This window comes from Natrix helvetica, assembly GCF_964273705.1.
Source record: "Natrix helvetica genome assembly, chromosome: 5".
Classification (NCBI taxonomy): Eukaryota; Metazoa; Chordata; class Lepidosauria; order Squamata; family Natricidae; genus Natrix; species Natrix helvetica.
In genome coordinates, this window is record NC_138551.1 from 135,567,943 (window position 1) to 135,639,860 (window position 71,918).

The 71,918-nt window shown below is 47.7% G+C and overlaps 1 pseudogene across 1 annotated transcript; it reads right to left on the bottom strand.

The window, feature by feature from the left end:
- Positions 1-28,844: 28,844 nt before the first annotated feature.
- LOC309392507 (vomeronasal type-2 receptor 26-like) lies at positions 28,845-49,642 on the bottom strand (annotated as a pseudogene). The gene is made up of 6 exons: positions 49,422-49,642; positions 48,114-48,402; positions 37,339-38,133; positions 31,466-31,678; positions 30,751-30,877; positions 28,845-29,755 (listed from the first exon to the last, which is right to left on the bottom strand). The product of its transcript is annotated as a vomeronasal type-2 receptor 26-like (transcript).
- Positions 49,643-71,918: the final 22,276 nt, after the last annotated feature.

Here is a 71,918-nt window from a genome sequence, read left to right on the forward strand (position 1 = left end):
TTGGATTTGTTTGCTTGTCATCTCTACCAGCTGTGATTTCCCACAGACGCCATTTCTTTGTAAAGACTTATAACTGTCTCTGAGCTTCATGATGGGTCCCAAAAAATTACTGCCTGGCAAGAGTGTAGAATTTGAAAACCACATGATAAAAATAGAATTTGAAAGGATGTTTTTTTCCTTAGGTTTCAAAATTTGATAGAAGCTGAGGACGAAGATCTTAAGGAGATTATGACTACAATATTAGCTGAATACATTAATAGAGATAAACAACAACTTGGGTGAGATATTGACCTGATTTATAGGATTAACTCAGCATATGCAAGAACACATAATGTCCCAAGGGAAGTTCATGTAAAATTTCTTAGAAAAACCACAAGAGATGAGGTTCTACGAGCTCAAAGCGGTGGACCACTAAAATATAAAGATAAAGAAATAGCCATTCTTAAACAGATCCCAAAGAAAGTAAGAGATAAGAGGAAGAAATATTCCTCTTTAGCAAAAAAAACTATATGATAAGGGGGTCTGGTTTAAGTGGTTATTACCAGAAGGCATGCTGATTTTCTGGGAGGGCAGTAGAACTAGAATTACCACAGTTATAGAGGCGGAGGCTTTCATTAAGAGGCATAGTGCTCTCCTAGATGGAACAGAGGATACTACACAAGAGATGAGGGAGGGAGTGGCTGAGGCTCTGCCAGCAGACCGGGGGGGGGGGGGAGGATGCAACAACTAGAAGACTCAGATCACAAAAGTGATTCGAAACATTATTGCAATTGTTGTTACAATGTACCTTTATGGAAGTGATACTAAAAAAAATGATTGAAACATATTGACTTACTGTTAGACTTAGAACTGCTAATAATCAATGTTGATGCTTTTTTATATTCTTTTGTATTGTAAAAGTTGCGAGATTTGGGGGGACTTTTTTCTCTCCGCATAATGTAGCTGTCAAAATTTTCTATATCCTTATTAACCCCTTTTCCTTGGAAAAATTTGTAAAAATCAATAAAACTTGACAATAAAAAAATAATAATAATTGGGGCTGAGGAAGCTGGAGAGCTATGAGGTTTTCTTTTAAGCACCACTTTCACTCATGTCTTTGATCTAACTGAGCTCCTTTGATGATGAGGGAGACAAGATTCAGTCTCAGAGAAAACAACCCCAGGTAAGGAAAAGTGTCACTTGCTCTATTGGCTGACCATCTATGGCTATGATGTCATTTCCCAAAGACCATAACTTTTGAACTTGATTTATTAATTATCAGATAATTATTATGAGAAAAGAACCCAAGTCTTCCTCACAGGGTATATAATCCAATGTGTAAGTATGATAATATCACAGTGTAAATCAGCATGTTCCAATAGATATTTAGCATGCTAAACATATGTACCTATAACAGAACTTATAACAAAATAAAAGGGTCGGAAAGGACCTTTGAGGTCTTCTAGTCCAACCCTCTGCCCAAGAAGGAGACCCTATACCAGGGGTCCTCAAACTACGGCCCACAGTCCAGATATAGCCCACTGAAGCCATTAATCCGGCCCATGTGGGACCACGAGGCTGCCCCACCTGAATCAACCCGCCCACCCTCTAGCCCCCACCCACCAGCTGAGCACAGGCCTTACCTTTGCAAGCCCCACGGACTGAAGCTGCAAAGTAAGACCAAAGTTTTTGGCTGGCACAGTACTTCTGGGGACTGGGGAAGCCCAAAACGGGATGCACAGAGGCCCCAGGAGGGGAAAATGGCACCCTATGCCACAGCTTCTTAGCTCGGGTTGAGTGGAACGCAGAGCCATGTCACCTGGCACGCGCGACCTTGCCCTTTGCTCTTCTGGGTTTCTGATGTGTGTGCAACAATCAGCTGGCCTCTGTGTGTACAGTAGTGCCAGGAAGTGGAAGAGCTGGTATTCCGGTTTCTGGGAGTGCATGCACACCAGCCAGCTGATTGTCATGTGGGTGCGTGCCAGAAACCGGAAGAGGAGCTGCCTGGTGCACATGTACGCACTGGCATGTACACTGGGCAATTCCTCTTCCAGATTGCGTCCCTGACAAGAGCACTTGGTGCTGAAAAGGTTCTCCATCCATGCACTATTCCAAGGGTGGTTTTTCCATGACATTATAAAGCAGTACCAATACTTCACATGATTTGGATTCTATCCTTCTGTTGATGCAGCCTAGGATTGCAAAGGCTTTTTTTGGCTGCTGCCACACATTGTTGGCTCACATTTGAGAGATTGTCCACTAAGATTCCAAGATCCCTCTCGGAGTTCCTGCTATTGAGCCAGGTTTCACCTAATCTGTACCTGTACATTTGGGTTTTCTAGCCTCAGTGTAATTTACTTTTTTCTACATTGAGTTTCATTTTGTTAGATAGGCCCAGGGTTCAAGTCTATCTAGATCCATCTGGATCTTCAGCCTATCTTCTGGGGTGTTGGCTATTCCTGCCAGTTTAGTGTCATCTGTAAATGTGATGAGTTCCCCATCTATCCCTCATCCAAATCATTGATGAAAATGTTGAAGAGGGCTGGGCCTAAAATGGAACCTTGGGGTCCCCCACTGCTTGTTTCCCTCATGTAGATGTAGTTCCACTGAGGACCACAGGCTGAGTCCATCTGGGGGAAATGCTGTCTATCCCACATATTTTTAGCTTACCAAGAAGTAGATGGTGTTTTACTTTGTCAAAGCCTTTCTAAAATCCAAGTACTGGAAACTATGTGCACTGCATTTCACTGGTCCACTAATTTAGTAATTTTTGGCAAAGAAAGAAATAACATTTATTTATGATATGTTTTTGGATCCTTCATTAGTTGAAGTAAATTGTCAATATCAAGAGAGAATAACAAGGGTTCAAATATGCATCCTTCCCTTCCTCCTTGGTAACTGTCAATCCTTCTTCTCATTGCTCCGTTGAGCCCCAACCTTCCTCTCAAACAAGGACCTGGAGAAAGAGCCTGGATCAGGGCCAACAGGTAGAGCTCCATTTTGAGGGCAAACAATTTCCTATATAATATTTCTCTGTTAATTATGACAAATGCACTAACATCTAGAAAGCCAGCAAAACCGTGTTTTACTTCAGTGATATAGATGAGATATTTCAAGACAAATTTGTTACCAATATTAGATTATTGATATGCAATATTTCTCATAAAATCTATATAGCTGTTCACTAGCTAAAACCTTCTGTTTCTTCTGCCAGGAATGCATTTTTCTCAAGTTTAACTAAGAGGATCCAGGCATACATTTCAGCCACAATATCTGCTAGTCTATTTGGCCTATAATTTCTAGAGTCCTTTTTATTACACTTTTTAGATAGATAAAATGCTACTACTGCCAACTTCAATCCGACTGGATAGGGCAGGCATTATTTATGTGTGAAGCTAAAAACGCCAATAGAGGCCTCAAACCACCTGGGATATCTTTTTATCAGTTAGTTGGTATAATGTCTTCTCCAGGGAATGTATTGCTTGCATTTCAGGCCTTTTATGATTAATCTCAACATGAACATAATGGGGTGAAATGTAGACATTTTTGCTAATATGGAGAAAAGCAGATTTTGAATTCCATGGAGAAGACATGATTTCATCTATTGCTCACCCACCACCACCCACTCCTCACTTTACTAGATGGAGAAAAACACACACAAACCTGTGGGACTTTGTAGGTGCCTCCTAATGTTGATGTCTGGATGGAGATGTCCCTGTTAGCTCTATCAAGAAGAGCCAGAAGGTTCTCCTTCCTTCCACAGCCGTAGTTGGGGACATTGGCTTCTCCAGTAGAGAGAATGTCCAGCAAGGCATCTGAAGTGCGGAAAGTGCTCCAATGGTTTTCATGGAGGTTGTAGCCCAGTGTGAGATTGTACAGGAGCTGGGAATTCCTGTTGACCACTTGAATGTTGAAAATGAAATTTAAGCCATTTAAAAAACCAGAAGAATCCCTATTGTAAAAAAAAGTGTTATTTTAAATAACAGCATCCACAAATACTTTTTTAAATATATACTCCTCCAGAAGCCTACTGAGCCTTAAGCCAACATTGAACCAAAAGCAATGATCAGTTACACAAATATGGGAATTGGCTGAGGTATGGTTCAACCACTACTTTAAAATAATCAAAAATTGATTATTCAAATGACAAATTAAGGATTGAACTGAGAGAGGAAAATAACCTGCAGCCCTTTCAGCATTTTTTCAGACCCATTTTTGGATTTGAGTCTCTTTCACAAAATCAGACAAAAGAGAGAAGCCATGGAAATCAAAATCATTCAGGAAATTAGACATATCTCCCCAATATAGGAATAAATGAAAAATAAAAACAGAAAAGAAGAGAGTGTTAGAATGAATGGAGTGCAATTCCATCACCCTGAATGACTTACGAATCATGGAAAATGAACTGAAGAGAAGGAGCCACATCAAAAAGCAATTTTGTTTGGGATGTTTCACGTATATTGGAGATAACTAGACCAATGAGATGATCTCCTGGGCTGTAAAAGCTCTGTGGTCCTTTTCCATCCTGGTGCTCCAAACTCTGCGGGCATTTCATTCTCAGCTTCCCAGAGACTGGATGTGACAAAAGCAGCATCAGAAGCAGAAGCAGGAGGTCCATCATTCATGGGGCGAATCAATGAATCCCTTTCCTGTTTCTAAAGAAGAATTAGAGGAATTCAAAGGACTCTCACAAGGTGGAATATGATCCAGTGTCTTTCCTGATTCAAACACAGAGAAACACTCAGCTTCGTCTGGGAAAGAGAGACGGACATTCAAGAGCACAGACCCTGCCTGTCCCTAAACTCCATATTTCTCTGCCCAAAGTCTCCCCTGGAGTATTCGGCCAAAGAGCAGAGCTGAAACTTTTATCATAATTCTCCCTCTCAGGAGGGATCCCTGGATAATTCAAGTAGTTCTTGGACTCAAAGGTTGTTGGGAAATTCTCTGGAGGGAAATGAAAGGGAAATAATCCCCATGTGGCTCATAATAACAGGGGCAGAGATGGAATTAAATCAGCCATTTAAAATTGAGATATTTGGGGTCTCCATGCTTAAAACTGGCCCCAGAGGAAATACATGGCACCTGTGACTGAAGAAACAAATAAATTTGATATTTGTTTGCATAGTGATTAAACACAAAACTCCGGGGGCCAGTTAATGCCAGAGCATGTCACAGATCTGACATAGCTCTCTGCTGAGTTGAAGCCAAAAATTACTTTGTTTTGAAAGTTAATGCTTAAGGGCACCAAACAAAAGGGCTGATGAAATAGTGCAGTCAGTTTCTAAGAACAAAATCAACTTTAGTGAAAAAGTAGTTTCCAGAACTTTTCATAGTTAAGAGAGAGAGAACTTATAAAACCTAGTGAAAAAAGATGGAGAAACTTCTCATCCCATGTGAGGAAGGAAGGAAGGAAGGATGGATGGAAAGAAGGAGGGAAGGAAGGGGAGCTCAAGACCCTTGTGTTGCAGATGGAAAGCTGATCTGCAAAATCAAACTTCCACCTTCAGAGACCTGGGTAGGCAGAAGCCCATATCCCATGTTCCCCAGCCACCCTTTCCCATGCAGAGGCCCTGCTGAGTGGGGAGCCCCTCTTGGTAGGAGGAAGCTGGGGAGCCTTGTGTTGGGGAAGGGAAGCAGATCAGGTTCCATCTTCTGAGTCCTGGGAAGGAGGGGAGCCCAAGTACCATGTTGCTCAGCCACCTCTTTCCATGTATAGGGCACTCAGGGGAAAGCAAAGCCCTGACCCATGGAGAAAGCTCAGGATGGCCAGGAAGGGGGAGGCAATCTGGGGCATTCCTGGGAAGAGACTAACCTGGTTTATGGGTCCCAGGGTTGAATGTGGGGGGGATGCAGCCCCCGGGGTTTCTCCAGCCTTGCTTGGGCTCCGTTTCTTTCCAGGAGAGGCTCCTGTGAGGGAGAAGCCATGCAGGGCTGGGTTTTCCAAGGGGGAACAGGGGTTCCCTGGGAGGAAAAGGCGGCCAGCCTCACCCTGGAAGGGACCCTCCGTGACTCTGAGGAAGATGGGGGTCTCCTGTGGCCTCTTCAGACATCCCTCCCCAAGCCCTCAGCCGAGGAGACCCTCTTCATTAAAGCCTTTTCTGGGGAAGAGGCTTAATCCCCATTCCCTCTGCAATTCTGGGAGATTTTGCCTCTTTCTCATCCCATCCAAAGTTTTGAATGTTGCTCTTTATTTGACCCACCAACCCTTTGGCTTGGCTTGTTCAGCCTCTTCTCCATCAGACTGAGGGTAGGGAAGCCCACAGGCAACCCCCACCCCCTCGTGTGATCAGCTATAGGGTTGCCATGACGAAGGGGGCGGGCCAGGAATAGAGGCAGCTACTAGGGAGAAAGAGGGGCAGGATTTTTATCTCCCCTGAGAACTGAAGGGTTTGAATGGGAAATCTGCTTTCTTTTAGGAAATCCTTTATATTATTATTGAAAAGTAATAAATTGAGGTTCGATTTTAATGCTTTATTTTACTGCAACAGAGTGATGGGCTGGCTGCTAAAATAAAGCAAGGTCGTGGCACACTCTTTAAAGTAAATCAGGAAGACTGTAATTGTGGGGTCTGTCTGCCAAGAACAAAGAATGCTTATCAACAGGAAATATGCATGTGTAAAGCTTGTAGCAATTACGGGTACCTAGAAAGCTGATAAAAGAATTAGACAACTTGCAGACCTCAGCTAAAAGTTAGAACTAGAGAAGGCCTGCAGCGAATGAAATGTGTATTAGATAACTCCTGGAGCATTCATTAGCCAAGGCTTAGGAACGGGACAGCTATAGACCAATAGAACAAATTGTAGAATTATTGCTAAAATGTTTATTAGATGATATTTCTTATTATTTCGCCTTGTCCCACCTTCTCCTTTATTGAAAATGCATAAAGCTTTCTTAATGCTTTGTTCTTGGTTTCTTGGCCTTTTGACCGGGAACCCTTTTCCTTGGAGTATTCCAATAAAAAGCCATCAGAAAACCTGCACCTCATGTCTGGCGTCCATCATTGGCTTCGGCACCAGGATCAGACCAGAATTGGGGACAACAAGAGGAAGTCAGAAGTCATCACTTTTTTATTTTTCTTCCTCCCCCCCTCTCATTTCTCTTTCCCCTTCTCTCCCCCCCTTACACTGTTTCTTCCTATTTGATTTTGTATTTTATTCTATAATTAATAAAAAATTTAAAGAAAGAAAAATAATAATGGAGGATTTGAATGAGAAATCTGCTTTCCTTTAAGAAATCCTGTTCAGATGCAGCTCAGAATCAGAGGGAGGGAAGGGTCAGAGGAAACGAAGGAATATTTTAAAATATATTTTAAAAAACGAAGTAAAATGTTGAGAGAAGAAAAATAAAAAGTAAACACCAAAAAAAAGAAAGAATGATCAAACTCTGTAGAAAAAGTTGTTTAGCTCCCAAGAGTGTGATCCATGAGATATACAGCGATTAAAAGCAGAGAATGATAAAATTCAGCCTTAAGCAAATCTATTGGAGACGCAGGGCAGAAAGATTGGAAGGTGAAGGGAAATTGGACGTTAAAGAAAATACTGCCGTCAAACAGCTTATGGAAAATAGCTAAAAGATTTATAGTGTTAACATTATATTCTGCGCTGGCTGATTTAGAATTTAGAATTTCTCGTTATTTTAATTTAAAAACATGTATAAGCTTTCCTATTTGTGAAATAAAAATCTCACCCCAGCCATTGAAGGGAGAGATAAATATCCAAATCAAATGCACATTTCTAGTGCTTTGTGAGTATGGAGTCTGGTATGTCATTAATGTGGGATGGGTGGCTCTATAAATCATTTAAAATAAAGAGATTTCTGGGACTGGAGCCCAAAGTCCACAATCTCCAACTGCCTCTTCAGCCCAGACTGACCTCACATTGCTCTGAACTAATTCAGTTGTGTTATATGAATGGGCCTCCTTCTCCTTTTCTTATCCTGGCTTATGATGGATGGTTAGAAGGAATCATTTGTCCGTTCCAGAGCAAAATCGAGAGCAAGGCCATTTTTGCGTGTGCCGGGGCACGGCTGAAATGCTTGTATCGACACACTCACATAATGTGTGTCCCAGGGGTGAGCTGCCCATTCTCAGAGTGGCTGGCATGGCAAGTTGGGTCAACTGTAAAACCCTCATTTATCCACAAAGAAAGAGTGGAAGTTCTTCCCAGTCGCTTCTTCTTACCAGGCCCTTTGTGGGTTTTATCCATTTCACACCCCCATTTTCAGTTGAGGCAAACCCCCTGAACAGCCTCCCAGAGAAAGGCCTGGGCTGCAGCCATCTTCCCTCTTTTGGGAACAATGACTACGAGGCCCATTGTTTAAACCATGACATGAATTCCAGAGGCTCTGCTTTCAAATACTAACTGCCCATTTCTTTAAAAAGACATAAAACTAAGGGCATCTGGGGCAGGGGGTTAAATGGGTACAAAACATGATAAGCCCACAGCTTCCTCCTCCTGCTGGATCTTTAGTGACCAAGAGAGAGTCCCCCAAAATCCCAGGCAGAAGTTTCTTTCTCAACCTGTAGAAAAGAAAGATCCCTTCACAAGTGTGGAAGATGTTGGGGCTTCCTCTGCAAGGTCCCCTTTCTTCCCTCCGGGGGGCCTCCTGCCTCCTCATCCAGGCCCCCTCAAGAGAAACCCCACCTTCCCCAGGACTCCTGAGGCTCCCCAAGGGCCCCTCATCACACAGGCCTTCAGAAAAGGCTCCCCCGTTTTGGAACTCAGCCCCAACTGAGGCCTCTGCAGGGCCCATAGATGAAGCCAGGTCTCTGGGCAACTCTGGGAAGGCCAGTCGGACAAACTTCTCAGGCTGTTTCCCTCCCACATGGACCTTGGATCTGATTCCCCCTTTGCAACCGGGAAGCCATTGTGATGATGAGATCATAATGGAAGCTGGAGATGGAGGCCCTCCTGATACACACAGGGCCCCTTTGGCAGAAACGTTGCACGGAAACCATGTTTGTCTCCTTTAGTTGGTCACATTGGACAGGCTCTCTGGGGGAGGGGAAGGGGGGAGGCCCCCTTTCCTTGTGCTGTGGGGGAGGAGGGGGCCCTCTGCCCTCCGTGGGTGACTTCCCCACCTGGCACAGGGGTGGGCGATGGGTTCTCCAGAGGAGCCACCTGAGAAGCTGGGATTGTTCTGGAGGAGCAAACCAAGGGGCTGGACCTCATTGAGGGAGGAGGGTGCCTTGTCTGCTGCTCTTCTGCTGCAGGCAGGGCTGTCTTCAGCCCTGGGACTGATGGGCACTTGGCCCCCACGATCATAGCCCCCCCTGCTAATCTGTGTATGTTAACCCTTCAATGCACCTTCTGTCACATAAATACACCAACATATTTATTATGCTTTACTGCATTTTTTAAATTAACAGTAACATGCTAATAAAATAAATATGTGTTTAATTTTATCAGCCATTTACATTATTATTCCTGTGAGTACCGTATTTTCTGGCGTATAAGATGACTTTTTAACCCCCAAAATTATTCAAAAATAGGGGGTTGTAGAGGAGCTGAAGTCGCGACGGAACGACGTGCAATCTCAATGCTCTGAGATTGCAGTCTATACTTTTGCCATTGGGGGGTCCGAATTTGGACCTAAACCAATTGCTGATCTTGGGGATATCACAAAATCTTCGAAGGAAGCAAGAGAAGATCTTCAAGCCGGTGACAAAAAATCCAGCCAAGGCTGACAAAGTCAGGGCAGCTCCAAACGGAACGATGTGGAAAGAGAAAGTGTTTCCAGCTGGTGAGGAATTTTTATTGTTTTTTTAAAAAAGATTGCCTATAAAAACTTAAAAACCAATTCAAATTAAAGAATAGAAGAACTTAGCGGCGAATTTGATCTCTGGAATGGTCTCGGACAGTGGTTATCATATTTTTAAAATGTTATTTACATGGATTGAATCTGTGCAAACTTTTTGAAACGGATGGATCAAGCTTTTCTTCGTCTAACTTCTCTTTGTGACTCTCTATAAGCTACAGATTAACTTTTTCCTCTTTTATTGCTGTGGGAACTTTTTTCTAACTCATTTAAATTGGATTTCTTTGTTTAATTAGATATATAAAAGAGATACAAAAAAAAAAAAATCCCCACCCCGGAGGCTGATCGGAGTCTTTGTGAATTCAAAGACTGAACGTTCTTTTCTCTCTTTCATGGATCGTTTTGACTTCGGCATTTCAAGGTTTTACTGCCTGGCTGTTTGGCTATCTTAAGAGTCCACAGCTGTCCCTTTCAAGTTTGTTTTTGTTCACAGAGAGGTGAGAGCAGCATTATTTGCGAGAAACAGTGGTCTTTGTGAACACATGCTTTAATCTTATCTGACCTTGTAAGGGAAAGCAACTGAGTATGAATATGGCATCTCAAAACAACGTGGAGGATTTGAATTTGCAAGGAATATTTTCAGAACTGCAAAAATTATTAAACACGGAGGAAAAAATTGAAAGAAAATTGGAATTCTTGATGTATTCAACAATAAAACATGGAAAAATGAAGGATATTCTTCAAATGCAAAATGAGGGGATTGAAACTCCAAAAACCGAAATGGAAGATGAACATAAAGAAGTTAAACTTGTTGATATCTATGGCAATTGGTATATTTCAGAAAAAAGAAAGAATGGAATATTGAAAGAGGAATTAAATGGAGAGGAAATTTATTTCAAAGGGCAAGATATAGAAGAAGAAGAAGAAATTAAAGAATCTATGGACTATGAAATCCTATCTGCAAAATATTTGATAACACTGCTGATAAACAAAGATAAGCTGAACAAGGAAGCAGAAAGAGGGCTTCAAGAATTCATGAGAGATTTTACAAGCAAGAAGTTGCTAAGAGGAGTCCATACAGACTTGATTAAGAAGATGTTTGGAGGACTGGTTCCACAGATGGCAGAATATATGAGATTGTTTTGTTATTGGAAAGATACAGGTTAATAGATGGAAGAGTATAATTTAAAACTAGCTAAACCTAGTTAAAGTTAGTGATAAATAGGTACAGCTAAATGAAAAATTGATAATGATAGTAATGTATAGCATACATATGGCTGGTATGGCTGGTGACATCATCAGCGTGAGCCGCGGTCCCCTTCATTTTGACTCAGGAAGGAGGGGAATGGGACCACGTGTGCAGGAGGCTAGCACTGAGGAGCTTCCTGCACAGGTGGTCCCACTCCTTCCTGAGTGATTGATGATTTTTTTTTAAAAGGCCATCCTAAATCCTGTAAAGGATTAGTCATATAACCTGAATGCCAAGCTGACTTAAGCACTCTATAATAAACACCGCAATGACCTCATACTGGAGATAGACAAGGCAACCCCGGGTTCCAACATTAATTTAACCATCTGAATATATGGAGAAGGCCGGCTCCTGACCTCTCTGAAACTGGATTACCACGGAATTAAAAAAAACGCTTTCCTCCCAAAAAACCCTTCTGCGCCAGCTGACATTAAAAACAGCAGAAGGTTTCTCTTTCCCGGATTTGATTGCACAATGAAAGCCCCATGGAGGACTTGGGTGTCTCTTTGTCCCTCCTGCGGACACGCCCAGAGCAGGCGTGCAAGCCCGGGGTCCGTTTGCCGAGTCAGAGCTCTCTTTCCGAGCCGTACAAGGCGATTGGGGAAGGAAATGGGGCCAAGAACTTCGCCACCCCAAAGTCCCACAAAATGGAGACCTTCCTCCGCTCCCAAAACCGTGGCACTTCCCTCCCGCAAAGCCAGGGGCCTCCACCCGCCTCTTCAGCTTCGCTTTCTCCCTCCTCCGCAAGGCATCACCTGCTTGCATTGGCCGCCATCTCCCCCAGCGCCGCTCACTGCCTTCAGGGGCCCCTCCCTCCCCCTGACTCAGGAAGGCGGGGAATGGGACCACGTCAGCCTCCCTCCTGTGCACGTCCCATTCCCCGCCTTCCTAAGTCAACATGAAGGGGACCGCGGCTCGTGCTCCGCGGTCCCCTTCATGTTGACTCAGGAGTCAGGAAGGAGGGGAATCCCTCCTTCCTGACTCCTGAGTCAACATGAAGGGGACCACGAGCGTGCTCCGCGGGACTGCGGCTCACACTCCGCGGTCCCCTTCATGTTGACTTAGGATGGCGGGGAATGGGACGTGCACAGGAGGGAGGCTGAGGCTAGAGGAGCCTCCTGCACACGTGGTCCCATTCCCCTCCTTCCTGACTCCTAAGTCAACATGAAAGGGACCACGGAGCGCTCCCGTTCCCGACCACGTGTGCAGAAGGCTCCTCAGCGCCTTTTCCCTTTCCCCCTTTTTTTTAATTTTCATGATGAGAGCTGTGAGGCTCTGCCTCCCCTGCCTCCCCTGACCGCACGTCCCTGATATACAATGTGTAGTGTTATGATAAGCAATAATTGGATATGAATATTGAATAATACCCGTGAAGAGAAGGTTAGAAATCCTTTTGGATTATATATAAAGGTTAATAATAATAGTAACAATAAAAAAGAACTAAATCAGACATATTTAAGTCTTGATTATTAGGGGGGAAATGTTACGATATAGGATATAGTCAAATAAAGAAAGGATAATGATAATGATTTGTGTGTGTGTGTGTGTGTGTGTGTGTGTATGTATGTATGTGTATAACATAAGGAAACTGGATGTAAATTGTAAAGAGTGATTTGGAAAGGAGGATTAGAAAATTTTGCCATTAAATATTATGGATGTTTGGCTAGAATAGGATATAAGGATTTAGTGTCAATGGAGGATTTTATGAGTAAGTAAATGAAATGCCAGTATGTGGTTATGTATTAAATTCTGGTGTATTTTATAATGAAGGACGTTTAAACAATCATAGTCAAATAAATGGAGGTATGATGATAGTAACAGGTATAAACATCTGAGTTAAGATATTAGAGTTAATGTGAATTACACTTGATGACGGTGGAAGAGATGCACAAAAGCCTTTTGTAACCAACTGATACACTTTCTATAGTATGTAAAGAAGGAGAATTTTTATGCTTGTTTTGAAAATAAAAAATAAAAAAATTGCAAAAAAAAAAGTCTCCTTCTGACCCGGGACTCACACTCATCTCCCATCTGTTGCAGCCAAAGATTTGAATCTTTTTCAGGGACACCTTCTCATGATCTCACTCAGTCTCACTACACTTCCAGAAACTATGCAGAAACCTTTTGTCTTAATAAAGGAGAATATTTGTAGCTCAAGGTTGACATGAGGGATCCTTGGTGCTCTCTGAGCTTCCTTGTTTGCTTGCAGATGTTTTATTACCCAAACTAGGAAACATCATCAGCTATAATTTGTGAGGAATGTTTCCTTTATCTCTTAACTGGGAGACTTTTTGGAACTAGTGTCAAAGGGGAGCAGCTTTGCTTTCTGTAGTCCAGTAGAAACCTTTCCAGATTCCTCTGGTCAGAAATTTCCATTTTAACCTTTTACTCTACTTAAAGAAATCTAATAAAGTAACAATTTAATAAATCTTTGATGATGAATTTATTCAAAAATCTAATATGGGATCATCCTAACCATGGATAGATGAAGAGTGGAAGAATGCACTTTAATACAGCCATCAGGAGGAACTGTTTGTCACTTAATGCTAAAATCTTTACTCAATTCCATCCCTCCAGACTTCATTAAATAGAAAAGTCTTTATTATTGCAATGTTAAATGCCAGAAGCAAAAGGGAAGAACTAAAGAAAGAACCTGCCAGGGTCACATCTCCTACATCTATTTGGAAGGAGTCAGAGATTTCGCTATTTACCTCCATGAAGCCCAGAATCTACTTGTCCAATGTCCATTTCTCCCTCCATTTTCCATGGACGGAGAGTCCTAACACATTTTCTTTGGCATTCCTTGTTTTTCTGCTCAGTCCCTGCCTCAGTCCAAATGTGTGGAAAGTTGTCATCCTGGATTTGTCAAGAGGGCTCGAGAAGGAGAGCCAGTTTGCTGCTACGACTGTGTTCCTTGTCCAGAGGGGACCATCTCCACTCAAGAAGGTGGGTGACACTAGACGAAAGGAAGGCTTTGTGGAACTGGTTTCATCCACAGCATTTTCATGAAAGTGTAAATTAAAGTTTGCATTGAAACTCAACCCTTTTTTTGTTTATTCAAAATGCACTAGAAATCCTCCAATTTCATATACTTTAGCTATGTAGGCATTAGTAAATTATGCTATCCTTTTCTTCCCTGTGGAATGGTTGAGCAACACATCTTGGAAAGTGTTCCTGGAATCAGGTGTTGTTCAAAAATGGTATTTCTTGAAAGGCAAAAAAAAATCAAAATATTAAAGAAATATTGCTTTTTGACTTTCTCAGATACAGAAAAATGTACCAAGTGTCCAGATGATAAATATCCAAATAAGAAAAGAGTCCAATGTATCCCCAAAGTTATAACCTACCTGTCTTATGAAGAACATCTGGGAACCATCCTGGTCTCTTTTGCCCTACTCTTCTTCCTAATCACAGGCCTTGTTTTAATCATCTTCATGAAATACAAAGAAACTCCCATTGTCAAAGCCAACAACCGGGACCTCTCCTACATCCCCCTGGTCTCCCTCCTGCTTTGCTTCTTGTCTCCTTCTCTCTTCATTGGTCAACCAAGGAAAGCCACCTGCCTTCTCCGACAAACGGTTTTCAGCATCATCTTCTCAGTTGCTGTTTCTTCTCTCTTGGCCAAAACCATCACGGTGGTGCTGGCCTTCCTCGCCACAAAACCAGGAAACCAAATGAAGAGATGGTTGGGGAAGAGCTTGGCCAACTCCATCATCCTTTCTTCTTCTGCTGTCCAAATTATCATCTGCTCCATCTGGCTGGGAGTTTCTCCCCACTTCCCTGACTCTGACCTCCACTCCCAGCCTGGAGAGATCATCCTGCAATGCAACGAAGGGGCTGTTGTCATGTTCTATGTCACCCTCAGCTACATGGGCTTCCTGGCTGCCATCTGCTTCACGGTGGCTTTCCTGGCCAGGAATCTGCCTGGGGCCTTCAACGAAGCCAAGCTGATCACCTTCAGCATGCTGGTCTTCTGCAGTGTCTGGGTGACTTTTGTGCCCACCTATCTGAGCACCAAAGGGAAATACATGGTGGCTGTGCAGGTCTTCTCCATCCTGGCCTCCAATGCTGGTCTGCTGGTCTGCATCTTCGTCCCCAAGTGCTACATTATCCTTCTGAGGCCAGAGCTGAACACAAAGGAGCATCTCACAGCCAGAACAAATGTAAAAACATGAGATATAACAGCATTGTGATATTGGAAGAATTGTTAAATATTATTTTATTTGAAAGGGGAAATTCTTTCCACTTAGATAGTTGGCAGGAGCCAAAGAAAATCAAATCTACTTTTTTCAGAATGGGAAATGATTGAATGACTGTACTTCTTGTAACTCTTTCCCCTTTCATCCCAATAAATCTAGGTAAATAGAACTCTGTGAAAGTCATTCACAGGAATTTAATATTCAGCAACTGCCAATGAACATGACACCTTTTAAGAAATCCTTTGAGCAATTATTTCTGCTGACAGCATCTAAAAGTGTCTCTGCGTGAGCAAGTGAGCAGGAAAAGAAGTAAGACGGAGGCTGTGGGAAGGAAGCCCCAACCACGGTGTATGATTATCTCCATGGGGACCATTGTCCCTCCCACCAAAGCAGCCGGGTGGGGGCCTCCAGGTCCTCAGCTGGGGAGACAAATATTCATTACTATTATATGGTTCCTTCTTGATGTGCCCATTGAAATCCATTGTACAGAAAGTGTTGATCACAACGGCTGTCTAGGATTTCAGTTTGGGGTTGGTGTTTAGGTGTATACCTCTAAGAAATCCCCACTTTATTTTCTTCTTTTCTCACCCAGAGAATTAAAATAGCAACATCTAATGACATCCAGGCCTTTTAATTTTCCACTCTACAATTTGTACCTAAAGCATTTTCTCTGCTCCTCCTCCAAGCTTGTCTTGTCTGTGAAGGGCTGGAGAAGATGCCCAGAGAAAGGGGACCTTGAGACTCTCCCCAGGAGGAGGCTGAAGGGATCCTGTCTAAAGGCAGCCCCATCATTGACCCAATGGTCTGGACTTTGGCAGGAGGGTTCAATGCTGCGTATTGATCCAGGGGTTAGAAGAAGGTGAGGTTAAGGGTGGGAACATCTAGGTTTTTAGGAATCCATGCAAAGAATCCCGCTTTCCAAACACAGAGATTGCTGATCAATTAGCACTGAATTTGAGGTCCCAGAATGGCTTCTGATTGCAAACGAATCCCTTTCTGAATCCCATTTTAAGCAGGTAAATAAAAGCTTTGATGGATCAGACCAAGATTCCTAGCGAGCATTTTCACACCCGCAATCAATAAGTACTAAGGCAAGACTGGAACTCAGATCTCCTGGTGTGTGTGAGTGGGGCGGGGGGGGGGTGTCCAAAGAAACTCAGCCAGATTTCTTTCTTAAAATGGGACTAGAACTCAATGTCCATTGGTCATTGGTCCAAAGTCACCAACCTGCAATCACTTTTAAGTAAGAATTAGAACTCAGAGCCTACTGGATATTGGCCCCAAACTTCCCCATCTGGCTTTCATGCCTAAGCTAGGACTAGAACTCCCAGTCCCCTGATGATTGGCCTCGGGTCACTCATGTGACTTTTATGTTGAAGGTGGCATTAAAAGTCCAGCAATTGGCCCAAAGTCCCTCCGCTGGCTTTGATCCCTGCACTCTCCTTGCCCCTCCCCCTGATGTAGGAAGAGGGAAGGACCATACCAAGCACTTCTGTGAAGGAAACAGTTTATTATGCATAGGCCCAAACAAATAAAGAACAAAACGTTTGGACCCCGAAAGGTTAGCATAAACAGGGTTTTATACCCCAAATTACGTATACATTTGCTGGGTGTTACATTTGACATGTATGGTTTGATAAGGAACTGAAAACGCTTAGTACAAGTCTTTAGATGCCTGATTACCGAAAGGGACAGAAAGGAAAAAGGGAGGGGGTCATATGCATCTAATGAATTATGAAGATGCTATACTGTTTGAAGGGAGAAAAGGAGAAGTTAACAAACTAGCAACAGGATACACCCGTCTGGGTCAGTCTGCCCTGTTAACAGATAAAAATAATCATTTGTCATTTCAACAATTCCTACAAGCAGGAAACGGAGCCCTAGCCTTGACCAGGATTTTTCAGGCCTTTAATATTGCAGCTTGGCTTTTATGCTTGAACCAAAGTTATAGCCCATCTCACACCAACCCATAAGGCTTCTTCAGCCGCTGCGCCTCCCAGCTCCCCTCCCACCTCACCCAAACAGACAGCTGTCACTCAAGCCCCTCGCCTGCCCCGCTCCCTCGAGCCCAGGTCAGGCAGGGGCCACCCCCGGCAGGCGGTCTGCCTAAGCCCCCTGCCTCCCGCTACCTTGGTCTGCGGATGCCCTCCTGGGGCTGGTGGGAGCGCAGCGGGCGAGAAAAGAGCCAGAGTGCCTGGAGGGGCTTCCTGCCAGCCGGGCTGCGGGGATCGAGGCCATGGCCGGCTCTGCGCCCTCCCGAGAAAAGCCGCAGGGGAGCCCGGGAGGCGGGCAGGGCGAGCAGCCCGTACCGGGAGCTGCCCTGGAGAAACGTCTGGGAGGAGAGGCAGGCTGCCCCGGGGCTTAAGCTCAGTGCCACCTCGCCGGACGCAGCCGGACAAGGCGGAGTGGGAGGCGGGGGGGTAAGCCCTTCTTGGGGGGGAGCGGATCGGCCCCACAGGGCTCCAGCTGGGGCCTCCCGCATTTCTCTCCCTTCCAGGTTGCGACACGTCGGGGTGGGGAGAAACAGCGCCAGCTGCGCGCTTGGCTGCCGGCACTTGGGGAGGGGAGAAGCAGCGGCTGCACCAGTCGCACCTCTCGGAAGGAGGGAGGGAGGGGGGAGCCAATCTTCTCTGGGGGGTGTCAAATCCCCCCTATTTTGCCTGCGTCTGCGGTGCTTTTAATGCAACTGCAGATTTGACCTCCCCCCCTTCCCCTCCCATGATCTCCGAGGACTTCCCTTACCCCCTCCCCCATAAGTCGCTCCCCACATCTTTGTCTGACCCGGCACTCCGAGGACGGCGGTCCTTTTGCCTGGAAGCTGCCCGCTAAGAGGTCAGTGGAAGGGCAGCCAAAGGGCCACTGACCCACTTCGGCCACTTTGCCAATTGTTTGTTGGGTTGATGCCGAGGGGCTCCTGGATCCCCCCTCCAGCCCGATCCTTTGCCTATGCGGAAGTTGTAGTGGGGGAGGCTGTAGGGGGAGGCTCGGCCCTTCTTCTCCCCCCCCCCAAACTGAACCTCCGGGGAAGGGGAGGCTCCGTCTGCCTTGGAGCCATTATAAAAGACGAGCCCTGTCCAGACCCAGGTGGGCCGAAATCTTCCTTCGAGTTCAGGTGGACCCGGTTCTTCCCCTTCCAGACCTTTCCCACCTCCAGTCCCTTTGGGAGCTCATGAAGAGCCTCGCCTGCCTCACCAGGGTCCCTCGCGGCTCCTCCTCAGTACCAGCAGAGGATGGAACCGCCGGGTGAGTGAATTTAGGAGGAGATGCTGTAGCACAGGATCACGTGACCTTGGTTTTATGGTATCAGGGAGATGTCAAAAAAGCAGCAGAAAGACCCCAAACCTTCATTCACCCCATGGAGTCCTCCATTCCCATGTCTGGTGGGTCAGGCAAGGCCATCCAGGCGACCCCTCCCCCCAGTGCCCAGAGGCTGGAGGGTCCGGAGGGAGAGGAAGCAGCCCCCCCCATCGCTTGGAAGGGAATAAGATGGGGCCAGGAGCCTTGTGGGCCCCACCCTTTCTCTGAGGGTCCCTGCCCGTCTCCCCAAGCAAGAGGCGGTGGCTGCCTCCTGGTCATCTCCTTCCAATGTCGTCATCCGGGGAGATCCAGCTGCCCCTCCCCCTCTTCCACAGCAGTTCCGTCTCTCCCTCCATTATTTAGGGATCTTTCTTGAGGCCCTTTGCAGCGTTGCTTGAAGTTTGATGAGATTATTACAAGAAAGCATATTTTTCTACTCGCGAATTGGGGGGAATGGAGAAAATGTAGGGGGGGAGGCGGCAGTTGACTGGGGGGCGGAGCATGGCGTGTCCTCTGTGGGTGAGAGGTTGAAGGGGCGCCTGCAGGTGAAGGTGGCGTCCAATGACTCCTCTTCAAAGGGGGGCGAGATGTTTTGGCAGTGCGGGGGCCATGATTGCAAGGCCGGCGGGGGTCGCGTGTTGTTGGTCGTGGCTGGTTCCGGCTACCTTCGGGTGCAAGGGAGCCAGGCAGGCGAGGGGCTGGAGTGACAGCTGAATGTTTGGGCAAGGCGGGAGGGGAGCAGGGAGGCGCAGCTGCCTGGAGCGTCCCGACTCCCGGGGCTAAGCAGGGATGCGGAGGGTCTCCTCTGGATGAGTGACCAGGGCGAGCGCAGAGGAAAAGCCAAATGGCAGGGAAGCCTGTTTCCCCCAAAGAAAAGCCTCCCCTTCGCTTCCCCACCAACCCTTCTCAAAATCCCGGCTCCTCCTTTCCCTTCGCTCTGCCCCGCAGTTCCCAAACTCCCCCCTATTAGGAGAGCTCCTCCACCCACTGCTAGTCTAGTCTCGCTGCCTCGCCCTTCCCACAGGGGGTGCTCTTCCTTCCCATTGGCCCCACTGAGTCTCCCTGTTGGATCTGGGCAACGAGAGACAGACTACGGACACGAAGTAACTTATCAGCTCATTTATTAGTAGTAGTAGTGATCCAGCTTACTCTGTAGTCGGAGGGTTCCCCTTTTATAGGGATTGGGCACGCCCCTCGACCAATCAGAGGGATACCTGTTTCCCGCTGTAGGAGCGGACCAGAGGGAAGACTTATCCCGATATATGTTAATATCTAACACCCCTCCCCTCCTAGATGGAACGTTGCGGTAGGTCACATAGTCCTTTAGGTAGGTGGGTATTTGTCTTGCTCGGGAGGAACGTCGTAGTTCGGGTTGGGTTGAAGTGGTAGCAGGACTGGGTGCGGGTTGGTTCGAAGTAGTTGCAGGATCGGGTGCTTTTCCTATTTCCCGTTCTGGAGGTCTTGTGCCTTCGTTGCTCGGGCGTTCAGGAGTTTGTTCGGCTTCGTTGACTGGGGGTTGCTCAGCTGCGTGCGTGTTGTCCTGTTCCACACTTGGCTCGCCGGTGTCGTTGTTTCCTATGATGGAGTTTTCCTGCGGTTGGCTCTCTGTAGACAGGAAACTTTCGTCTTCATTCCGAAGGTTGGAGTGTGCTAGGCGACCTCGAATTTGATCGATGTGCCTTTTCCAATTCCGCCCATCTTCTAGCTCCAACAAATATGATCGTGGACCCGTGATGCCAATGACCTTTGCCGGCATCCACAATGTCCCCCCTGTATAGTTGTGAGCATATACTGAGTCCCCTACTCTGAAAGACCGGATCTTACTTGTAGAGTCTGGGGGAGCCGTGGCAGAGTAATTCGGGTGGAGCCGGTCCAGGTGAGACCGTAGGCGGCGACCCATGAGTAGTTCAGCGGGGCTCCTACCCGTCGTTGCGCTCGGGGTAATGTGTTGAATGAGGAGGTAATGGTCAATGCGTGTTTGCCAATCACCTGGACCCATCCTAGCGAGGGCCTCTTTTGCGAATCGCACCATTCTCTCTGCCTGACCGTTGGATGCTGGATGGAATGGCGCGACGAGGGCATGCCTGATTCCCAACCCCGCTAAAAATGTTTCAAACTGCATGGCCGTGAATTGGGGCCCGTTATCGGATACTAGGAGATCTGGTAAGCCATGGGTGGCGAAGAGCCGCCGAAGAACCTTTATGACTGCCTCTGCCGTGGTTGACGTCATTAGGACTACATCTAGCCATTTAGAATAAGCATCTACAACTATGAGGAAGGTCTGACCCTGGAATGGCCCTGCAAAATCAATGTGTATTTGCGACCAGGGTGCCTTGGGTTTCTCCCATTCTGTGGCGGGCGCGTCCAGGGGTGCTGGTCTCGACTCCTGGCATGGGTCGCAAGTGGCCACCCACTCCTCTATTTCTTTGTCCATGTTTGGCCACCACACGTAACTTCTCGCTAACGCTTTCATTCTCACAATCCCCGGATGACCCATATGTAAAGCATCTAATACATTTTTTCGTAGAGCATAAGGAATAACAACTCGATCCCCCCACAACAAACATCCCTGTAGCACTGAGAGTTCGTCCCGTTTTGACCAAAACATTTTGAATTCCGGGCCCACATTTCCCTTCGGCCACCCCCTCCATACCCAAGTTTGCACTTGCTTTATTAAATTGTCTTTAGAGGAGAACCTTGCAACATCGTAGGAAGAAACCGGTCCCGAATCCAAACAGTCAATGAGCAATACCGGTACTTCTGGAGTGGGGTCTGGCAGAATGTCGGGTAATGGGCAACGGCTGAGTGCGTCTGCGTGTCCTAAAGTGGAGCCCGGTCGATGAATTAACTTGTAGGAGTACGCAGCCAGGAAAACAGTCCACCTGGTCATGCGTGGAGAAAGGGAGACCGGAGTGGGGCGGTTTCCCGCCAAAAGTCCCAACAGCGGTTTGTGATCTGTGATCAGTTCAAAATCGCGGCCGTAGAGGTATTCATGGAAGCGTTTTACACCAGCTACGGCAGCCAGCGCTTCTCTGTCCATTTGGCTGTAGTTCCTTTCGGCCGATGAAAGAGTTCTGGAGTAGAAAGCAATGGGTGCTTCCTTTCCGTCGGGCATCCTGTGGCTGAGGACTGCTCCAACTCCGAAAGGCGATGCGTCGCAGGTCAATACCAGCGGTAGGGTCTGACTGTATTGAACAAGTAGTGAGTCAGTGGTGAGCAGGCGCTTTACCCCGGCGAAAGCTGCAGCTTCGGCTCGTCCCCATTTCCATGGTGCGTTCCTCTGGAGTAGACGGTGTAGTGGCTCAGCAACGGTCGCCTTCTGTCTCAGAAAAACGCTGTAGAAGTTAAGTAGTCCGAGGAAGGCCTGCAACTCGGTCTGATTTCGTGGTGTGGGGGCGTCCTGGATCGCCTTAATTTTCTTTGAAGTGGGGTGAATTCCCTGACCATCAATTCTATAACCCAGGAATTCTACGCTAGGCACGTTAATTTGGCATTTTTCCTTTTTAAGGCGGAGACCCTTTTCTCTGATTCTGGCCAAAACAGATCTGACTCTTTTGTTTAGTTGCTCCTCGTTTGCAGCGGACACCAAGATGTCGTCAAAATATGGGACGACTCCCGGTATCCCTTGCAACAGTCGTTCCATGACACTCTGGAACAATCCTGGAGCAATACTCACGCCGAATTGTAGCCGGTTGCATTTAAAAGCTCCTCTATGCGTCACTATAGTCTGGGCCTCCGCTGTGGCGCTATCAACTGGCAGTTGCTGGTAAGCTTGTGCCATGTCTAACTTAGCGAAAACTTTTCCCGGCCCCAACGAGTGCAATAGGTGCTGTACTATGGGCACAGGATATGCGCTCTGTTGTAGCGCGACATTAATTGTGCATTTATAGTCTGCGCAGATGCGGACTGATCCGTCTGGTTTGACTGGGGTCACGATAGGTGTTTCCCAGCGCGCGTGATCTACCGGCTCAAGGATCCCTTGTTCCACTAACTTATCTATCTCCTTATCTATTTTTGGGCGGAGTGCAAAAGGCACTCGTCTCGGTTTAAGTCGGATTGGCGCCACATTGGGGTCTAAATTAAATGATATTGGTTTGCCCACATACTTACCAAGACCGGGGCTGAACACATCCTCGAACTCCTTAAAAATCTGTTCAGCGCTGCTGTTTCTCACGGCGTTGATTCCGGTGACTTCTAATCCCAGGGCTTCAAACCAATCAAGCCCCAGAAGGTTCTGCAATGGCGCGCTGGCGATGGTCACGGGCAGCTGGGCTTCGATGTCCTTGAAACGGATGTGGAATGTGCCTTGGCCCACGATGGGGACTTGGTTCCCCTGGTAGTCTCGTAGCAGGACGTCTGGAGCACGCAGTTGGCTCTTTCGGAGGCTAGGGATAGCCTGTTTCATGGATGCCCATGAAATGATCGTCAGGGTTGATCCTGTGTCAACTTCTAGCTCGCAGGGTGAGCCCTCCAAGAGGACTGTGACTTTCAGCCTTTTGGGCCGCTTAGGGCGGACCTGATGTATTGTGGTGAGATACGTTCGCAACTCCTCTCTCTGGGTCAACTCTATCTCATCGTCAACATCCTGAAAATACTCTTGTTGAGCGTCTTGGTAGAACGCTCTTTCAGCTCTCTGTGTGTATTCTCTCTGGGGATACGCTCGCTCACTTCCTTGTGAGTAATCTCTCTGGGAATACGCTCGTTCAGCTCTTTGGAAATTTTCTCTCTGGGTAAACACTTGTGGATTTCTCTCTGGGCGCCCTTTTTGATTTCGCCAAGCCCCTGGGTTGGGCTTCTGTTGGCGGTACATGGGTGGCTGCCGTGAGGCAGGGACTCTGCTCCGGCACACTCGTGCGATGTGCCCAAGTTTGTTGCAGTGCGAACAAACAACGTTCCTGAACCTGCAAGTAGACCTGGGGTGATTCCCTCCGCAGCTTGCGCAGGGCGGCAAACGGGATCCGGGTCTCCCCCCAGGCCTCAAGTGACTGCTCTGCATCAGGTGACTGTCCTCGAACTCGGGATTCTCGTAGTCGGGGCTTGTGTCCTCGTAGTGAACTCTGGTTTGTCTCGGTGCTGGCTGGGTTACGCTGGCCCCTCGTTGTATGGTCACCGATGATTTTTCCGCTGATTCTGACGCCCTTGCTTCGTTTAACGCTGATTGTAGGGTTAAATTCGGGTTTGCCAACAGTTTCTTTTGCAAAGAAATGTCTCTTATCCCACAGATGAGCTGCTCTAAGATGTGCTCTTCCAGATCCCTGTATTCGCAGTGGGCGGCTGCTTTTCGTAGGGCTGCAACATATTGATTAATGGATTCTCCCGCCTTCTGAGTCCTCATGTTGAATTCCTTGCGGCAGACATGGCGGGAAGGTTTTGGCGCGTAATGCGTTTGCAGAGTCTGTTGCAGCGTCGCCCATGATACTGCTTGTATTGGAGTAGGCGCGGTGAGGTCTCTGGCCGTGTTGAAGACTTCCTTTCCGCAGTAGCCGAGGAAGATGTTTTTTTTTTTTTTTTTATTAAAAGAGTTTTGTACAGACAAATTTTCCCCCTTTTCACCCCCCCCCTCCACACAATGTTTTTCTTCCTTGCATCGGTGATCCCCGTGTACTCGTTCGCTTCGAGGAAACACTCGAATCGAATCATGAAGGCTTCCCATTCGTCGTTTGCTGGGTCGAAAGGAGCGGGGGGAGCATGCATCGCCATCTTCTCGGTTTGAATTTGCCGCGCTGCGGTGATCTGAGATGGCTGCCGGAATTACTGCCGAATTCCTGGGCTGGATCAAATCCGGAGATTCTTGAGGTAGCGTTCTTCGTCCTATCTGTCTCTCAATCCCACCTTCATCGCCAATGTTGGATCTGGGCAACGAGAGACAGACTACGGACACGAAGTAACTTATCAGCTCATTTATTAGTAGTAGTAGTGATCCAGCTTACTCTGTAGTCGGAGGGTTCCCCTTTTATAGGGATTGGGCACGCCCCTCGACCAATCAGAGGGATACCTGTTTCCCGCTGTAGGAGCGGACCAGAGGGAAGACTTATCCCGATATATGTTAATATCTAACACTCCTTCTGCCACCCCCGCAGCCAAAGGACTCCGCAGCCCCGGAGAGGCTCCGGTTCCCCCCTCGCTCTTTAGACTTCAATCCCGCCGTTTGCGGACTCAGCCAGCGGACCTGAAGGGCGAGAAGGAAGCTGGGAAGGCGCAGAGCTGCCCTTGGTGGTGGCCTTTCAGCTCCCCCGTCACAGGAGGCTCTTCCTTCCTCCCGTCCCTCTTCTCCGCCTGGCTCTTCCTCGGGATCCCCCTCTCTTCCACTCTGCCGCGGAGCTCCATCTGGCCTGGGATGATGGATCTGGCTGGGGAGGATGGAAGCTCCCGGGGATTTTCCCTTGGTTGTTGAGTTGGATTACTTGGCTGCGTTTAAGCGGCGTAACTGGAGAAGCCTCAGCCTGACCGACTCAAAACTTCAGAGCTCAAATCAATGAGAAGCTTCTGGGCACGTATTGATTTCTCTCTCCCTCCCCCATCTTTCCCTTACATGTTTTCCTCCCCATCAGCTGCCCCCAAGTGCCTGGAGTCTCTTTGGGACGTCCTCCTATTGCACAGCAGAGCAAAACCCAGGCAGCCGGGCTACCTCAACCACCAACCCCAAATCCTGAGGAGCGTCGGTGGAGAGAAAGGGACAGTTGGAGGGAAAGGGACCCAGCGGGACGGCCAGTTGGAGAAGTTTGGCAGGAGGGAGGAAGAGGCTCCTGTGAGGACGTAGCTCTTTGAGTGGCCATCGCGAAGGGCCGGTCGACCAATTCCCAGAGCGGAATGGAGCTCTGCCCGGTTCTGAGAGCAAACGGCCTGGAGCTGGAGCCTCTCCGGGGCTGCGGAATGCTTCGGCGGGGGCAGCAGAGGCAGAGGCTGCATGGGTGGGCAGAGGGAGGCTTGGTGGGGCTCAACCCTTGGGCCAATGGGGAGGAAGAGCACTCCCTGTGGGAAGGGCCAGGCGGCGATGGGGCTAGAATAGCAGATGGAGGCAAACAGCCGTCTTTCATTGCCTGTCCCGCTCCCTTGCCACCCGGGGGGGGGAGTTGGAACAAGGCACACCAGCCACACACACCCCGACCTTGAAGCCATTGTCCCACACTGCCCCAAACCCCTTGCCCCACTTTGAAGAGGAGACGGAGCACGCAGCCTTCCCCTGCGATCGCCCCTTCAACCTCTCACCTAAAGAGGACACGTCGCCCTCCGCCAATCAGTTGCCCCCTTCCTCTGCATTTTCTCATCTTCCAACAATTCCCACTTAAAAAAAAAACAAGCTATGTGATTAAACAACGGTCTACAAATAAGGGGCGAGAGGATGAGTAAGAGAAGTATTCATATCCCCCCTTTTTTACTCCTCTAGATCCTCCTCATATTGCACACAAGGAATAATGGATGGAAACTGAAGGAGGAGAGATTCAACCTGGATAATAAGGAGAAATTTTTTGACAGGGAGAACAATCAACCAAGGGAACAGAAGTTGTGGGAGCTTCATCACTGGAGGCTTTCAAAAAGAGACTGGACTGCGGTTTGTCAGAAAAGTGTACGGTCTCTTGCTTGGGGGGTTGGACTAGATGACCTTACAACCCTCTAATTATTCATCTTCCCAAACTCTGCTTGGAGGTTTCCTTCTGGGCCCTTTGAGCTGTCCCTCCCCCTCCCCCTTTGTCTGCAGGTCCCCCTTTGCAGAGAGCGAGGAAGGGGCCACCGAGGCAGGGCTGCCCTTTGCCAAGATGGAAGTGGCCGAGAGAGTCGCCCGGGCTTCAAACCGACTTTGGACAGCAACGTCTGGGGAAGGTGAGTTTTCGTCTCCCTCGGGGAAAGAGGAAGAAGACGACGCCTCTCCAGACCCAGGTGGGCCGACACGCGTCTTTCGTTGGGATTGGGTTGGTTCCTGTCCATCCAGATCTTTGCAGCCCCCAGGCACCGTGTAAGCCCCGGAGGGAGCAGCCTTGCCGTTTTCCTAGATGCCAAATACTGAGGTTGAGAAAGGGGGGTCGGGGAATTGATTGCTGGCAGAGCGTAACGGGTCCTCCGCGGGTGGGAGGTCAAAGGGACAATGGAACTGGGGGCTGCGGCTCCTCTCCCAAGAGCAGAGGGGTTGGGCAGTGCGGGACAAGGACGAGAAGGTCAGTGGTGTGTGTGTGTGTGTGTGTGTGTGTGTGTGTGTGTGTGTGTTTGCTGGTCCGTGTCTGGTGGGGCTCATCACCTGCATTTTGGCAAAGGAAGCCCCGCCTGGGTGGCACCTTCCGTCCTCCTCCATCCTCTCCCAGAGGCTGATAGTTAACTTCTGGGACCAGCGATTAGCCCAAAGGCCCCCAGCTGACTTCCACGCCAAAGGTGGGATTCGAACCCGGAATCTCTCTGTTTCTTGGCTCGCCCGGTTAGGAAAACCCCCCGGAGTCGCCTCTGATTGTGACCTGAGCGGCCTTCACACCCAGCGCAGAAGCATCGGAGTGAAATGGATTCTGTGCCTCAGTTACTCTGGGGAGCCCCCGGCACAGCCGGCCCGGATTCCCCGCGTGTGGAAATAGGAGCCCCGAAGACCCAAAGTGAAAGGAAGAGACCGAATCTCCGTCCGGAGGGAGCCCCCAAGAGGCAGGCCGGACAAGGCAGCTCAGCCCAGGGAGGGGCCATTCCGCAGCCCCCGCAAAAAGGGCCCGATCCCCTGGGGGGGAGGGAGACCAGGCGCAGCTGCTCGGCTGACAGGCAGGTTGACAGGTGACGTCACCGCTTTTCTGGCCCATTTTGGCTTGTGTTGCGCTCAAGAAGGAAGCCCATACCTGGCAAAAGCCCCAGTTCTCCCCCCTGCCTTGCTCAGTGGACCTTTAGAAGCCCCTCTTCTTTTTTCTCTCCTTTCTCTCCTTCCTTTCCTTTATTGCTTTCACTTTCTGGGCCCTCGTGCTCTCGGCCTGAGCCCCCCGCCCCGTCCCCCTCCCGCTGCCTTGGCCCCCCAGAAGCCCCCCCTCCCTCTGGCTGAGAGCCTCTCTGGGAAGCCAGGAGGGGGGAGCGCAGCGGGCGAGGAAGCAGCAGCGGGCGCCTCCGTCGCCTTCCTCCCAGCCCGGCTGCGGGGCCGGAGGACTAAGCGGGCGACTCTGCGCTTCTTCCCTCCCGGCCCTGTCGGAGCTCAGAGGCTGCGGGAGCCCCGCCGAAGAGGCTGCACGGGGGACGGGGGCAGGGAGTGGGGCGGCCCGAATCCGAGAGCGGGAGAACCACCCCGGGAATGCTGGAGGTCTGGGGGGGGGGCTGGAGCCGAGGAGGAGGGCGGCGGAGAAAGGGTTCTCCAGGGCGGCGGATCCACCAGCGCCGGGCTCCGGGAAAGCTCGGGGATTTTGCTTCGCAGTTCGCCCTTCCCCGAGGTTGCAGCCCCATGGCCTGGGGAGAATTGTATCAGGGGGAAGAATCAGGTGTCTGAGGGGTCCTTAACACCCAAGAAGGGGACGGAGGGGGGATGAAGGATCTGGTAGAAAACCCTCTTTCCCAAGGGAGGGGCAGCTGCGGAAAAGGGATGCTGATGGGGTCTCTAAGCGAGGGAGCCTTCAGGGACCCCCCCCCCTTGGTGTGGAGGGTTCTGATGAAGATTATCCTACAACTCTTGGAGCATGGACCCTGCAGCTTCCATCTTACACCTCCCTGCCCCCCCCCTCTCTCTCTCACACACAAACATCTATATTTCATCTACTGTCAGAAGGAATAAATTGCTCAGATTATTTTCCATAAACTGCCTGGTTCTTGAGAGTTGCTGAATATTAAGTGCCTGAATAACTTTCACAGAGTTCTCTTTAGCTGGATTTATTGGGATGAATAGGGAGATACACTAAGTCCAGTCCTTCAACCATTTCCCATTTGAAAACAAATATAAATATTATTCTTTTTGACTCCTGAATACTCTCAGAGTATAAATATTCATAGACTGGAATAGATCAGCCAATGGGGACTCTTTGGATAGCTGAAACATAGCATTTCTTTGTGTGGGGCCATAAGAGGCAGCTTGGAGTCTGGTCGTGGCTAAGGCTAGCTGAACTATATATAAGAGTTTGTTTGGCCTCTAATGAGAGCCTCTGCAATATATTAGCCTCGCTATCTGTCTCTGCTGCAAAGACTTCCTTCTATGAATATTGCTTTTGTGTTACTCATATTGTATGCTGAATGGTATTGTGTATATTCTTATATGTAAAGAGAAGTTAATGAATCCTGCTGAATCAGTTACCTGTGTGTCCTTTCTGGTTTTGATTGCTGCAACAAACTCTGACACACACTATTTAATTGGGAACAATTACTGGCTTTTTTCATATAAAAGGAACTTTTAAAATTCTTTAAATATTCTAATGGACTATGTCTCATGTTTTTACATTTATTCTGGCTGTGAGATGCTCCTTTGTGTTCAGGTCTGGCCTCAGAAGGATAATGTAGCACTTGGGGATGAAGATGCAGCCCAGCAGCCCAGCACTGGAGGCCAGGATGGAGAAGACCTGAACAGCCACCATGTATTTCCCTTTGGTGCTCAGGTAGGTGGGCACAAAAGTCACCTAGACACTGCAGAAGACCAGCATGCTGAAGGTGATCAGCTTGGCTTCATTGAAGGCCCCAGGCAGATTCCTGGCCAGGAAAGCCACCGTGAAGCAGATGGCAGCCAGGAAGCCCATGTAGCTGAGGGTGACGTAGAACATGACAACAGCCCCTTCGCTGCATTGCAGGTTGATCTCTCCAGGCTGGGAGTGGGGGTCAGAGTCAGGGAAGGGGGGAGAAACTCCCAGCCAGATGGAGCAGATGATAATTTGGACAGCAGAAGAAGACAGGATGATGGAGTTGGCCAAGCTCTTCCCCAACCATCTCTTCACTCGGTTTCCTGGTTTTGTGGCCAGGAAAGCCAGCACCACCGTGATGGTTTTGGCCAAGAGAGAAGAAATGGCAACTGAGAAGATGATGGTGAAAACCGTTTGTCGGAGAAGGCAGGTGGCTTTCCTTGGTTGACCAATGAAGAGAGAAGGAGACAAGAAGCAAAGTAGGAGGGAGACCAGGAGGATGTAGGAGAGGTCCCTGTTGTTGGCTTTGACAATGGGAGTTTCTCGGTATTTTATAAAGATGATTAAAACAAGGTATGTGATTAAGAACAAGAATAGGGCAAAAGAGACCAGGATGATGCCCAGATGTTCTTCATAAGACAGGAAGGTTATAATCTTGGGGATACATTGGACTCTGTTCACATTTGGATATTTGTCATCCGGACACTTGGAGCATTTTTCTGCATCTGAGAAACCAAACATCAATTTTCTTTAATATTCTCTCCTTTTATTTTTTATTAAAAATAGCATAAGAAGGATGTAATTTTTTTAAAATAGTAATTTAATTTTTTTTAAGTGTATAAGGTATTTGAAGTTGAGGAAAGTCCTAGGCTGCTAATTATTTCTGGTGTAATGTAATTCATAGGAAGCTACATTATTAGAGGTTAATAATGAATCATATAATCTTTTTAGGCAAGCATTTTGAGTCCAGCCACATGGCAGTTAATATACTGGACTTTGAGGATACCTACAGTATCTTGTAACATCTGGAAGTAACATGGAATTCAGGAGAAAATTCCTAATAGTGAGAACAATTAACAAGTGGAGCATCTGGCCTTCAGAAGTTGTGGGTTCTTCAACATTGGAGGTTTTTAAGAAGAGACTGGACAGGCTGAAATCGTATCGGGTCCCCTGCTTGAGCAGGGGGTAGGATTAGAAGACCTCCAAAGTCCCTTCCAGCTCTCTACTGATTGATTGATTGATTGATTGACTGATTGATCGATCTACATGATTGGCAAAATATTTGTGTAATGAGTTCCCCCCATAACTATCCACAGTAACACATTATGGACCAGTGACACCTCAGTGATCCTCAAGGGGAGGATTTAATATACAGTGAATTGCAAGGTCTTTCAGAAGGTGGACCTAAAACAATTCATCAAGTTTCAAAGAACTCAAGTGTTCCTAGAAAGGTGAACTTAGCAGCACGTAAGAAAACTAAAAACAGGAGAGATATTTCCTCTGATGTTAGTAAAGCTTGCTCAGTCTGCCACCCCCTCCTCCCATCTCTTCCCAGCCCCTCCTTCAAAGTTATTTTGATTTACTTCCTTTTAGATAAGAAATTGTGCAGGTTAAAAATAAAAAAGGTGAACTTCAATCTGTCTTTTAACTTGCACTTTCATGAAAATGTTTGGATGGATCCAGTTCCACAAAGCCTCCCATTTTCCTCAGTGTGACCCATCTTCCTGAGTGGAGAAGGTCCCCTCCGGACAAGGAACGCAGTTATAGCAGCAAACTGGCTCTCCTTCTCGAGCCCTCTTGACAAATCCAGGATGACAATTTTCCACACATTTGGACTGAGGCAGGGACTGAGCAGAAAAACAAGGAATGCCAAAGAAAATGTGTTAATAGTCAACATTCATGGGAAATAGAGATAGACACTGACATTAGCCAAATAGCCTCTGGTCTTCATGCAAGTAAATATGAAATACCTGACTACTTCTAAGAAGATGCAGGAGGTATAACTAACTACTGGCAGATTCTTCATGCAGTTCCTCTCTTTGCTTTTGGCATTTAACATTATAATAACGTACTATTGTACTTAATAAAGTCAGCAGAGATGGAATTGAAAAAAGAGTTACATATGATGATATATTCATATTAAAAATGAGAATAAAATTTATTGTAAAAGATTTAGAAAATTTTTATTCCCTTAGTTTTTTCAATAAAGAATAAAACTGTGATGAAGAAAGAAACCTCTGACCAGTAAGATCTTGAAAGATTTCCATAAAACATGGCAAAGCCCCTCCACTTAGGTCTCGTCTGTTGAAGAACTTCCATTAGATGACACCAACTGGAATGGAAGGCCAACCACCCTGGAGACTCTAGGCTTTGCCCACTTGAAATGGGACCTCAGGCTTTGGAAAACAGAGAAAAAACACCAACATTTCTCCCACCTTATTGAGCAACTTCAGCTGTGAAAGAGTATCTTGGTTGATAATAAGTCTCTGTCTTATAAAATATGCCAGAATCACTTTGATGGCATCCTCCTTGGGGAGAACCAACCACGTTTTAATAGCCAGATCTGCTGTTATCTCTCCATTTTGGTCCAAGTACAGTTTCAGGTTAGTAATATTCCAAAATTCATTCTTCTCCAGAAAGGGATGAAACTAGAATGGGAACATCCAGGAATTTGAAAAGCAGAATATTGACTCTTTCTTCTAGTTGCCTAATCTCCAAATATGGTTAAATAGGATATAAATACTGCCATTATCTTCATATGTGAATGAGAAAGTTTGAGAAAAAATTATCAAAATATAGAGAAAATATAATTGACACAATTGGTCAATTATAGGGAACATTCCAGAGCAGATAACAAATAAAATGAACAGAGAGAAAAAAGATGATCCATAAACTCTTTGAAAACAACAGGTTGATTCCTAGAAAGCATGGGTTGATCAAGAAGAAAGTTGGCAGGCTAATGGATAACAATTTGCCATTGGTCCTCAATTTTTCTATGTTGTCATTAATATGGTCATTAATACGATCTTAGAGTAAGCTAATTTTATGTGATTTAAAGAATGCAAAATCTTTCAACTAAGAAGCCTTATTTGAAACTTCATTTAAACTATTATTGCTGTATTGTATTCAATTGGGGAGACAATATGCATGTCTTTGTCTGTTTTTAATGTTTTATCTAGTTTTGTTTTGTCTTTGTAATAGTTTTATTTTCCAAAACTTGTATTTTACCTTTTTCATTAAAATAAAATTTAATAAGAGGAATATCAAGTTTCCAGAAACAATATTTATGATTAGCACACAGAGAAGGGTGCATAAGTAAAAAGCAGTAGAAAAATATCTCATTTTTAGCAACTAGGACTTGACTAACAATAGTGTCTTATATAAGAACATGAATGATGGACTGGATAATGAGGGATAATAAACTTGATATGTATGTTTGTTAAAACGATCTCAAAATTGTAGTTAATTAGAAACAGACTAAGAGTCAGCAGGGAGATGTCCATGGAAAGAAGGTAAATGCAGCCATAAGAATCTGAGGAAGTGAATGTTCTGGTTTGGGGAGACCCCAACTCAAGGACCAGGTTCCTCTACAGGGACCAAGCTTGGAGGAGAATTTGCACACAATCTACTTGAACTTCAGGGAAGGACAAGGAAGCCAAGGAAGAGATCAAAGGAGTTGCTCTTAGCCTTGAGGAAATACAACAAGGAGAAGAGCTGAAGACCAGGAGGAGTCTGGGAGCCCCTTTTCCAACTGACACAATCTCTCGGTTGGAGAAGGGAGGATACAGCCAGTGGTGGGATTCAGCCGGTCCGGCCCGGCTTGAGTGAACCTGTAGTAAAAATTCTGCCTGGCCACGCCCTGCCCCACCACTACTTGCCTCGCAGGCCTTGGCTGGTGCCTTAGAGTCATAGCTGCAGCTGCTCTTTGGCTCCCTTGCCTCAACCACGTGTCCGTGCAAGCCAGCCTGTATGCCTGTCTTTGCCGTGGCCTCCTGCTCGTCTTGGCCTGCTCCCGAATGCCCACCTCAGGCTGATCCCAACCACTCCACCAGCAGCCATTCTTCACTTTTTCCCTCTTTCTCTTTTCCTTTTTCCTTCCCTTCCCATTCCCTGCATTTTTCATCCTTTCCTTCTTTCCCATTTCCTTTCCTTTCCCACCCCCTCCCTTTCCTCCCTCCCTCCCTTCCTTCCTTCCTTCCTTCCTTCCTTCCTTCCTTCCTTCCTTCCTTCCTTCCTTCCTTCCTTGGGGTCTGAGGGAAGGTCAGGGGACCCCTTTCCTCCTTGACCCCCTCCCCAACATCTGCTCTGATGGCAATTATGGCTAAAAGGCTTTTGGAAGCTGGGGCTACCCCCTCCCCCTCCCCATTGCAGAAACTCCTCTTGTTGCAGAATTGGGATCTTTCAGATCTTCTTCTCCTGCCCCCCCTCCTCCCCCCTGCACAGTCTCAGTTGCTGCTTGGAGGGGGGAGATTTCTGGTTTTGCAGGGCTGAGAGGAAAAGGGGAAGGGTGAACAGGCCCTCCAAGGCTGCCCACCCCTTTGCGTTTCTGCAGCCAAATTCTACCCCCAAACAGAGGACACCCCCCCCCCGAATACTGCAGGGAAGGGCAGGCTGGGCCCATAACTGGGCAGCTTGTTGGGGGAGAGGCTGCAGCAGATCCATGGTGACCGAAGGGAGGGAGGAAAGTTAGGCCAGGGGGGCAGGGGGGATTGACCAGCTCAGCCAACAGATTTAAAACATCCCTCCTGGCTCACCCGAGCCACTCCAATTTCCCCCTTGGCCAGAGGCACCTCCGGCTAAAAGCCCCTCAGTGGACACCCCACACACATGCCCCCCAACGCAGAGTTCAGAATGACGCTTCTCCCAATCTCTCTCTCTTGCTCTCTCTCTCGCTCTCTCGCTCTCTCTCTCTCTCACACACACACACTCACACTCTTATCCTTGCAAGTCCACCTTCTCTGCCTGCTCCAGAGAGAGAAGCTTGCCTGTGCAGAAGAGGCACCGATCAAAGCGCGTCCCAGTATGTTAATCAGCCGGGCTTTCCTGGGATGGGAGCGATGCTGCCGGGCGCTTGGAAAAGACTTCGGCCACCGGCCCAACACTAAAAGCATACAATGAGGATAGGCGCAGAGCTGGTTTGAAGTGTGTGTGTGTGTGTGTGTGTGTGTGTGTGTGTGTAAAATGGACAGTTTCATCCAAAGGAGTTTTTGTTTCAGGTGGAACTCCTAGCTTTGGAAGGAGGAAAGGAAGGGCTAGAAAGTGAGAGAAAGAGAGAGACGAGAGAAAAGGAAAAAGAAAGAAAAGGAAAAGAAAGGAAAGGAAAGGAGAGAGAGAAAGAAAGAGAGAGTTATGGAAGGAAGGGAAAGAAAGAAAGAGAGGGAGGGAGGAGGAAGTGAATGAGATATAGTTGGATGGATAGGTCAATAGATACATGGAGGGAGGGAAGGAGGGAAAGAGAGCAAATGAGAGGAAGGAAGGACACAAGGAATGGCTTCAGAAGACTCTTTCAAACAGCACAACAATGTTTGAAAGGGCTGGAAGGGATCTTGGAGGTCATTTTCTAGTCCAACCCCTGCTCTAGTAGGGTCAGAAGGGACATTGGAAGCCATCTAGTCCAACCCCCTGAACCAGCTGGAGACCTTATATCCTCTGGATTATTTTGGTGCCTCTAAGAGAGAGGAAAATTGCCAGAAAAGGGAAGGAGTTTACTAGGACAAGGCTGCCATGCAGAGGAAGACAGAGACAGTCCTTGACTTATGACAATTGAGCCCAACATTTTGGTTGCTAAGCAAGAGCGTTGTTAAGTGAGCTTTGCCACATTTGACTCAATCCATGACATCTCCTGGCTCTAACAGTCATGTGCAGGCTAGGGAAGAACATCTGAAGGCCTGTGTAATGTTCTAATGTGCAGAAGTGATAGTTAAATGTGTGCCAGAAAGTGGACTCTGGGTGTGTTTTTCCAAACGCAATAAGTGAGGTTGAATGTGTGTAGTTTTAGAAGAGCTCTGTGTGTGTGTGTGTGTGTGTGTATGTACATACACATACAGTGTATAAAGTAGATAATGTATCTTTTTGTGTGCCTATACACACACTATACCTTGTAATATGTATGTACACATATGGCATATATACATAGGATTAAATTGTGTATTTTGGATGTTCATTAGTAGTAAATAAATAGACAGGGAAATTGTATCTTGTTGACGCAAGGAGAGGCCAGGCAGGGTACCCCTTGACGTGAGTGATGTCAAGTTGGCTACACCCACCCAATCATATGACCACCAAGCCACGCCCACCCAGTTACATGACCACTAAGCCACACCCACCCAATCACATGACCACCAAGCCATGACCACCCAGTCACAAGACCACCAAGGCATGCCCACAGAACCAGTAGTAAAAAGATTTGAATCCCACCACTGGATACAACCCTCTTCCAATAACTGACTCCTGTTGCACACGAGTGTAAGATCCGCTCACTCTTATTCCAGAGTGTCAGACTTGGAAAAAGTGAATTCAGTTACAAGAGAGGAGATTTTAATTGAATGAGAGAGAAAAAATATGATAAAAGGATGAGCTGTTTTAGAGCTTAGCCAGTAAAGCAGAGAAGTTCAGTCTCCTCTTCATGGATCGTCTGATAGCAAAGACTGAGCAGCCATCAGTCAGAAAAGCTTGAACTGGGATTCCTGCAGAGAGGAGGGGATTGGGCTAGATGATCTCAGGGTTTCCTCCAAATTTGTAAAGGTTATCATGCCACAACATGCACTGTATTTTTCGGAGTATAAGATGCACCGCAGTATAAGACGCACCAAGGTTTTGAAGAGGCTTTTTATTTAAAAAAAGTAGGTATGTAGGTAGAGGAAGAGAAAGAGAGAGAAGTACAGTAGGGAGGTAGGGAGAGAGAGAGAGAGTAGGGAGGTAGGGCGGTAGATAAAGGGATAGATAGAGAGAGAAATAGAGAGAGATATAGATAGAGAAATACAGTAGGTAGGTAGAGGGATAGAGAGAGGGAAATAAAAAGTGATAGAGAGAGAAATACAGTAGGGAGGGAGGGAGAGAGAGAGAGTAGGTAGGTAGGTCGATGTTTCCAGGTGTATTTATCCATGTGCTGGAGAAGGAAATCGCTGACAGTCTGCAGCACCTAAGACTTTGTTTCTGCTGGCAAAGCACTTGATCAATGTAATACTCATCAACCAGTTAAAGAGCTTTCCAAGAGGGAAAAAATGTTTTTACACTCTGCAAACCTCCCCAAAACAGCCTGTTTTTGTGAAAATGCCCCCCCTTTTTTTAAAAAAGTCATGAATAGCCTTGGGGGGGGCTTGTAGAATGCTCCTGGGGGGGACAAAAATGAGCAGAAAATGGCCTGTTTTTCTCAAAAACAAGCCCGTTTTTTGTCAAAAGAATTGCATGCATAGCTTTAGGGAGGCTTATAGAGTGCTGCTGGGGGTTGGGGGGCGAGCAAACATGGTCCATCCTTTGCTCCTTACTGCCCTCCCCAGCCCCCAGGAGCTCTCTGAAAGCCTCCATAAGGCTATGCAGGGCCATTTTGGTGAAGGGGGCGGGGCTTTGGAGGCAAAAAATGCTGTATTCAATGTATAAGACGCACCCAGATTTTCAGCCTCTTTTTTGAGGGAAAATAGTGGGTCTTATATTCTGAAAAATACGGTAACTGTTGTGCTGTTGTTGCTCTAGCCCCACCTAGTGGCCGGGAGCAGATAAGCCTCACTATAAGGTCTGAAGCCAGACTCCATTTTCTGTCAGTCTTTCGAGAAGACGGAAGCAGCCGTTGTGACCGAGACCCCTGGTCATCCGGAGACGCCTCCGTCCCTCACACGGAGCATCGCTGAGGAGGTTCCAGCTGCTTCTTTGCTGGCTGTTAGTTAATGCTGCCTATCTCGTCTTTCTATTTGATTTCCACTCCTCTTTGCATCTCCTCAGTTTCACCTGCCCTCTTCTCCCAATAAAGCATCCAGATCCACGCCAGGCTCCCTTTCATTGGAGGAGAATAGGGGGGCTTAGCTGCCTCTCCAGCTGCACACAGACCCACCTGCAATGGGGACGGAAGAAAGGTGGAATTCCACCAGGCTAATCACAAACCCACAAATACGGGAATTTATTTTAAAAAGAATGCAGCATTTTCCAATTAGCGGTGCTAAATATAAAAATGCCATGGTATCTACTCTTTGGAACCATTAATTCCCTGAGTAATTAAATTGGCCAGATCTGTTGAGATGGTTCTCCTCCTTCTATTCTGGATTCCTCCTCCAAAAGATCTAAGATTAATGGATCCATATCGGGACCCCCATACCTGCCATGGCTGCAGCCTTGGAGACCCCAAGATCTTTTCATCCTCCTTCCTTCCCCTCCTCGATCTGGAGGAATAGGCAGCATTCAGGGCCTGGGCCAGAGTCTTTATGAGACTGTAATGATTGTAGTCATTTGGGGCCCTTTTTCTGTCCCATTTCCATTGGGTTTCCAGTGGGGCTTTCTGGGTGCATCTTCTGCGGCCTTTGACAGAAAAGACATTCTTTGAAAGAGAACAATGAAAATAATGATCTTGAAACTTTACTTCCACAAAGAAATAGGGTTTAAAGGCAGAATCTTTTGGCCTTTCTTTTGCCAGATAACCAAAGTTCCAAATACTATGGATGTATTTGAGAAGTCTGCGCTTGTTTATTTGATATGCTGCAAAATTTGTGAGTATCCAGACTTTCCCCTCAATGGGTCCTGGGAGACGCATAAGTGTTAAATGGAAAGGAAGAATTCTGTCCCAAAGTGAATCAAGTTCCATGAAGTGAACAAAGACGTTGACTTGTCTCCACTTAGAGAGGGAATCCCTGAGGGCTGCTGTATGTCCAGTTGTTGAGAACAGTTGTGATATAACCACACAAATTCCATTCCTGGCAAGCACAGGAGTAAAAGTCCTCATGAAATTCTCTCCCTTTTCTGTGTCTGAAGCAAAGAGGCCAATCAGGGTCCATCTGAAGTGGAGGAGCAGCTGCACAATTGCTGGGTTCTGGATTCCTTCTTTGGGATTCATTTGGTGGAAAAAGGGGAATCGGCTTTTATCACTCAGAGCCTCTGAAGCTTCTACATAATTGATCTGGAAAAGGAATTGAAAGGATTAGAGCCGTGATGGGGAAACTGTGGCATGCAGAGCGTCCTCTCCTGGCACGCCAGCCACCCCACCCCAGCTCCACTAGCATCCACATGCAGGCTCACCTCCTGCCGGCCAGCTGGTTTTCGGGCCTTTGTGGAGGGCCAGGGCGGGGGTACGTGTAAGTATGCAGGGGGGGGGGCCCTCACATTGTGCAGGAATCTCTGGCAGGCTGGAAGTGAGTGTGAATGCCCCCCGCCCCCCAGTGCTTCCTGGGTCAGTTGGAGGCTTCCTTCAGCCTTCAAACAGTTGCAGGGGTTTTATTTTTTATTTTTTGCTTCCAGGTTGGTGCAGGAGGCTTTCCAGGGCCAAAATGGGGTGCAGAAAGCAAAGGGGTTTTTTCCCCCCCATTTTGGCCCTGGAAAGCCTCCTGCACCAACCTGGAAGCAAAAAACCCCAAACAAGCCCTGCAACTGTTTGAAGGCTGAAGGAAGCCTCCAACTGACCCAGGAAGCACTGGAGAGCCAGGCCATTCACATCACTTCCAGCCCACCAGAGTTTTCTGCCCCAGGGCAGAAATGAAAACCTGTCCTGTGGAGCCCACTGCCACTTGGGCAGGGGAGGACGACCCTACGAAGAAGAAGAGGAGGAGGAGAATGGCAAGGCTTTGCAAGAGCCGGCAGGGAGCAGGTCAGGTGGGGCTGGCTGGCTGGCTGGGGAGGGGGCAATCACGGTGCTTAGGTGGCAGCAGCCTTCATGCCCCAACTGTGCTAGGGAGGAAATAAGAGGCCTTCCTTGAATGGGGATGAAAGTACACACACACACATTACCTCCCTGCTCAGGTGTCGGCCACACCAGTTTGGGTGCCCTGGCTGAAGCACACTCTCTCTCTCTCTCTCTCTCTCTCTCTCTCTCTCTCTCTCTCTCTCTCTCTCTCTCTCTCTCTCTCTCTCTCTCTCTCTCACACACACACACACACACACACACACACACACACACACACACAAACACTACTCTCTTACCCTCGCTGTCTCTGTCTGGCCCCATTTGCATGCTCAGTTGTCGCCCACACCATTGGCAGCAGTTTGGGTGCCTTGGCTGAAGTATGCTTTCTCTGCCAAACACACTTGGATTGCCTGTCTCTGTCTGGCCCCATTTGCTGCTCCTTGAGACAAAGAAGCCTCATTAAGTAGCTAAGTGGAAAGTACTTGGGGGGAGGGGAGGAGCAGGAGACCTGCAGGTAACCACTTTCCCCACCCCCCACACCACCCCCACCCCGAGAATGAAAGTTTCTGGATCCCTGACTCTGCAAAAGAAGATGGTGCCTGAATCTGCACAATATTATAGCACCCAGGAACGTCCATTCTCAGCACAAAAAGCATTTCCCATCCAACTCTCCTCTCCATTCTTCAAAGGCAAAGAAGCCGAGAAACAAGAGAGGAGACAGAGGTTTGGAAAGTAAGTGAGTCCTTGTTGCAGGGAGGGAGGGAGAAGCAGGAGGTATCTTAGTGGGTTGGGGAGGCCTTGAGGGTCTCTTCTATCACTAGGACCCCCATGGCCTTCCCCACCCTGAGATACAATACAATAGCAAAGTTGGAAGGGACCTTGGAGGACTTCTAGTCCAACCCCCTGCCCAGGCAGGAAACCCTATACCATTTCAGACAGATGGCTATCCAACATCTTCTTAAAGACTTCCAGTGTTGGGGCATTCAAAACTTCTGGAGGCAAGCTGTTCCACTGATTAATTGTTCTAACTGTCAGGAAGTTTCTCCTCAGTTCTAAGTTGCTTCTCTCCATGATTAGTTTCCACCCATTGCTTCTTGTTCTACCCTCAGGTGCCTTGGAAAATAGTTTGACTCCCTCTTCTTTGTGGCAACCCCTGAGATATTGGAACACTGCTATCATGTCTCCCCTAGTCCTTCTTTCTATTAAACTAGACATACCCAGTTCCTGCAACTGTTCTTCATATGTTTTAGTCTCCAGTCCCCTCATCATCTTTGTTGCTCTTCTCTGCAGTCTTTCTAGAGTCTCCACAACTTTTCCACATCGTGGCGACCAAAACTGAATGCAGCATTCCAAGTGTGGCCTTACCAAGGCATTATAAAGTGGTATTAACACTTCACGTGATCTTGATTCTATCCCTCTGTTGATGCAGCCTAGAACTGTGTTGGCTTTTTTGGCAGCTGCTGCACACTGCTGGCTCATATTTAAATGGTTGTTCACTAGGACTCCAAGATCCCTTTCACAGTTACTACAGTTTAGCAAGGTACCACCTATACTGTACCTGTGCATTTCTTTTTTGTTGCCTAAATGTAGAACCTTACTCTTTTCACCATTGAATTTCATTTTATTAGATAGTGCCCAATGTTCAAGTTTGTCAAGATCCTTCTGTATCTTTAGCCTATCTTCTGGAGTGTTGGCTATTCCTGCCAGCTTGGTGTCATCTGCAAATTTGATGAGTTCCCCATTTATTCCCTCATCCAAATCATTGATGAAGATGTTGAAGAGTACTGGGCCCAAAACAGAGCATTGGGATACTCCACTGCATACCTCCCTCCATGTAGATGCAGTTCCATTGAGGACCACACGTTGAGTGCGGTTGGTCAGCCAGTTACGAATCCATCTGGTGGTGGTCATGGGCACATTGGTATCCTTGAATTCTGAGCTCTTAGGAAAGTATCCCCTCCTTGTGGGTTGCAAACAGCTGTTTCCAGTGGGGAAAAAAGGACAAAGCAAGTGGGAAAATAGTTTCCTTTGCTATATTTCCAGTCTGAATTAGACCATGGCAGGGTCCCTACAGAAGAGATCTTTCAAGGATCATTATGTATTCATAGAAAAGCAACTAACTTAGCTCTGCTCTTAAATGCTAAAGCTGTTGTACATAAAAAACAGATAAGCTCTGATCAACTACCAGGGACATCATTTTGACAGTTTTGCTGTCCTGTAGTCTGTCCCCATGAAATGCAAGCATGGAATAAACTGAGCCTGGTTTGTTCTCAGTCTTTTCAGTGGCCACAAACTACTAGCAAAAGTGGCATTTGATCACAAGGCAAGGAATGTTTCCCCTTTTGCATTGGAGCATCCAAGAAGGGACAGGAAATTCCAAGAAAAAGACGGAAAGAGGAGAAGAGAGCAAGGAAGCAAAAAGAAGGAAAGAGGGGAAGAAAGAATGAAGAGGGAAGGAAAAAGAAGGGAAGGAAGGAGATTATAATGAGAGAGGGTGAAGGTGTGAGGTAAATCCTGCCTTAGCACGATCACCAACAGCCCTGTTGCCTTTTACCATCTCCTTGTCCCATCCTCCTGACCTCTCCTGGTGGTCTCCCATCCTATCATTGAGGATGCTTTGGTTACAAAGCTAGGTCTCATAAGGAGAGGGAGTGGGCCTCCCTCTGACCCGCATACTTTGACCTCCTGCACACACCATGGGCAACCAAGGAGAGTGAGCACAGCAGCAGTGGGAGCTGGCCATGCATTGCGGTTTGGGCATTCGGTCTCTAAAAGGTTTGCCATCACTGCATTAGAGCATACACAGAGTGTAACCTAATTCAGGTTTTGTTAAATTGCTGTTGAGAGAAGCTCCATTGTAACCTAACGTGCCAACTATATAGATAAAACTTCTAGGCAATTTGCCAAGCTTAGCCTAGCAAAGTAACGTCTTGTGAAAAGTAAAATGTGGATTCTGCCAAGTAGCCTTGCTTGTACCTTAAAATGTGCGTTCAGCATTCCCTAACAAAGCTATGAGTTATACTCCAAAAAATGGATTTCTTTTCCCTTCTATAGTCTATGGTTTTCAGAGTGCTGGCAAAAATCATGAAATTTGTGTGATATCAAATTATGTTTCTATAGCAATGACGTTCTGTGCAAGCTATAAAATGTTTAGAAAAGTTTTTGGCACATGCCTGTTTTTCTCTCTCTGCCTGCTCTGTTAAGGTGGGAGACAAAAAGGTCATCCACTCTTTTGCTTTCTGCAGAAATAAAATCTGATAATCCATAGCTTCGTCTTCAGAGTTTCATTGGACTTATCAGATTCTGAGCTGCATTCAAAAACCTTACACAATGAAGAATGCTGTGTTATATTTGGGGTCAGATCAAGTCCAAACTATTATATTTTAATAAATCCAATCTTGTTTTCATGAAGGCATTAGAATAATTGTTAATTAGACATTGCTTAAAATATTAAAGACAGAATATTAGCAAGATTATATTATAAAAGTGGAAAATAATAAATAAATTAAAAAACTATAAACAATGTAAATCATATTACTGTATTTCACACGTATAATTTATTGCAATTAGATTAACAAGTGCAAATGCCAACTGAAGTATTCTATTCCAATAAAGGGCCTACTATAATTTTTGAGGATTGTTGCATATTTTAATGCTTCTAAGGTCCAGATTCTTTGTGGAGGAATCTTTTTAGCTTCTCCAGTTGTACAAGAAACAGGGAGACCTCAGTTCCTCATACAATTTGTCAGTAGTAGAATCCAAGATTCGTCTTTTAATTGAAGTTTTGTTTGTTCTAACAGCCACAATTTTCAGAGTCTGTCAGTTTCCATAGATTAAATTTTATGCCAATACCCATATTTTCTGATTTTAGACAAAGTAGAAATTGTGTAAATTCCCAAATCAGCTCTGAGGGCAGCAGCTGGAGTCCTTTTGTCCACCCCAAGATACTCCTCAGAGGCTGTGATTGGGTTGGTTCTGCTGGTGGTTTCTCTCTGAAGCCCCAAACATCAGATTGATGTAAGAACATGGGGGAAACCTTGGCCTCAGATACTTCAATAATTGGGGCTGAGGAAACTGGGGAGCTATGAGGTTTTCATTTAAGCACCACTTTCAATCATGTCTTTGAGCTCCTTTGATGATGAGGGAGACAAGATTCAGTCTCAGAGAAAACAACCCCAGGGAAGGAAAAGTGTCACTTGCTCTATTGGCTGACCATCTATGGCCGTGATGGTGAACCTATGGCACGCGTGCCACAAGTGGCACGCGGAGCCATTTGTCAGGGCATGCGAGGCGCTGCCCTGTCAGCTGGCCAGCGCGCATGCGCGCGCTGGCCAGCTGAGTTCACCTTTTTAAAAGCTATTTTTTGCCTTCCCCAGGCTCCAGAGGCTTTATAAGAGCCTTGGGAGGGCGAAAAGAGCTTCCCCTGCCGCCCCCAGAGGCTTCAAGGACCGTCCGGAGGCTTCACTGAAGCCTTCGGAGCGCTTAAAACCACCCTCCGAGCAAACCGGAGTGACTTCCGGGTTGCTCGGATGGTCGTTTTAAGCATTCCGAAGCCTTCAGGGAACGTCTGGACGGCGGAGGGAGGGGGGACTCTATAGCCTTGCTGCCATGCGTCCCGCACAGGAATCCGTCCCCTCGGGGATTTGCGCGGGCGTCGCAAGGATTAAGACGAAAGGGGGGGGACGGATAACAAGCCCCTGCGCATGTATGTATGTGTGTCGGGCAAAGCTGTTGGATCGCGGGCTTCCTTCTCATTCACAGCGGAGTTTGGCCGCTAGTTCTGTTGCCCAGTCTTCCTTTTCTGACGTGCCCGAACATGTCCACACTAGAGTCTGTGACATATCTACCAGAAAAAGGTTTATATTGTCAACGACTACCAAGCAGCCGGATACTTGGCGGCACAGAATCGCTAAAGGGAAAAATACCGACAACATGGGCTTCTATGGCACTTTAAAGATGATTTTTTACAATGTAAGTAACTCGCGCGCTTTCGAAAGAGGCATTATTATTCTGTATGTTAGGCAGAAGAGGAAGGGAGGAAAAATCCGTATCATTGTAGATGGCTGCAGTATCTCCGAGGTTTCCCAAGGATTAAGCCGAAAGGGGGGGGACTTGGAAAGCGAAGGGGGCTTTGTTGTCCTCCTTCTCCTTCTCCTCCTTTCCCCCTCCGGCTCGAACGCGGCGCCGGGGCCCGGCAGGCAGCGAACGAGTCAGAGCCTGCCGACTGGAGGAAGAGGGTGAGAGGCGGGTCCTGTGAACGGCGGCAGCAGCGGCGGCAATAGTCGCAACTCGGCGGCGGGCCGCCCCAGCTGGGAGACAAAGGAGGGGAAAGGCAGCTGAGTTGCGACTATTGAGCGTGGCGCGCCGCCGCCTGAGGCCGGGATCGAGGCGGCTGCACAGCCTGCCTGGTGTGGCGCGGCTAGAGGAGGAGGAGGAGGAGGCGAGGGCGGCGCGGCCGAGGCCTGACGGACTTCCCTTCGGCCGAGCCCATCCTGGCGGTGTCGGCGGCGGCGGCAGCGATGTGAAGGCCGGGCCCTGGTAAGTGCGCAGAGGCTGGGCGGAGCGGCGCAAGGACACCGGGCCTGAGGCACCAGGCGGCGGAGGCGATCCGGGCCCGGGCGATGGAGACGCTCGTCTCGTGCCTGTTCAGGGACTGTCCCGAGGCTTCCCTGAAGCCTTCGGAACGCTTAAAACGACCATCCGAGCAACCCGGAAGTCACTTCCGGGTTGCTCGGAGGGTGGTTTTAAACGTTCCGAAGGCTTCAGGGAAGCCTCCGGACATTCCCTGAAGCCTCCGGAGGGCCTCTCGGGGCCAGGGGAGGCTCTTTTCACCCTCCCCAGGCTCCTATAAAGCCTCTGGAGCCTGGGGAGGCCGAAAAAAGCATGCAAAAAGGGGCGCGTTGTGCACGCATGCGCACTGGAGGGCGCGTTGCATTATGGGTGTGGCACGCCCACACATGCCCCCCCCCGCGCTCCCCCCACTTGTGGCACATGAGCCAAAAAAGGTTCGCCATCGCTGATCTATGGCTACCAGTGGCGTAGCGTGGGTTGTCAGCACCCGGGGCAAGGCAAGTAATTTGCGCCCCCTAAAGCGAGGGCGGCCCGACTGCAGCTGCCCCTGGGTCGGCATCAGTCAAGTGAGGCTCTCCATGCTGGCCTACTGCCTTCCTCCCGAGGAGGAGCTCGAAGGGCAGCGGGAAAAGGCTCGACTGAAGGGAAGCAGGTGCCGCGGGGGTGGGAGGCGCACCGGGGGCTTCGGGAAGGCGCCGGCTTCCCGGGGCGCTCCAGGCGGAGCGGGAGGACGCGGTGGCGTTGCAGCGGCGGGCAGATGGAGCGCAGCGCAGCGCCGCTCTCCTTCGGCTCCGCCTGGAGCGCCCCGGGAAGCCGGCGCCTTCCCGAAGCCCCCGGTGCGCCTCCCACCCCCGCGGCACCTGCTTCCCTTCAGTCGAGCCTTTTCCCGCTGCCCTTCGAGCTCCTCCTCGGGAGGAAAGAGACGGCCACAGTCCGGCAAAGGGCGGCGCAGGGCGAGTCAGGGCGCCCCCCCAGATGTTGCGCCCGGTGCGGCCGGCCCCCCCTGCACCCCCCACGCTACGCCACTGATGGCTACGATGTCATTTCCCAAAGACCATAACTTTTGAACTTGATTTACCGGCATTAATTATCAGATAATTATTATGAGAAAAGAACCCAAGTCTTCCTCACATGGTATATAATCCAATGTGTAAGTATGATAATATCACAGTGTAAATCAGCATATTCCAATAGATATTTAGCATGCTAAACATATGTACCCATAACAGAACTTATAACAAAATAAAAGGGTTGGAAAGGATCTTTGAGGTCTTCTAGTCCAACCCCCTGCTCAAGAAGGAGACCCTATACCAGTGGTCCTCAAACTATGTCCCACGGGCCGGATAAAGGCCACTGAAGCCATTAATCCAGCCCACATGGGACCATGAGGCTGCCCTGCCCAAATCACCCCACCCACTTGCCAGTCCCACCCACCGGCTGAGTGCACGCCTTACCTTCGCAAGCCCCACGGACTGAAACTGCAAAGTAAGACCAAAGCTTTTGGCCGGCAGAGTACTTCTGGGGGCTGGGGAGGCCAAAAATGGGATGCACGGAGGCCCCAGGAGGGGAAATGGTGCCCTCTGCTTCAGATTCTTAGCTCGGGTTAAGTGAAATGCAAAGCCATATCGACTGGCACACGTGGCCTTGCCCGTTGCTCTTCCGGGTTTCTTGTGTGCATGTGAGCACGACGATCAGCTGGCCTTTACATGCGCGGCAGTGCCAGGGACTGGAAGAGGAGCTGCGTGGTGCACATGTATGGACCAACATGCACACTGGTCAACTCCTCTTCCAGATTGCATCCCTGACAAGAGCACTTGGTGCCAAAAGGGTTCGCCATCAATGCCCTATTCCAAGGGTGGTTTTATCAAGGCATTATAAAATGGTACCAATACTTCTCGTGATTTGGATTCTATCCTTCTGTCGATGCAGCCTAGGATGGCAGTGGCTTTTTTTTGGCTGCTGCCACACATTGTTGGCTCACATTTGAGAGATTGTCCACTAAGATTCCAAGATCCCTTTCACAGTTCTTGCTATTGAGCCAGGTTTCACCTAATCTGTACCTCTACATTTGGTTTTTTTAGCCTCAGTGTAAGACTCAGGGGTTGCCACAAAGAAGAGGGAATTAAACTATTTTCCAAGGCACCTGAGGGTAGAACAAGAAGCAATGGGTGGAAACTAATCAAGGAAAGAAGCAACTTAGAACTGAGGAGAAACTTCCTGACAGTTAGAACAATTAATCAGTGGAAAAACTTGCCTCCAGAAGTTGTGGAAATCTTTAAGATGTTGGATAGCCATTTGTCTGAAATGGTATAGGGTTTCCTGCCTAGGCAGGGGGTTGGACTAGAAGACCTCCAAGGTCCCTTCCAACTCTGCTGTTGTATTACTTTACTTTTCTCTATACTGAATTTCCTTTTGTTAGATAGGCCCAGGGTTCAAGTCCATCTAGATCCATCTGGATCTTGAGCCTATCTTCTGGGCTGTTGGCTATTCCGGTCAGTTTAGTGTCATCTGTAAATTTGATGAGTTCCCCATCTATCCCTCATCCAAACCATTGATGAAGATGTTGAAGAATATTGGGCCTAAAATGGAACCTTGGGGTCCCCCACTGCTTGTTTCCCTCCATGCAGATGTAGTTCCATTGAGGACCACAGGCTGAGTCCATCTGGGGGCGATGCTGTCTATCCCACATATTTTTAGCTTACCAAGAAGTAGATGGTGGTTTACTTTGTCAAAGCCTTTGTAAAATCCAAGTACTTGAAACTATGTGCACTGCATTTCACTGGTCCACTAATTTAGTAATTTTTGGCAAAGAGAGAAATGACATTTATTTATGATGTGTTTTTGGATCCTTCATTAGTTGAAGTAAATTGTCAAAATGAAGAGAGAATAACAAGGGTTCAAATATGCATCCTTCCCTTCCTCCTTGGTAAGTGTCAATCCTTCTTCTCATTGCTCCATTGAGCCCCAACCTCCCTCTCAAACAAGGACCTGGAGAAAGAGCCTGGATCAGGACTAACAGGTGGAGCTCCATTTTGAGGGCAATCAATTTCCTATATAATATTCCTCTGTTAATTATGACAAATGCACTAATATCTAGAAAGCCAACAAAACCCTGTTTTACTTTGCTGATAAAGAGTAGATATTTCAAGACAAATTTGTTACCAATATTAGATTATTGACATGCAATATTTCTTATAAAATCTATATAGCTATTCACTACCTAAAACCTTCTGGTTCTTCTGCAAGGAATGCATTTTTCTCAAGTTTAACTAAGAGGATCATAGCATAAATTTCAGCCACAATATCTGCTAGTCTATTTGGCCTATAATTGCTAGAGTCCTTTTTATTCCACTTTTTAGATAGATAAAATGCTACTATTACCAACTTCAATCTGAGTGGATATTGTTAATATGTGGAAATGAAGATGCCAATAGAGGCCCCAACAACCAGGGATATTTTTTGATCAGTTAAATAATTGGTAGAATGTCTTCTCTGGGGAATGTACTGCTTGCATTTCAGGCCTTTTATGATTAATCTCAACATTAACGTAATGTGGTAAAATATTGACTTTTTTGCTAATATGGAGAAAAGCAGATTTTGAATTCCATGGAGAAGACATGATTGCATCTATTGCTCACCCACCACCACCCACCCCTCACTTTTCCAGATGGAGAAAAACACACACAAACCTGTGTGACTTTGTAGGTGCCTCCTAATGTTGACATCTGGACGGAGATGTCCCTTCTAGCTGCATCAAGAAGAGCCAGAAGGTTCTCCTTCCTTCCACAGCCGTAGTTGGGGACATTGGCTTCTCCAGTGGAGAGAATGTCCAGCAAGGCATCTGAAGTGCGGAAAGTGCTGAAATAGTTGTCATGGAGGTTGTAGCCAAATGTGATATTGTGCAGGAGCTGGGAATTCTTGTTGACCATTTGAATGTTGAAAATGAACATTAAGGCATCTACAAAACCATATACATCCCTATTGTAAAAAAAATGTTATTATAATGGGCAGCAGCAAATACTTTAAAAAAATATATAAGCCTCCAAAAGCCTACTGAGCTTAAGCCAACATTGATCCAAAAGCAATGATCAGTTATACAGATATGGAAATGGACTGAGGTACAGCAACTACAACTGGTTCCACCACTACTTTAAATAAAATTCATTATTAAAGTGATAAATTAAGGAGTGAACTAAGAGAGGAAAATAATCTGCAGCCCTTTCAGCTTTTTTTTCAGGCCTATTTTCCCATTTGAGTCTCTTTCACAAAATCAGACAAAAGAGAGAATCCATGGAAATCAAAATCATTCAGGAAATCAGACATATCCCCCAATGTAGGTGTAGGAAGTTATCACCCAGCCCTCTCCCAGAAAAATGAAATATCCTAGGAAATATTGAAAAGGCAGAATATTTCTCTGGATGTGAAAAGGCAGAAACATATTATAAAGACAGAATAGCTCCCTGTAGCTTCCTGCCCATCCCCCTTTGTCAATGAGCCATTAAAGCCTAAAATAGTCCACTTTACATAATAAAGAGTTCTCCCGTTCAGCTCCAGAGTGATGGGATTAAGGCATGATAATATTGGCCCTTTATCCAACTCATGGCATCTGAGAACTCAGCCAAACCTGGATTCACAACGCAGCCTAGAGAGTTGCCCCTGCATGGCTCCATGGGAATCTGACAACCAATCAGAACGCAAGCTCAAGATCAAAGGCCAGAGAGGGCATAAAACCAGGGACTCAGCTTCTCTTCCTTCCTTCCTTCCTTCTCTTCTTCTTCCCCCAACATTGAAGCATGTGATAACCTTTCCTGTTCAGGACTCAAGCCATGTGGTCCTGTCCACCATTAAAACCATCTTTCCAAGCAGCCTCCATCTCTCCAGTGTCTTTTTCCTCACTTGGAGCCGAACCCAGAAGGACATTTCTTTCAACATAGGAATAAATGAATATAAAAACAAAAAAGAAGGAGAGTGCAACTCCATCACCCTGAATGACTTACAGATCTTGGAAAACCAACTGAATAGAAGGAGCCACGTTGAAATGCAACTTAGTATGCAATATTTTATCTCCACTGATGATTATACCAATGAGATGGTCTCCTGGGCTGTAAAAGCTCTGTGGTCTTTTTCCATCCTGGTGCTTCAAACTCTGTGGGCATTTCATTCTCAGCTTCCCAGAGACTGAATGGGACACCAGCAGCATCAGAAGCAGGAGGTCCATAATTCATGGGGTGAATCAATCAATCCCCTTCCTTTTTCTAAAGAAGAATTAGAAGAAATCAAAGGACTCTCACAGGTGGAATATGATCCAGTGTCTTTCCTGATTGAAACACAGAGAAACTCTCAGCTTCATCTGGAAAGGAGAGAGACGTACATTGAAGAGCACAGACCCTGCCTGTCCCAAAACTCCATATTTCTCTGCCCAAAGTCTTCACTGGAGGATTTGGCCAAAGAGCATGTTAGATATTAACATATATCGAGATAAGTCTTCCCTCTGGTCCGCTCCTACAGCGGGAAACAGGTATTCCTCTGATTGGTCAATGGGCGTGCCTCATCCCTATAAAAGGGGAACCCTCCGACCACAGAGCAAGCTGGATCACTACTACTACTAATAAAATGAGCTGTTGAGTTACTTCGTGTCCGCAGTCTGTCTCTCGTTGCCCAGATCTAACATTGGCGACGAAGGTGGGATTGAGAGACAGATAGGACGAAGAACGCTACTTCAAGAATCTCCGGATTTGATCCAGCCCAGGAATTCGGCAGAAATTCCGGCAGCCATCTCAGATCACCGCAGCGCGGCAAATTCAAACTGAGAAAATGGCGATGCATGCTCCCCCCGCTCCTTTCGACCCAGCAACCGACGAATGGGAAGCCTTCATGATTCGTTTCGAGTGTTTCCTCGAAGCAAATGAGTACACGGGGATCACCGATGCAAGAAAGAAAAATATCTTCCTCGGCTACTGCGGAAAGGAAGTCTTCAATACGGCCAGAGACCTCACCGCGCCTACTCCAATACAAGCAGTACCATGGGCGACGCTGAAACAAGCCTTGGAAACACATTACGCGCCAAAACCGTCCCGCCATGTCAGCCGCAAAGAATTCAACATGAGGACTCAAAAGGCGGGAGAATCCATTAACCAATTTGTTGCAGCTCTACGAAGAATAGCAGCCCACTGTGAATACAGGGATTTGGAAGAGCATATCTTAGAGCAATTCATCTGTGGGGTAAGAGACATTTCGTTGCAAAAGAAACTGTTAGCCAACCCGAATCTAACCCTACAGTCAGCATTGAACAAAGCAAGAGCGTCGGAATCAGCGGAGAAATCAGCAGTGACCATACAAAGAAGGGTCAACGAAACCCAGCCAGCACCGAGACAAACCAGAGTCCACTACGAAGACGCAAGCCCCGACTACGTGGATCCCGAGTTCGAGGACAGTCACCTAATGCAGAGCAGTCACTGGAGGCCTGGGGGGAAACCCGGATCCCGTTTGCCGCCCTGCGCAAGCTGCGGAGGGAATCACCCCAGGTCTACTTGCAGGTTCAGGAACGTTGTTTGTTCGCACTGCAACAAACTTGGGCACATCGCACGAGTGTGCCGGAGCGGAGTCCCTGCCTCACGGCAGCCACCCATGTACCGCCAACAGAAGCCCAACCCAGGGGCTTGGCGAAATCAAAAAGGGCGCCCAGAGAGAAATCCACAAGTGTTTACCCAGAGAGAAACTCCCCAAAGAGCTGAACGAGCGTATTCCCAGAGAGATTACTCACAAGAAAGTGAGCGAGCGTATCCCCAGAGAGAATTCACACAGAGAGCCGAAAGAGCGTTCTACCAAGACGCTCAACGAGAGTATTTTCAGGATATAGACGATGAGATAGAGTTGACCCAGAGGGAGGAGTTGCGAACGTATCTCACCACGATACATCAGGTCCGCCCTAAGCGGCCCAAAAGGCTGAAAGTCACAGTCCTCTTGGAGGGCTCACCCTGCGAGCTGGAGGTTGACACAGGATCAACCCTGACGATCATTTCATGGGCATCCATGAAACAGGCCATTCCCAGCCTCAGAAAGAGCCAACTGCGCGCTCCTGACGTCCTGCTACGAGACTACCAGGGGAACCAAGTCCCCATCGTGGGCCAAGGCACATTCCACATCCAGTTTAAGGACATCGAAGCCCAGCTGCCCGTGACCATCTCCAGCGCGCCATTGCAGAACCTCCTGGGGCTTGATTGGTTTGAAGCCCTGGGATTAGAAGTCACCGGAATCAACGCCGTGAGAAACAGCAGCGCTGAAAAGATCTTTAAGGAGTTCGAGGATGTGTTCAGCTCCGGTCTTGGTAAGTATGTGGGCAAACCAATATCGTTCAATTTAGATCCGAATGTGGCGCCAATCCGACTTAAACCGAGACGAGTGCCTTTTGCACTCCGCCCAAAAATAGATAAAGAGATAGATAAGTTAGTGGAACAAGGAATCCTTGAGCCGGTAGATCACGCGCGTTGGGAGACACCTATCGTGACCCCAGTCAAGTCAGACGGATCAGTCCGCTTATGTGCAGACTATAAATGCACAATTAATGTCGCGCTACAACAGAGCGCATATCCGGTGCCCGTAGTACAGCACCTATTGCACTCATTGGGGCCAGGAAAGGTTTTCGCTAAGTTAGATATGGCACAAGCTTACCAGCAACTGCCAGTAGATAGCGCCACAGCGGAGGCCCAGACTATAGTGACGCACAGAGGAGCGTTTAAATGCAACCGGCTACAATTCGGCGTAAGTATTGCTCCAGGATTGTTCCAGAGCGTCATGGAACGGCTGTTGCAAGGGATACCGGGAGTCGTCCCATATTTTGACGATATCTTGGTGTCCGCTGCAAACGAGGAGCAACTAAACAAAAGAGTCAGATCTGTTTTGGCCAGAATCAGAGAGAAGGGCCTCCGCCTTAAAAAAGAAAAATGCCAAATTAACGTGCCTAGCGTAGAATTCCTGGGTTATAGAATTGATGGTCAGGGAATTCACCCCACTGAAAAGAAAATTAAGGCAATCCAGGACGCCCCCACACCACGAAATCAAACCGAGTTGCAGGCCTTCCTCGGACTACTTAATTTCTACAGCGTTTTTCTGAGACAGAAGGCGACCATTGCTGAGCCACTACACCGTCTACTCCAGAGGAACGCACCATGGAGATGGGGACGAGCCGAAGCTGCAGCATTCGCCGGGGTAAAGCGCCTGCTCACCACTGACTCACTACTTGTGCAATACAGTCAAACCCTCCCGCTGGTATTGACCTGCGACGCATCGCCTTTCGGGGTTGGAGCAGTCCTCAGCCACAGGATGCCCGACGGGAAAGAAGCACCCATTGCTTTCTACTCCAGAACTCTTTCATCGGCCGAAAGGAACTACAGCCAAATGGACAGAGAAGCATTGGCTGCCGTTGCAGGTGTGAAACGTTTCCATGAATACCTCTACGGCCGTGATTTTGAACTCATTACTGATCACAAACCGCTGTTAGGACTTTTGGCGGGAAATCGCCCCACTCCGGTCTCCCTTTCTCCACGTATGACCAGGTGGACTGTTTTCCTGGCTGCGTACTCTTACAAGTTAATTCATCGACCGGGCTCCACTCTAGGGCACGCAGATGCGCTCAGCCGTTGCCCATTACCAGACATTTTGCCAGACCCCACTCCAGAAGTACCGGTATTGCTCATTGACTGTTTGGATTCGGGACCGGTTTCTTCTTACGATGTTGCAAGGTTCTCCTCGAAGGACAATTTAATAAAACAAGTGCAAACTTGGGTATGGAGGGGGTGGCCTAAGGGAAATGTGGGCCCGGAATTCAAAATGTTTTGGTCTAAACGGGACGAACTCTCCGTGTTACAGGGATGTTTGTTGTGGGGGGATCGAGTTGTTATTCCTTTTGCTCTACGAAAAAAGGTATTGAATGCTTTACATATGGGTCATCCGGGGATCGTGAGAATGAAAGCGTTAGCGAGAAGTTATGTGTGGTGGCCCAATATGGACAAAGAAATAGAGGAGTGGGTGGCCACTTGCGACCCATGCCAGGAGTCGAGACCAGCACCCCCGGAAGCGCCCGCCACAGAATGGGAGAAACCCAAGGCACCCTGGTCACGCATTCATATTGATTTTGCAGGGCCATTCCAGGGTCAAACCTTCCTCATAGTTGTAGATGCTTATTCTAAATGGTTAGATGTAGTCCTAATGACGTCAACCACGGCAGAGGCAGTTATAAAGGTTCTTAGGCGGCTTTTCGCCACCCATGGTCTACCAGATCTGTTAGTATCGGACAACGGGCCCCAATTCACGGCCATGCAGTTTGAAGCATTTTTAGCAGGGTTGGGAATCAGACACGCCCTCATCGCGCCATTCCATCCAGCGTCCAATGGTCAGGCAGAAAGAATGGTGCGGTTCGCGAAAGAGGCCCTCGCCAGGATGGGCCCGGGGGATTGGCAAACACGCATTGACCATTACCTCCTCATTCAACACATTACCCCGAGCGCAACGACGGGTAGAAGCCCCGCTGAACTACTAATGGGTCGCCGCCTACGGTCTCACCTGGACAGGCTCCACCCGAATTATTCTACCTCGGCTCCCCCAGACTCTACAAGTAAGGTCAGATCTTTTAGAGAAGGAGACACTGTTTATGCTCAAAATTACACAGGGGGGACATTGTGGATACCGGCGAGAGTCATTGGCATCATGGGCCCTCGATCGTATTTGTTAGAGCTTGAAGATGGGCGGAATTGGAGAAGGCACATCGATCAGCTTCGAGGTCGCCTAGCACACTCCAACTTAAGGGATGAGGGCGAAAGTTTCCTGTCCACAGAAAGACAACCGCAGGGAAACTTCATCCCAGGAAACGACGACATCGGCGAGCTAAGCGGGGGACAGGACATCACGCACGCAGCTGAGCAACCCCCCGTCATCACAGCCGCTGAGCAACCCCCCCGTCATCGCAGCCGAACAAGATACCAGGGAAAAGAGCATCGAAAACGCAAGACCTCCAGAAACAGAAAAAGCACCCGATCCTGCAACTACTTCAAACCAACAGGAAACCAGTCCTGCAAGTACTTCAACACAACCTGAACTCCGACGTTCCTCCCGAGCAAGACAAACACCCACCTACCTAAAGGACTATGTCACCTACCGCAACGTCCCATCTAGGAGGGGAGGGGTGTTAGATATTAACATATATCGAGATAAGTCTTCCCTCTGGTCCGCTCCTACAGCGGGAAACAGGTATTCCTCTGATTGGTCAATGGGCGTGCCTCATCCCTATAAAAGGGGAACCCTCCGACCACAGAGCAAGCTGGATCACTACTACTACTAATAAAATGAGCTGTTGAGTTACTTCGTGTCCGCAGTCTGTCTCTCGTTGCCCAGATCTAACAGAGCAGAGCTGAAACTTTTGTCATAATTCTCCCTCTCAGGAGGGATCCCTGGATAATTCAACCAGTTCTTGGACTCAAAGGTTGTTGGGAAATTCTCTGGAGGGAAATGAAAGGGAAATAATCCCCATGTGATTCATAATAATAGAGGAAGAGTTGGAATTAAATTCATCATCTAGAATTGAGAGTTTTGGGGTCTCCATGCTTGAAACTGGCCCCAGAGGGAATACACGGCACTTGTGGCTGAAAATAAAAAGAAATGTGACTTTTGTTGGCATTGTGGTTAAAGAGAAAAATCCCAGAGGCCAGTTAATGCCAGAGCATGTCACAGATCTGAAAAATAGCTGCCGGCTGAGTTGAAACCAAAGTTTACTTTATTTTGAAAGCTATGCTCAAGGGCATCGCACAAAAGGGCTGATGAAATAGTGCAGTCAGTTTCTAAAAACAAAGTGAACTTTAGTGAAAAATTAGTTACCAGAAGTTTGCAGAGTTAAAAAAAAATCAGAGAGAGAGGGGGAGGGGTTTAGAAAAAAACCAAGTGAAAAGAGATGGAGAAATCAAGGCTGCGAAGGCTAGGAAAGAAGGGAGGGAAGGAGGGAGGGAGGAAGGAAGGAAGGAGGGAGGGAGGGAGGGAGGGAGGGAGGGAGGGAGGAATGGGGAAAGGGGAGCTCAGGATCCTTGTGTTTGTTAGTGGTACTAGTGCGATTAAGCACTAGCAATGAACCCCAGGTCGAGGTTATAACAGAGCAACCCTGTAAAGTATACGCAGCGTGCGATATATAAAGCAACCACACTGAATAATGGATAGTAAAGTAACAAAAATAAACTTTACTTTCTGAAGAATATAGCAAAATCCATAAACACAGCCAAAAAGTCATACACAGAGAAAAACAGTCCAATAACTTACACACAGTAAGTAGTAGCAACAGTAATAACAGTTAGACAGCAGTTATCATACATCAAGCAAGAGAGAGAGAGAGAACATCAGCTGCAATTTATATGCTGTAATCTACTAATTAGCAGATCTCCTCTCTTAAAGATATATAACATGCCTTGTGCAATATATTGTCTACCCAACTTGTTGGTTATACCCTAACATTCTCCCCTTTGGGTAGATCAATATATCCACTCACAATGTAAGATGATAACCTTCACATGATGAGGTATGTTTCACTGAACTTTGTGCCTTAGTGAAGTTGTCTGCTAAATTGTCTTCAGTTGAACAATATTCCAACTTTATCAGGCCATCCTTAATGCTTTGTCGAACATTAAGATACCTCAAATCAGTATACTTCGACCTCGTTTTTATAGCTAAACTAGTTGCCATTTTTATTACTGCCTGATTATCTTCATAAACCGTAAAAGGTTCATTAATACTTAATCCCATATCTATAAGCAACTGCTTATAATATATCAGCTCAGTACATGTCAACGACAAACATGAAAACTCAGCTTCCATTGTGGATAAGCTTATGTGTTTCTGTCGTATCGACCTCCATCCAATCAGTACACCACCTAGCATAAAGGCTATACCGGAAGTTGACTTCCTATTATCTATAGCAGCTGCAAAATTCGCATCAGCATAAACAGTCAAAACTAAATCCCTATTTGGTTCTAAATACAATGAATAGTGGATAGTTTTCTTCAAATAACGCAGCACACGCTTTGCTGCTTGCCAATGCCTCTCTGAAGGACTATCATTGAATCTAGCCAGTTGGTTCACACTAAATGATATATCTGGTCTAGACCAATTACTTAGGTACATTAGGCTACCTATCAAAGATTGATAGATTCCTTTATCAAAACCAGTACCCTCAGTTACCTCAGGTTTAAACCCCAATGCCATTGGTGTCTTTGCAGTCTTACATAGCTCCATGTTATATTTCTTAAGCAAATGATTAATTTTACCAGCCTGTGACAGCTTAAAACCTTTACTGGTTCTAACCACGTCTAAGCCCAGATAATGCTTAATTTCACCCAAATTCCGGATTTTAAATTTACTCTCTAATTGTGAAACAATGTCAATAGCTTCCTGTTCAGACCTAGTAATAATAGCTATATCGTCCGTGAACAAAAGCAACAACGAGATCAAACCATTTTTCACCCGTCTAAACAAACAAGGATCAGCCAAACCTGGAATAAATCCCATAGCTTTTAATTCATTAACTATGCATCTGTTCCACTCAAAACCGGACTGTTTTAAACCATAAAGGCTTTTTGTAAGTCTCCAACAACCAGTCTGGCCATTAGAATCCACACCTGGTGGCATCTTCATATAAATGGTATGCTGCAATGGAGCATGCAGATACGCTGTTTCAACATCAATATGGGTAACATTACACTGATACTTAGCAGCCCACACCAATGATGCCCTCAACGTAGAGGCTTTCAAGCTCGGAGCAAAAACCTCATCGTAATCCCTCTCAGTTTGGGGAAACCCTTGAGCAACTAAACGAGCCTTATAAATAGCATTGCCAGCAGCATCGTTTTTAATTTTAAACACCCATCTACAGCCAATTGCACTCTCCCCTGAAGGGAGCCTAGCTTCTTCATAAACCTTCAATTCCTGTAAGGATTTCAACTCCTTCTCCATAGCTGTCTTCCACAATTTCTTTTCCTTTTCAGGATACAGCCTTAACTCTGCAAAACTAGAAGGTTCTATGCTAACTTGCAATACTACACTGGCTTGGTATCTGTCGGGTGGATGCCTGTCCCTAGTAGACCTCCTAGGCAATACAGGACTTGCAGGATCATCCTGTTCCACCTCACGAGTAGATTCTACATCTACATCTTCCTCCCCTTTCAGAGTAATTGATGGACCATCCTGATTCTCTAACTGCTCATTTGGTGTATCATGATTAACCAAACGATCAACATCTATATCATCACAAACCTTGTGAAACTCTTGTTCTAGCTTCTCCCAACCAACATGTTCTGAAAATTTAGCACTAGCACTGTGCATAATTCTCCGAGTTCCAGGTTCCCAGAACCTAAACGATCTATGATTGGAATTGTACCCAACAAAAACCATCTTCCTAGCTCTGCTTTGATCCTTCCGTCTAGTCTGTGAGGGAATATGCACCCAAGCAGGGACACCAAATGTGTGTAAATAACTCAAATCAGGCTTCCTACCATGCCAAAGAGTATAAGGAATCTTACCAGTAGTTGAGTTAACTACTATGTTCAGAATATGGTTTGCACACATTATAGCCTCACCCCAAAGCTTTTCTGACAAACCAGAATCAACTAGCATAGTTCTGGTCATTGCCTGCAATGATTGACCACGTCTTTCAATAAATGAATTATGTTCTGGCCTGTAGGGGGCAGAACGCCTATGTTCTATACCAGCATTCTCCAACATTGATGTAAACCTATGATTAGTGAATTCAGACCCATTATCAGTGACTAGGCAAAGTACTTTTTTATCCATCTTACGTTCAACAAACTTTAACCATTTAGTAAAATGTTGGAAAGTTTCTGCCTTTGATTTCATTACATAACAGAAACCATACCTAGAATAATGGTCCATAATGCTGAGTATATAGCAGGCACCTCCTAAGCTAGGTTTCTTAGGGCCAATTAGGTCTGCAAACACTACATCCAGTGGTTTAGATGTCTTGAATCCTTGAAACCGGTTTGCAGGAGTAACCTTACTTTTAGCCTGGTTACAGGCATTACAGTTAAGATATTTTGAACAAGGTTTCAAATTGATTCCATTAGATAGAATAACAGTTTGATGTACCATTTTAAAATTTACATGGCCTAAACGTCTATGAAGTAGATGTATACAGTTATCATGGGGCTGTTTATTCCTATAATTAGGTTCAGAACTCGCAATATTTAAAGAGTTCTCATGTAGAATAAATAAATTATTCTCCAAATTGGCAATAACACTATTACCTTCTTTTTCAATAATGCATCTATCATTCTTAAATGTTACTGTAAACCCACATTTCACAAGGTCTTTTACAGATAATAGGTTAAATTTCATTTTAGGTACATATAACATTTCCAATTTTTCATTAATACATGGACAATAAGCTGTACCTTCACCTGAAGCCTTGATTTTCCAACCATTTGCTAAGGAAATATGCTGTTTGCTAGCCTTCATAGTAACAAACCTTTCTTTAACCTTAGTTATAGAATGGGATGCGCCACTGTCAACCACCCAGAAACTATGGTTTACAGCCTTATCAACCTTAGCAACAGTTACAGTAACATTGTTGCTTTTTCTTTTACTATTAGCAACACTCCTTTTCTTGCTATTTTTACAGTTCTTAGCAATATGCCCCTTACCACCACAAGAATAACATTTCTTAACAAAATTTACAGTTGAAAACTGTGTTTCTTCTTGTGATTGATTGTCTCTGAACTGAACTCTATCCTCTCTTCGTCTGGACTCTTCAAGCAATCTCCCGGTAACCTCAGATAATGTCAGTTCATCACGTGAAAGAACTTCCAATGAGGAAACAAAAGAGTCGTAGCTTTCATCAAGCGATGATAGAATAATATACACCTGTTGAAGCTCAGAAAAAATTAACTCTTTTTCTTGCAAATCCTGCAAAGTTTTCTTCATGAAGTCTAAATGAGCCAACATATCACCACCTTTTTGCAAACAGGCTCTAAACAGTTTCCGTGTGAGATGAATATGAGCACCCACACTGTCCCGAACATAAATTCTCCGCAATGTGTTCCAACACCTAGCAGCAGACTCTTCGCCACGAATATGGACCAGTTGCTGGTCATTCAGTGTTAGTCCAATAATGCAGAGAGCTCTCTCATTGTCCCTGTTAAACTGCGCAATCTTCTTCGCATCCTCATTATCAGCAGGATCCCAACCTGTAACATCCGGTGGGTTCTGAACCACAGACCACAGTCCTTCTCTACGCAGAAGTAGGGAACACTTCAAGGACCAGGAAACATAGTTGGTTCCATCAAACCGGGTAATCATGGAGAGTGCAGCAGACTGTTCATGTGCCATATTCACAAAAATAAACTATCCAAAAAGTGGTGCATAAAAATAAAATATTAAGGCAGGGTGTCTGGGCCCATAACCAATGTTAGCTAACAGTGTTGCAGATGAAAAGGCTTATCTGCAAAATCCAACTTCCATCTTCAGAGACCCAGGAATGCAGAAGCCCATATCCCATGTTCCCCTCCACCCTTTTCCATGCAGAGGCCAGGCAAGGGGGCTCTTGCAGGGATGCCAGACAGGACTCTGCCCAGCTGAGTGGAGAGCCCATCTTGGGAGGAGGAAGCTGGGGAGCCTCGTGTTGGGGAAGGGAAGCAGATCTGCAAAATCCCCTTCCAGGTTCCATCTTCTGAGTCCTGGGAAGGGGTGAGATCATATCCCATGTTGCACTGCCACCTCTTTCCATACATTGGGCACCCAGGGTAAAGCAAAGCCCAGACCCACAGAGAAGGCCCAGGATGGCCAGGAAGGAGGAGGGGATCTGGGGCAATCCTGGGAAGAGGCTAACCTGGTTTATGGGTCCCAGGGTTGAGTGTTGGGGGGACGCAGCCCCTGCGGTTTCTCCAGCCTTGCTTGGGCTCCGTGTCTTTCCAGGAGAGGCTCCTGTGGGGGAGAAGCCATGCAGGGCTAGGTCTTCCAAGGGGGATCGAGCATTGCCTGGGAAGAAAAGGCGGCTGGCCTCACCCTGGAGGGGAGCCTCCATGACTCTGAGGAAGATGGGGGTCCCCCATGGACCTTCTAGAATGGTCTGAAGATGGTACCTCCATTCTGAGAACAAGAAACAGACTTGAGGAGATCATTGGTTATTGACTGATTTTGTGTAATGCACAAACCATGATTTCTTATGGCCATCAGAAGTGAAATATCCCATGATTAATTGGACTGACATATAACCCCAAAGACCCTGATCATGGTTTGGAAGCCATCCTGGTTGGTTCTTATTACTCTCTAAGTGTTGTGGCCCACCAGCGGTCAGCAGAGCTGGCAGCAGATTCGGAAAGTGAGGAGGTTGGGGAGGAACATGGGCCAGTCCTGGAGTCTGGGGAAGGCTTGGACGAGGGCTCTGCATCGGAGGCAGAGTGGGGGCCAAGGCCATCTGGTAGTTATTTGCTGCCTCTGGAGCCTCTGGAGTCTGACATCAGCAAGGCAGAAGAACAACGGGAGCCTGTTCCCAGTGTGTGCATGTGCAGAGCTGCCAGGAGGCAAGAAGAATTAAGAAAACAGGATCGACTTGGGAGTAAGGCTTGGAGATGATTGGCCCCTCCCATAAGACATTAAAAAAGGAGCGAACGGGAGTCAGTTCAAGCTTTGAAAAGTTTTTTGCGACTGTGCTAAATTTGGCCTTGCTCTGCATTTGGCCATTCGGTCCCTGGCAGCATTCCAAGGGAGATAAGGTGGCTGCTTATCAACATTTTCCTGAAAGACTGTGGCAACTCCAGCAGACATCTGTCAGAACCTTCATTTATTTATTTATTTATTTATTTCTTGGATTTCTAAACCGCCCCCTCTCCCAAAAAGGGACTCGGGGCGGTGTACAGTCAAATGCAGATAAAAATACAATAATATAAAACAATTAAATACATTTGGATGGAGGAGATAAGGCTGTACAAGAAATAAATCTACTATAAAAACCCTAAAAACATCCCCAATTAAAATACCCAAACCCAATTAAAATATATCCCCGGGAGGTAAAACTAAGAGAGTGCCAGGCCAGCTGCTTGAAATAGGTGAGTCTTTAATTTTTGACGGAAGGAACGGAGGTCGGTGGTAGTTCGAATGTCAGGGGGGAGGTCATTCCAGAGGGTTGGGCCCATCACAGAGAAGGACCTACTCCTAGGTGTCGCCCGCTGGCATTGCCTAGCGGATGGCACCAGGAGGAGTCCCTCCCTGTGTGAGCGGATAGGTCGCAGGGACGTGTGTGGTAGGATGCGATCCTGCAGATAACTAGGTCCTATGCCATGGAGCGCTTTAAAGATGGTAATCAATACCTTGAAACGCACCCGAAAGGCCACAGGTAGCCAGTGCAGCTCGCGCAGGAGAGGTGTTACGTGGGAGTAACGTGTACTCCCCATGATAACCCGCGCGGCTGCATTCTGAACTAGCTGGACTGTTCATGGACTGTTTGCGAAGCCTTGTGCACTGTTAATGACCATAATTTACAGCCATATAAATAAAAGGGGGGTTTTGGGACTAAGATTGTGATTTATGCTTTCTCAGGAAGCCTAGGTCAGGACACTAAGCCAATATTGAACAAAACTTGGGACTCCCTACGAATTCAGTCCCTTCCTGGCCCTTCAGACTCAGGCAGAGTCACAAAACCTTCCCAGATTCTGAGCGTCTCAAGCCCAAAACCTCCCTGAACCAGAAATGGCTGGCAGGAACTTCCACGAGAGCCTCCTTGGCTCTTTCTCTCCGGCTATAACCACTGAGCCCACTGGCTCTTCCTTGGGTAACAGAATGGCCTCCTCTGAACCTCCATTTTTGGCCTCTGCTAACGGCATAGCTGTGGCTGAGGATTATGGTTGCTGGAGTCCACACATTTGGAAGGTGCACATGGGAAGGCCGCTTGTGGCTGTTCTGGCAGGACAGACATCCATAAACAGGACTTGGAAAAAGACTCTTGAAAGCAGCAGCGTCCATCATTTCTCCCAACGCTTGGCAGGAGAGAGACCTGAAGCCAACTCAGTGAGGGTAATAACCAAATTCCCCTTTTAAATTTGGCTTGATAAACACTCAGCCTTTCTGCTGTGGTGACCAACCCCAGTATCCTGAGGCCTGGCCTAACTGGGAATTCTGGAAACCAGCATCTAAAAACCTCTGGGAGGCTCCAAGCAGGAGAAAGAGCCTCAAAGTCCCCAGTTGATCCTCTGAAGACACAAGGAGAGATCTCTGCAAGTCTCTACCAAGCTTTGTCCAGACATTGTGGGAAATCTCTGACCCCCTCCAGCCACAAAGGTTCATTTCTGTCTCTCTCCCATCATCCAAACTCTATTGCCTGAATGCGAAACCTGGAATCGGTTCACACAATGTGCTAAACCCCGTTCACTTAGCCATAGTTTACTCAAATGAATTGAGTGGCCTGTGGAAAACCCTGAATCCAAAAGCGGATCCTAGGAAAAGTTTTCCATCCTGTGTACAAACAGACTGAATTGGCCATCAGCACACACCGGATTGTTAGTAAATGTAGGTGAATTCACAGAACACACTTAACCCAGGTTAATGCAAGAGAAGTGCTAGTCTGGCAATGTCTGCCATGCCAAAATAGAGAAACGAGATGCTGGTTTAGCGTGATGACCTGCTTTTTTAAACACATTAACACAGGATGGGGGAAGGTTCCCAAGCACCAGAATGTGTGAAATGGGATAATTGTTTAAAACCTCAGTCAATATTTTCAGGGGCTCCATGGCCGACCAAGGACGAGACCCCTGGTCCTCAGAGGCTCCTTGGGGGATGGAAGGGAGAAGGAAGCCGCTTCTAATCTGGTTCCCTCTAGAGCCCATCCCTTTTGCACCCCCAGGAAACATCTAGGACCAGCAGTGGGCAATGCCAGGCTGAGATGCGCCCAGCTTATGAAAACTGCTCTAGAAATGCCTGGAAACTGCTGGATGCCCTTAAAGTGAGCCGTGAAGTTGGCCCATTCTAATGACTCCACAGGGCCCAGGAAAGAGGCTTCCTTCCCAATCCAGGTTAAGGAGACGAGACGCTTCCATGAGGGTTAATGGAGTTTGGCTCCCTCGGCTGAATTCTGCAGGGCACCCAGAAGCCTCCAACCCCTGGGGGGACCTCCATGTATCCCCCCGAAAGGGTTCTGCCATGGGGTCCTGCAAAGGGGGCTGAGGGGCCCCTCCAGGGCTGGGCTTGGCTGAGGAGGGCCGGATCCCATCCGGATCCCCCCAAAGGCACTGAAAGCCCAGTTAGCCCCCCTATAAGGAGCCCCAGGAACTCTGCTCCGGCCTCGGCCTCTTCCTCTGACCAGGACCAGCCTCTGGGTCAGCTTCACACAACACCACCGAGAGTAATTCTGGAGTCTGGCGGAATCTAAATCAAGTAAACAAACTAATTGATGATTTCTTTGATTTATGCACTGGATATTCAACTATTAAATAGTTAATCTTTCAAATAAAAAAAGTGTTTGTGTGTCAATTAATAGTTAAATCAATTCATCTATTGATAAATACATAGATAGGCTTAGTCAGAGCTGCTGGGGATAATAAAATAGTAGATTTGAAATGGACTATAAAAATGATCTCGACCAACCCTCTGCATTATCCAGGAAACCCATTCAAACCATGTATGGGAAGCATCTCTCCAGCCCCTTCTTGGAAATCTTCAGGGGTGAAGATCCCACATCCTTCACAGGGAGACCCTTCCATGCTTGTCCAGCTCTTTGTATCCTGAAGGAAATGGACTGCCTGGTCTTTTCTCTTGGAGAACCTGAGAACTGGAGTCATCCCAGACTATTCAAGAAGGGCAGAGCTCATGTTAGATCAGCCACCAGGACCTGCTACTAAGAAAGTATTATAGGAGATATTCCAATCATTTCACTTTCTTAGGATGGATGGAACCTCTATATCTAACACACTGGGTTCAGGGACCTGCCCCCCATGACACACTTTGCAGCCGCTGGACCCCTGCACAGACCTCTTCAGGGTGCTGGCTGGGCAGCCTGGTTCTGGGGATTTCCCCCTCCCCAAAAAGCCCATCTCTCCAGATCTTGCGGCTTTTTCAGGGTTTTCTTTTTAAAAAACGCCTCTCTGGATGATCTTGAAAACCTGCGAGGTTGCATTGGGAAGAGGCAGATGGGCAGCATTTCCCCCTGCCCCCCTCCCTGGGCTCCTGCAGCCTTGGAGCCTGCAGCTTTAAAGCAAGCCTTTGCACAGTAAAGAAAATCTTTTCACGAGCGTGAGAAGTTCTTAATTGCCTTTACTGTGCAAGTCGCTGCAGGCTCTGAGGCTGCAGGTGCCCAGGGACGGGGGAGGGGGGGATCCTGCCCGTCTGCCCCCTCCCAAAGCAACCTCGCAGGTTTTCAGGATCGTCTGCAGAGGCATTTTTTTAAACAGAAAACGGTCCTTTTTGAGGGGGGGGGGAACGGGCAGCACGTGGAGGAGCCGGCAGCAGAGGCGCCCTGAAGCAGCGCCAGCCAGCATGTCCCTTAAGAAGAGCCCCAAGGGCAAGGGCGGCAGTGCCACGCCCACCTCTGTCCTGCCCGCCGCCCAGCAACACGCCCCCGCCGCCTCCTCCTTCTCCACAGGCGGCCCGGGCAGGGGCGCGGGCACGGCCCAGGAGGGGGCAGCCAATGGGGGGGGGCACTGCCCAGCCGGCCCTCCCTCAGCGGCAGCGGTGAGTTCCACGATGTTGCCTTCAAGGTGAGTGTTAGATCTGGGCAACGAGAGACAGACTGCGGACACGAAGTGACTTAACAGCTCTTTATTAATAGTAGTAGTGATCCAGCTTGCTCTGTGGTCGGAGGGTTCCCCTTTTATAGGGATCGGGTACGCCCCTCGACCAATCAGAACGATACCTGTTTCCCGCTGTAGCAGCGGACCAGAGGGGAGACTTACTACGATATATGCTAATATCTAACACCCCTCCCCTCCTAGATGGGACGTTGCGGTAGGTAACATAGTCTTTTAGGTATGTGGGTGTTTGTCTTGCTCGGGAGGAGCGTCGCAGTTCGGGTTGGTTAGAGGTGGTTGCAGGATCGGGTGCTTTTCCTGTTTCACGCTCGGGAGGTTGTGTGCCTTCGTTGCTAGGGCGTTCTGGAGTCTGCTCGGCTGCGTTGTCCGGGTTTTGCTCTGCTTCGTGCGTGTTTTCTTGTTCCCAGCTTGGTTCGCAGGTGTTGTAGTTTTCTATGATGGGGCTCTCGCATTGCTGACTTTCTGTAGGCAGGAAAGTCTTGTCTTCGTTTCGAAGGTCTGAGTGTGCTAGACGACCCCGAAGTTGATCGATGTGCCTTTTCCAGTTCCGCCCATCTTCCAGTTCCAACAGATACGATCGTGGACCCGTGATGCCAATGACCGTTGCCGGCATCCACAATGTTCCCCCTGCATAGTTGTGGGCGTATACTGAATCCCCTATTCTGAAAGACCGAATTTTGCTTGTGGAGTCTGGGGGCGCTGTGGCAGAGTAATTTGGGTGAAGACGGTCCAGGTGAGACCGTAGACGGCGGCCCATGAGTAGTTCAGCGGGGCTCCTACCCGTTGTTGCGCTTGGGGTAATGTGCTGAATTAGGAGGTAATGGTCAATGCGTGTTTGCCAATCACCTGGACCCATCCTAGCGAGGGCCTCTTTTGCGAATCGCACCATTCTCTCCGCCTGTCCGTTTGATGCCGGATGGAATGGCGCGACGAGGGCGTGCCGAATTCCCTGACCTGCTAAAAACGTTTCGAATTGCATGGCCGTGAATTGGGGCCCGTTATCGGAGACCAGGAGGTCGGGCAGGCCATGGGTGGCGAAAAGCCGCCGTAAAACCTTAATGACTGCCTCTGCCGTGGTTGAAGTCATTAGGATTACTTCTAGCCATTTCGAGTATGCATCCACAACTATAAGGAAAGTCTGACCTTGGAATGGTCCTGCGAAATCGATGTGTATTCGCGACCAGGGTGCTTTAGGTTTCTCCCATTCTGTGGCGGGCGCTTCTGGGGGTGCTGGTCTAGATTCCTGGCAGGGGTCGCAAGTGGCCACCCACTCCTCTATTTCTTTGTCCATGTTTGGCCACCACACGTAGCTTCTTGCTAACGCCTTCATTCTAACAATCCCCGGATGACCCACATGTAAAGCATCTAATACATTCCTACGTAAAACATACGGAATAACAACTCGATCCCCCCACAACAAACAACCTTGTAACACTGAGAGTTCATCCCGTTTTGACCAAAACATTTTGAATTCCGGGCCCACATTTCCCTTCGGCCACCCCCTCCAAACCCAAGTTTGAACTTGTTTTATTAAACTGTCTTTAGAGGAGAACCTTGCAACGTCGTAGGAAGAAACCGGTCCAGAATCCAAACAGTCAATGAGCAATACCGGTACTTCTGGAGTGGGGTCTGGCAGAATGTCAGGTAATGGGCAACGGCTGAGTGCGTCTGCGTGTCCGAGAGTGGAGCCCGGTCGATGAATCAATTTGTATGAATACGCAGCCAGGAAAACAGTCCACCTGGTCATGCGTGGAGAAAGGGAAACCGGGGTGGGGCGGTTTCCCGCCAAAAGTCCCAACAACGGTTTGTGATCTGTGATTAGTTCAAAATCGCGGCCGTAGAGGTATTCGTGGAAACGCTTTACTCCAGCTACAGCAGCCAGCGCTTCCCTGTCCATTTGGCTGTAATTCCTTTCGGCCGATGAAAGAGTTCTGGAGTAGAAGGCGATGGGTGCTTCTTTTCCGTCGGGCATCCTGTGGCTGAGGACTGCTCCAACTCCGAAGGGTGATGCGTCGCAGGTCAATACCAGCGGTAGGGTCTGGCTGTATTGGACAAGCAGTGAGTCAGTGGTGAGCAGGCGCTTTACCCCGGCGAAAGCTGCAGCTTCGGATCGTCCCCATTTCCATGGTGCGTTCCTCTGGAGTAGACGGTGTAGTGGCTCAGCAACGGTCGCCTTCTGCCTCAGAAAAACGCTGTAGAAGTTAAGTAATCCGAGGAAAGCCTGCAACTCGGTCTGGTTTCGTGGTGTGGGGGCGTCCTGGATCGCCTTGATTTTCTTTGAAGTGGGGTGTATTCCCTGACCATCGATTCTATAACCCAGGAATTCTACGCTAGGCACGTTAATTTGGCATTTTTCCTTTTTAAGGCAGAGACCCTTTTCTCTGATTCTGGCCAAAACAGATCTGACTCTTTTATTTAATTGCTCCTCGTTTGCAGCGGACACCAAGATGTCGTCAAAATAGGGGACGACTCCCGGTATCCCTTGCAAAAGTCGTTCCATGACGCTCTGGAACAATCCTGGGGCAATGCTCACGCCGAATTGTAGCCGGTTGCATTTGAATGCTCCTCTATGCGTCACTATAGTTTGGGCCTCCGCTGTGGCGCTATCAACTGGCAGTTGCTGGTAAGCTTGTGCCATGTCTAATTTAGCAAATACCTTTCCAGGCCCCAACGAGTGCAATAAGTGCTGTACTATAGGCACAGGATATGCGCTCTGTTGTAGCGCGACATTAATTGTGCATTTATAGTCCGCGCAGATGCGGACTGATCCGTCTGGTTTGACTGGGGTCACGATGGGTGTTTCCCAGCGCGCGTGATCTACCGGCTCAAGGATTCCTTGCTCCACTAACTTATCTATTTCCTTATCTATTTTTGGGCGGAGTGCAAAAGGCACTCGTCTCGGTTTGAGTCGGATTGGCGCCACTTTGGGGTCTAAATTGAATGATATTGGTTTACCCACATACTTACCAAGACCGGGGCTGAACACATCCTCGAATTCCTTAAAAATCTGTTCAGCACTGCTGTTTCTCACGGCGTTGATTCCGGTGACTTCTAACCCCAGGGCTTCAAACCAATCAAGCCCCAGAAGATTCTGTAATGGTGCGCTGGCGATGGTCACGGGCAGCTGGGCTTCGATGTCCTTGAAACGGATGTGGAATGTGCCTTGGCCCACGATGGGGACTTGGTTCCCCTGGTAGTCACGTAGCAGGACGTCTGGAGCGCGTAGTTGGCTCTTTCTGAGGCTAGGGATAGCCTGTTTCATGGATGCCCATGAAATAATCGTCAGGGTCGATCCTGTGTCAACTTCTAGCTCGCAGGGTGAGCCCTCCAAGAGGACTGTGACTCTCAGCCTTTTTGGCCGCTTAGGGCGGACCTGATGTATTGTGGTGAGATATGTTCGCAACTCCTCTCTCTGGGTCAACTCTATCTCATCGTCAACATCCTGAAAATACTCTCGTTGAGCGTCTTGATAGAACGCTCTTTCAGCTCTTTGTGTGTATTCTCTCTGGGGATACGCTCGCTCAATTCCTTGTGAGTAATCTCTCTGGGGATACGCTCGTTCAGCTCTTTGGAAATTTTCTCTCTGGGTAAACACTTGTGGATTTCTCTCTGGGCGCCCTTTTTGGTTTCGCCAAGCCCCTGGGTTGGGCTTCTGTTGGCGGTACATGGGTGGCTGCCCTGAGGAAGGGACTTCGCTCCGGCACACTCGTGCGATGTGCCCAAGTTTGTTGCAGTGTGAACAAACAACGTTCCTGAACCTACAGGTAGACCGGGGGTGATTCCCTCCGCAGCTTGCGCAGGGCGGCAAACAGAATCCAGGTCTCCCTCCAGGCCTCACGTGACTGCTCCGCATCAGGTGACTGTCCTCGAACTCGGAATCCTCGTAGTCGGGGTTTGTGTCCTCGTAGTGGACTCTGGACTGCCTGAGTGCTGTCTGGCTTCCGCTGAACCCGCGTTGTATGGTTACCGACGATTTTTCTGCTGACTCTGATGCCCTTGCTTCGTTTAGTGCTATCTGTAGGGTTAAATTTGGGTTTGCCAACAGCTTCTTTTGTAATGAAATGTCTCTTAACCCACAGACAAAGTGTGCCAGGATGTGCTCATCCAGGTCCCTGAACTCGCAGTGAGTTGCTGCTTTTCGCAGGGCTGCAACATATCGGTTGATTGACTCTCCCGCCTTCTGGTTCCGCGTGTTGAATTCCTGGCGGCAAACGTGGCGGGAAGGTTTTGGCGCGTAATGAGTTTGCAGAGCCTGTTGCAACGCCGTCCACGATACTGCCTGTATTGGAGTAGGCGCGGTGAGGTCTCTGGCCGTATTGAAGACTTCTTTTCCGCAGTAGCCGAGGAAGATGTTTTTCTTCCTTGCATCGGTGATCCCCGTGTATTCGTTCGCTTCGAGGAAACACTCGAAACGAATCATGAAAGCTTCCCATTCGTCGTTTGCTGGGTCGAAAGGAGCGGGGGGAGCATGCATCGCCATCTTCTCTGTTTGAATTTGCCGCGCTGCGGTGATCTGAGATGGCTGCCGGAATTTCTGCCGAATTCCTGGGCTGGATCAAATCCGGAGATTCTGGAGGTAGCGTTCTTCGCCCTATCTGTCTCTCAATCCCACCTTCGTCGCCAATGTTAGATCTGGGCAACGAGAGACAGACTGCGGACACGAAGTGACTTAACAGCTCTTTATTAATAGTAGTAGTGATCCAGCTTGCTCTGTGGTCGGAGGGTTCCCCTTTTATAGGGATCGGGTACGCCCCTCGACCAATCAGAACGATACCTGTTTCCCGCTGTAGCAGCGGACCAGAGGGGAGACTTACTACGATATATGCTAATATCTAACACCGAGCGGTGGGCGCCACTTGGCCAGGGCAATGGGGCTCACCCGGCGCCCACCCAGCCACCACTCGACGGGCGAACCAGTGGGCGGAGGGTTGCCCTGGCGTGACCGAGGCGGCACGTCTTGGGGAGGCTTGGTGGGCGTAAAGGGCGCCTGTCTTCCCTGACCGGGCTGGAGCACCGGACGGCCTTGCAACAGGCGCGTCTGCCGCTTGCAGAGCGAAGATGCGGCGCTCGGAAGCGGCGGTGGGCTTGTTTTCCAGCCGTTCCTGGCCCTGCGAAGGATCCAAAAGTGCCTGGGCTCCGGGGCATCCCGTGCTGCGCCCGCCGCCACTGCCGCTCCCAAACGGAACTGTCAGCCGCGAGCAGGTGCCTGAAGCTGCTGCTTGCAGGCATTCACGGCTACTAGTAGACTGCGCCTGTAGCGGGAAGGTGTTCGCCCCGTGAGAGCTCCTCTCCAGCACTCGCTTTCCCAGCCATCTCCACCTCTGGCGCTGCCAGTTTGCCCCCTTGAACATCCTTACATCGGGTGGTCTTTCCCACCCAGTTGTGTTTGCCCAGCCCAGGACCCTTTTAGGAGAAAAGAATGACTCGGGAATGACTCGCACATACATGCGAGGGGAACCTTTATGTCTCAAAGGTGCTTTTTCCAAAAGGCAACTGGATTGGTTTTTTTTCCTTGAGGAAGAAGAAGAAAACGTTTCACTTCTCATCCAAGAAGCTTCATCAGTTGTGATGGCAGTGTGTGTGTGTGTGTGTGTGTGTGTGTGTGTGTGTGTGTGTTGGAGAGGAAGGATAGGTACTGGTCGAGGCTGGGTGGTAGGGGAAAGATTTTGGGGGGGACGGGGGTGGTGGTGGAATGGAAGGATTGTGTTTTTTTTTAGTTATCTGGTTGTTCACTCTCTCTCTCTGGGAGCTGTTGAAGCCACTTGGGGGTTGATTTGTGCCCTCAGGATCTCCTGAATCAAATTGTGGAATCTTCTTGGAACTGCTACAAGGGCTGCATTGTAGACTAGACATAGGTGGTGTCTTATTCGTCCCCCTCTTTCTTTAGAAAGAATGAAAGAAAGAGAGAGTGAGAAAGAAAGAGAGAGAGAGAAAGAAAGAGAGAGAGAGAGAGGAGAAAGGAAGGAAAGAAGGAATGGAGGGAGAGGGACAAAAAAAAAGAGAGAGAGACAAAGAGAGAGAAAGAGAAAGAAGGAAAGAGAAAGGAAGAAAGAAATGAAGGAAGGAAGGAAGGAAGGAAGGAAGGAAGGAAGGAAGGAAGGAAGGAACGAACGAACGAAGGAAGGAAGGAAGAGAACTTATGACCACAACTGAGCCAAAATTTTGGTTACTAAGCAAGAGCATCATTAAGTGAGTTTCACCACATTTTCCAAGTTGGTCACTCCCACCCGGTCACATGACCACCAAGCCACTCCCACAAAACAGGCCACACCTACATAAGAGGTTCTAAAAAAATTTGAAACCCACCACTGTCCCTTAGGCATGGGGGACTTTGGGCCAATCACCAGGAGACTCCTGAGTTCCAGTCCCACCTTAATTCTTATTGAATGGGAGTGTGAAAGTTGGAAATATTTTCTCAGATTAATGTGGGGTACCAGAATTGGGGATTTATAGAGTGTGAGATGGCCGAGTGTCCAATATTGTGTGGTGTGATGAAAGAAAGTGAAATTGTGGGAAAACACCTGTTCCATGTGGGGCAAAGCCATAAGTCTCTGCCTTCTGCTTGTGGGAGAACCAGAGGGATTTGTATGAATCTCAGGCTGACCTTCATCTGATCCATCATAGCTTTTCTTATCTCCTTCAATTGGAATTTTCAGAGGGATTCCATTCACAATTAGGAGCCATTCATAGACCTAAACATTGATTCCCAAT